At 34.1% G+C, this 72,089-nt stretch overlaps 1 protein-coding gene and 1 long non-coding RNA gene across 6 annotated transcripts; both read left to right on the top strand.

The window, feature by feature from the left end:
- Positions 1-38,281: 38,281 nt before the first annotated feature.
- LOC140007633 (uncharacterized) lies at positions 38,282-41,921 on the top strand. 3 transcript variants are annotated; one of them, XR_011814962.1, is made up of 3 exons: positions 38,284-39,446; positions 40,965-41,020; positions 41,416-41,921. It is a non-coding gene; the product is annotated as an uncharacterized lncRNA (long non-coding RNA). The 3 variants fall into 3 exon arrangements; XR_011814961.1 differs by having other exon boundaries at positions 38,289-38,676; positions 38,962-39,446; positions 40,965-41,921; XR_011814960.1 differs by having other exon boundaries at positions 38,282-39,446; positions 40,965-41,921.
- A 3,241-nt stretch (positions 41,922-45,162) lies between these two features.
- LOC113688830 (rRNA (cytosine-C(5))-methyltransferase NOP2C) lies at positions 45,163-64,027 on the top strand. Of its 3 annotated transcripts, XM_072050516.1 has the most exons (14): positions 45,163-45,342; positions 45,449-45,567; positions 46,630-46,648; positions 46,750-46,911; positions 47,438-47,585; positions 51,484-51,621; positions 51,760-51,822; positions 54,753-54,874; positions 55,809-56,022; positions 57,324-57,529; positions 59,131-59,231; positions 61,900-61,981; positions 62,556-62,617; positions 63,670-64,027. In XM_072050516.1, the coding sequence occupies exons 1-14, from the start codon at positions 45,262-45,264 to the stop codon at positions 63,782-63,784; spliced, it is 1,632 nt and encodes a 543-aa protein (XP_071906617.1). In that variant the 5' UTR covers positions 45,163-45,261; the 3' UTR covers positions 63,785-64,027. The 3 variants fall into 3 exon arrangements, with proteins under 3 accessions (XP_071906617.1, XP_027062431.1, XP_071906618.1); XM_027206630.2 differs by having other exon boundaries at positions 46,542-46,911; XM_072050517.1 differs by lacking the exon at positions 45,163-45,342 and having other exon boundaries at positions 46,542-46,648.
- Positions 64,028-72,089: the final 8,062 nt, after the last annotated feature.

Genomic DNA, 72,089 nt, shown 5'->3' with positions numbered 1-72,089 from the left:
CTTTCCTAGCACAAAATTTCCTCCATTTCTTCATCTTCTTGGCCGATAGTGAGGAGAGGAAAAGAGAGAAGAAAAAATCACCAACTTCATCTTGATTCTTACTTTGTTTGACTTAGAATCATATAACTAAACCGAACAAAGTTGCTCCAAGGAAGCAAGGAAGCGTGTAATTGAGAGTTTTTGGAGAGGAAAGCTTTGGTTCTTCACTTTCTCAAGGGGTTTTGAAGGTACTAAGTTGGACAACTTCCTTTCTCTTTTTTATTTTGCAATTTGTGGTGAAGATGGCTTAAAACTTAGAATTTTATGGATGATAACCTAGATTTGGTGAAGATTGGTGAAATTTCAACCTAGGGTTTATGATTTTCAACTTTGATTTATGATGTTCATCCATAATATGTTGGTATTGAGCTTGGTTATGGACTTGTGTGATGATTGGTAGTTTATTGTGACATTTTAGCTTCTAAATAGAAAATTTCAGTTTTAGTTCTATAATTTCAGTTTCAATGAGGAATTTTACAGCTTCGATATTGTGATGTATATAGGCTAGAAATGAACTTTAGTTGGATGGTTTTATGGCTAGTATTAGAACCAAATTCATTTTATTACTTGTGGTATTGATTTGGGCTGATTTGAGATGAAAATATAGTCTTGAAAATGGCTGAAAATTTGGGGAAAGACAAAGGAAACGTTGTCCGTTCTTTTTTCTTGAAGTCCAAGCAAACGGAAACAGAACTTGAGCGGTGATTCTTGGTTGATTTGAACTTAGATTGCTTAGGGTATTTGAGTTCCCCTTAATAAGGATATATAAGCTGAAATTTTGCCGAAACCTAAATATTTTATAAGGAGGAAGGAGCCACCACTTTAAACACAATTTCCTAGTTTCTTTCACCAAGTTATGAGCTTAAAATGTTTAAATCATTTCTTTATCAAAAACAAAAGAGCGAGCACGAATTTTCTAGGGTTTAATAAGTATTATGAGTTTTACTTAAATAAATTCTATTTATTTGATTTTCTTTAAGCGAAATTCCTATATTTTGAAACGGTAATTGATTGTAAGTTGTTATACGATATTTTATCACAGATTTTGACTCTAACCAGAGAGTTAAACCTGAGCTTGGTTTTGAAAAGCAGTAAATCACTAGTGAGTGTTTCCAAGTACATGTTTGAACTTATTACTTGAATGAATTGCTTTGTTAATGTGATTGGACAGTATTTGACTTGTTTGATAGAATAAGGGTGTACTTTATTGCACTTATCCTAATGTGACTTATTACTTTATCAAGCTGGTAAGGGCCTAGTCGATAAGATAACGAACCCTAGATCTACTGCTTTATCGAGTGGAGTGTTATTTTCTTGACTAATTGGTATACTCAAATATTACCACCACTGTTTATAGTGGAGTTCAGATCTTGTAGGGGGTTTAAATGGTTGACGGAGATTGGAGTTAAGTGGTGCGCTACTGGACTGGTTACACTACTTGAAAGTTGACGGAGTGTCAACTACTACTTGGTGAAGCTATGGCGGAGTTAGTTCGCAAGAGCTACTGTATCCTTTTACCTAGAAATGTTGGATATCTAATGATTTGCTATTTGAAGTGTTATTGTTCACTTTTATGAACTTTTGCTCGCTACTTTGATATTTCAAGGTTTATATTATGTTCAACACGCTACTTGGGTTCACATGAAGCTTTGGAACCTCACTGAGTTATAGCTCACCCTATTAGTCTTTGTTTTCCTTACAGGGGGTGCGAGCATAGGCGAGAGGCTGGTACAGACTGGTTTCATCTAGTTTTTTTTTTTACTTTTGTGATTGTACTCACACTAGTGCTCGATTAGGGTTGGAAGTTATTTAGAACTTGAATCTTTTGTTATATTTGGGAATGTATGAACGTTTGAGATACACATGAATATAAATGTGCATTCCAAGTTTGGAAACTATTGTTTCATTTTTTTTAAATCTATAATTTGTTTTCTTGAGAGAAGAGAGTGAGTGAGTTCTGCCAAGAGCTAAACAGGCGGTCCACTAAAACCCTGAGGTACGCCCTAAGGAGTAGTGAGGTCATCACTGGAAGAGTCTTAGAAAGTGTTTCTAAGTGATTCTTCATTCGAATTATATTTTATTGCAACAAATAAACATCAACCATATAAAATAATAGGTACAACTTATTCTAGAATTAATGTCAGATAAGTGTAGTAAAAGGTTAATAATTACATGGTGAACATCCATTGAAAGGTGGAGTCATCTACCCACTTGACTTTTCTTATTACTTGGGTGGTCATGATGCATTGTTAGATGCCAGTCCTGATCTATGAGTATGAGTTGATTGATTAGTTAAATCAACCATAAATTAAAAAGAGTTTTAATTTAGCTAATTCTTATTTATTAAGAATTATAACTCATTCTTATTGCCAACATATATAAGAACCTAATGAGTCACATACAGTAAGAACATCTTTAGTTAGATTAAACGAATTTCAACTAGAGATTTGAAAGATAAGTTTTCTAGCTTATAATTTAATTTGTGAGACAAATTAAACTTGAGGGACTGATAGTACAAATAAGTTTAAATCTTCTAAATACAAGTGTTTTATTAGAATAAGGTAGGTGAATCCTATTAAAAACCGGTTTCAGGTTTCCATAAGGATATGAAAAAACTTATTTGTCTATAAATACTCACTAAACTTTTGCTAGTAAGAGTAATCGATACACAAATTGCCTTGTAAAATTTTTGAGAAAATAGAGAGAAATACCTAAAATTCATCCAAGAAAATAAGAAAATATCACATCTCTTATTTTTTTTATTGGAGCATGTTTTTCATGGTAAAAAACTAGGTTTTTCTCAACCAATTTGTGGGAGGTGTCTTGGCAATAGTTAGTACTGATCTAGTTTAAACTAATTCAACCTAGGAGGTTCTAGTCAAGGAGATTCATGTGGATCACTGTTAAAGACTAGGCACTTGTACGATTACATGGATCACATTGCCCCTTTGTGTCAGATCTCCGCTAATTTAAGAAGAGATTCATGGATTGAGGTAATCTTCTTGAACAACTCTACGTCACATGGATTTAATCAAAGGTCGATCTACTAAAGAAATAAAAATTTTTAAAATTTTCACTCTGCATGTCCCTATGAATCCTTACAGTGGGATTAGAATCAACTTTGATTAACTCATCTGATAAATTTATTTAATTGTCATGGATGGTGATAGGATCACAATTATATACTGTTCTTGAAGTTGGTATAAATCTTTAATGAACAAAGTTGATTGAAAACTTTTCCTTGAATTGTTCTTGAAAGTTTTTCAATGTTTATAATCTGATATTTTCAATAAAAAACTGAAGTTTCGTGGCTAGTTTTGTGATGACATCACAAAAGGGAAAATGGAATGCGATGAAAACATGTTACCAAAAATGTTCTAGATAAATTTGGACTAATCATATTCTAGTCACCCGGTGCTGACTTGTATGTCACAATTTGCTTATTGTTTTCTTTGTAGTATTGATTTAGAATCAATTTAAGGATTCCAATTGCAATGTTGTGACTAGTTAGCACATGTATAGTGGCAAGGGTTGCATGCAAGTAGCGATAATAATAGTCACCATTGCTACATTTTTGTTTTGCTACTACCTGTGCATCGACTCTCACTGATATTTCTATATGTGGTGACTTTGGTGAAAGAACTTTGATGATTTTTTATTGTCGATGAACCAATTAAGAAATTCAGGGAAAAACAACAACAATTCGCTGTTGGAAATTGCATGAAAAATGCTGCTTGTAGTGGTTTGTTAATGTAATTTTGCAACAGATGATTTGCTCTAATTTTTGTTTTACTTCACTTCGATTGCCAGTTATGAGATGGCTGTGATAATGAAGTTTGATTGGTTGTTTCATGTTGAAAATTTCTAAAGAAAAGGAATTCAGAAACACGTTAGTTTCTAATGGTAAATAGGATTTGGTTATTGATTTCCTTTTTGTGTTTGGATTTCTAAACTAACATGAAGATTTCCTATAATTCTAATATGATTAGAATTAAGGTATTTGCAAGAATTTTCTAGAAAAAAGAAAGCTAGGCAACTAGTTAATTTCCTATGACAAAAATGTTTAGTCGTTGGTTACCTTTTTTGTGTTTAGTTTTCTAAACTAAAATGCAGAGTTCCTATATTTCTAATATGATTAGAATTAGGGAAAATCACGAAAACTCCCTATAAGGTTTATAGTGATTTTCACTTTACCTTCTAACATTAATTTTTTGGCACTTTATCTTGACAATCCAAATCATAAAAAGATTCGTTGAAATACTTTAGTTGACAAAAATGAGCCAAGATAAAACATTAAAATTTTGTGATGAAAATGCCCCCATCCATTGTATATAAAGAGAAGTCTCACTTCAAGACCAAAATTTGCATGAGTTTTCAAACTTTCCAATCCTATATTTGCAGCCCAAAAAAGAAGAAAAAATATTCCAAACTTCTTCAAATTCATTTCGTTGTTCTTCGTCTAGATGTTGTTCATCACAACATGTACAAGAACCAAGCCAAGAAACCTGTGGATGCGGTAAACTAGCACCATTAAGAAGGTCATAGACACTGAAAAATCTTGAAAGGAGATTTCTTGGATGCTCAAATTATAAAGCATGAATTGTACGATAAATAATATTTTTTGTTAACTTTTAGAGAAAATAATTCGAGAAAAAAAATTTTGTTTTGTTTTAGAGTGGGCAAGTATGTGATTATTTTAAATGGGTTGACCCCGAGTTTTGCGAGAATGGAAGAGAATTTTGTGCTATATTACAATCAAGAGTTGTGGAAAAAAACAAAGAAACTAAAGTATTTACAAAGAGAGCATGAAGAATTGGAAGTGAAACATACTAGATTGAAGCAAAAATATGGAGTTGTACAAATTGAAAATGCTATCTTGCAAGTTGAGAAATAAAATCTGTAACAAAGGTTAACCAATATGCAAGCTAGACACTCTTTTCGAAAATCAACATGGAGAAGTGTACTAATTCTTATGCTTTTGGTAGTTTTCACTAGCTACATTTGCTCTAGTTGGCTAGAAAAGATGAAGAAGAAGAATAAATGGTATTTGCCATAGCATATTGTAAGGAAATGAAAGCTAATATAATCCAAAATGTTCTTGACCATTCTTGCATTAATGAATTATAGAACAAAGTTAACATATCATTGTTATCATCCATACAAAAAGTTGGCAAAATCTCCAACAGCCAGTCCACAAAACAAAATGCTGGCAAAATCTGTCCAAGAAATTCTATTAAGAGAAAACCATTTACAATTCCCACAAAATGCTACTGGATAACACAATCTGGTGTATGCAAAACTTATGAGGGACCAGTCCTAGATCCTTGAGTAGAGAAAATAGCATCTCCAAATCTGTGCTTCATCACCTGAACTTATGTTGTGATTAAGTATCATTAGAAATAAATTGCATTCATTCACATAATGCCTATTAGGAAAATCTATTAGTTGATTAACCACTCCGATATTAGACGAGGTTGGATTGCTCTTCCCAGTTGTAGTAGTAGCAGCACTTGAGGTTGCAATGTGTCTTTTAGATTTAGGAGTAGGATTATTCCCAACAACTCTATCACCAACAATACTCTTCATATTTGTACATTATACATTATTGAAAACAATAGATTAGCAACTGATAATTAATATTAATGCTAAGAAAATATTTCTTACCACTATAGTTGCTGGTGGTGTATTGGTAGGTGCAGTACGTGTAACTTTATATGCTTTATTGGGAATGAATGTCTTTGCGTTTGAATATTCCAATCCATTTCAAAGACCTATCCCAGAAAGAGGGCCATTGTTAGCATCCCACTCCTTGCCTTGACCTCTTCCTCTACCCTTACAATTCATGTTGCTTCTTCTTCTGCCCCTACCATCCCTTCTCTCTGATGAGGACCAGCAGTCCCCTTGCAAAATGGAAAGAGCTATTGTTAGTTCAAAATTAAAGCCAAATAGTGGCCAAAAAAAAGTTGAAGTTAAAGTTCATACCTGTACAGTAGCTGATTTCCTCTACTTTATGAATACACAACCTCGATTTTGCATCTTCTTAAGTTGTGATTTGTATGACCACAATGACTATAATGAATTGGTATACCCCTTTTAGACAATTTTCCTGAAGTAAGTTTCTCATCTGGACCTCTCCTCTTAACTTAAAAGTTTACCAGGAGCAATTTTTATGCAAGGTAGTTTCATAAAGTTAGAATTGCTGCTAACCTAAACATTCTTATCTGGTATAGGCATAATAACTCCTTGATATGCCCTTTTGTAACTCTCCAATAAGTAATAGTCATCAACAAACTGGTATGAGTTCTTACGATTTTGAATGAGACTAGCACATGCATGAACACATAGTATTCTAGCCATTTCCCATTCATGGCAGGTGCATGTCCGTTCATTTGCATTAACAACAAATGTTCCACTGATATTGCTCACCTTATACACTAGCTTATTAGTAACTATTGTATCAAACTCAACCACTTTCTTTTTCCTCTCTTCAAGTTTCTGAGCAATCCTTGGACAAATATGAGATTTTATCTTAGATATCCACTCTCTCTTTTCTTGAAATATACACATTATTTGTCTCCTAATGGTTTCAAACATGGTTAGCACAGGTTCATGCCTAGCATCCTTAACGTACTGGTAAAACTCGCACATATATTGTTGCTCAAAAAATCACAATTAGACCTCTGATAAGTGTATATTTTGTGTGTTTTATTATTTAGTTTTGGTGTATTTTATTTAAATTTATAGCTAATTAACTAAGTTTCGAGTGAAGTTATGCATTTTGTGATTTAAGTGTCAAAAATTACATTTCTATGGATTTTAGTGGTGAAAACATCAAGTTTTTGTAGGTTTAATAATTCAATCATAAAATGAAGTGCATTGAGAAAATATTTGGATGATTGTTGATGATTTGAAGTGATTTAAAGAAAACATGAAATGCAAAATGTACAAAAGATGAAATGCAAGTTAAGACAGCTTGATACCTTTTGGTATTTTGGGTATATTTTAAGCTACATGCATTGGATTGAAGTGATTCTTAAACGATCTTAAAGTTATGAGATAGATCTACATTTCTTGTAAGACCTCAAAGTCCAGTTTAGTTGTTTTCATTTTCAAAATGTCGAAATACAAAAGTGTGATTTTGTTGTCAAAAGTTGAAATAGGGGATTGACCAGTCAAGGGTATTTTGGTTATTTCTCGATCTATGGATCTCCAAATTGGATGATTCTATAAGCATTGGAAATCTAACTCAAAGGACTACAACTTTCATGTTTTACAAAAGAGTGAGTTCAACCTCCATCATTGCGAAAAATCAGTGGAAGTTGGTACAAAAATAGAGCAAGGATGAAGATTGACCAGAAATGAGCAAACTTAGAAAAAAGGCAAAACGTGGGGTCAATACGCGATCTCAGGTCGTATTTTCGAGGTCATGTATTCTTCAATTGTGGCTGCAATTTGTTCTCTATTCACACAAGTTTTTTGATCAATTTTTCTACAAGATATCCGGTTGGATATAAGCAAGCAAGTATAGAATCTTGTAAAAACAACTTTTAGGAGTTTCAAGAGACAAAAATGCCGACTAGAAACAACTCATTTGGATCTTGAATTCTCTATAAATAGAGGCCTTTGGAGAGCATTTTTAATAACTTTGGAACGCTAGAGAAACTCCACAAAAACGTAATTTTCACTAGAATTTCCTTAGTTCATTAGTTTAGATAGATTAACATAGTATAGTTAGAGTAGTTTATTCTTTTTGTACTTGTAGCTAAACTTGGATGAAAATTAAGGAGCAAGATGTAGAATTTGATCTCATGTGACATGGGTGATATTTCTTCTACTACTTTCTCTCTTGTACTTAAATTCATGTTTAGTTATAATATAAGTTTGGATCTTGTTTTCATCTTTGTCATGTTTTGCTAAAATTTATGCCTAGAGTTATGGATGAACTTTCTATATATTGTTAGTGATATTTACTTGATTATTTAATGATGTTATTTTTAGCAAATTATTTATCACTTTTACTTTTCTAATCATGATTAACCGGCATTTAGTTGTGATAATCTTAAGGTGTTAATATTGCAATAAAAAGTTGAAATTTAACACCAGTTTAAGGAAGTGATATACCTAAGGAGTACACTCACGAGAGTAGAAGTGCACCTATGTGGCTTTAGTGATTTGATTCATGTAATTTCATAGAAAAAATGAATTTGTAGTTAATTTCATAACTATGAGAATAGGTATAGCTTAGTAACAAATATAGTTGATTTACTATAAGAGTAGGTTTCACATACATTAAAAAATTACACGTCATAATTAGCCAAGACAATAACATACAAGTAACCGGTAATTTCATTTGTAAGAATAGTAAGAAAAAAATTTCATATCTCTAGGAGATTTCTACTATTATTTGTATTAATTTTATCTCATGTTTATAGTATAAATTTAGTTTCTTGCACTTATAATAGTTCAAATAATAAAGAAATTTGAAAACCACCAGTAATTGACAATCTTCCTTGTGGTTCGATCTATAATACCCTATACTTACTCTTGACTCGTATACTTGTGAAAAATCGCATATGGGATATTTAAAAATTTATAAATATAAAACTTGACTGTGGATGAGTTAATTGTTATATGTATATCCCGTGTTCGTCAATCTCAATAAAAATTGTGCCTGGCCCACAGGTTTGCTAGAATGGCTGTCATCCATGCATGTGTCTTAGATGACACTACTTGCAAGTCTCTTATTTTTGTTTCAAATTGGTTGGCACATAAGCTCTTACAGCTACCCAAATGATGTCCCTCAACTACTTTACTTTGAATTTCAGTTGGAAATTGGCATATAAATGCCTAACACAAAACCTGTGTTCCACTTCAAGGTACTTATTCTCAATGCAATCAACTAGTCCTTGACAAAGTCCACGTAAACCAATGAATAAGTACATTACCGGTTAGTAAATAAATAGAAAATGCAAAAAATAAATTAAAGTAATATTGACATTTTGTCTGTCCGAGGGGATTATCCAACATTTTTCAAATGGAGTGCCAATAGCATTAGTTAAAATTATCCAAAAATCAACTGCAGCTGTCTTTGCATTCAGATTCTATAAGAGCCATTGCAATTGAAAACATTTGGTTGTTACTATCTCTACCAATAGCCGCCACTATATAATGTCCCATAGCTCCTTTCAAATAACAAACATCCAACCCAATTACAGGCCTACAACTGTTGATGAAGCCTTTTTTTGTGTAACAAGCATGATAAACATCCTCTTGAATATTGGGTTGGGGTACATAGCGGACCTCTTAGTCACCAAAAGAGCCACTAAACTTGGGTTTCTTTGCAAAAATGGTAGCACAATAATCTCTTAAATGAGCTTATTGGTTTGAGTGAGACCCTTTGACTGTCTCAATAGCCAAGTTCTTAGCTCTATACACTTGAGATGTTGAGCAGTTAACTTTAAATTTTTTCTTAATAAATTTCTTAAAACCTACCACATCAATTTTGGATGATTAGCTATGTCACCTAGTAAAGTCTTTGACAACCATCTTGAATTTGCACTTCTGTTTTGGTATGATCAAGAGCATTCATGTGGCTCACCTTTAATTGCTTAACCTGAAGTGTAGTAGTGCTGCCACTTAGAAGACTAGCATACACCCTCCATCCACACTTCTTATTATCACTACAACCTTATTTTTATCATTTTTTTAAAATTTAACCTCAAATCCATGTTTTATGGAGAGCATCATAACTGTAACTCTAAAGTCATATATGTTGGTGAACACCTGCCGAACCTCTAATTTAGGATTCTTCATATCTTTTTTCATATTAAATTCTAGAAACTCCTCTTTCATTTGCTCTTCCTAGGATGAGTCATAGGCAGCTTTCAACACATCATCATCATTGACATTATCAGCCTCAATCATTTTTCTTTTCCTTTTTGACTGAACATATTGATCATATTCTTCACCCGTCAACTATTCATACTTAACATAATCTAATTTTTGAAATTGACCAGCCCTTATATTTACTTCTTCTTCATCTATAAGGTCACATGCATCACTTAATCCATCTCCATCTAGAAATAGTTCAAAATCTGAATCTTATTCAGAATCACTAACCTCATTCTCATCATCTTCACCCCTATATGTAGTATCTGAACTATCACTATCATCCTCCTCATTAACTTGATTTTTCACAACAGGATTATCATTTGGTTACCCAAAATTATCACCAATAAGAATCTCATCAGCATTATTAACTATCGGAGGCAGTTTACCTACAAAAAACTCTATGGTACTATGATTTCTATTCACCTCAAACATTTGTAGTACAATCTGGTCACTCTTCACCAATATTAGACCAATCTCCAAATTAATACCACCTATCCTATAGTACACAGGGGCCTCTTTGACAATACCCAAATCTCTCAAATCATCCCTTAACTCAAATAGTGAACATAAATTAGGGTTAACATCCTCAAGCTTATCCATTTTTCCACCTATATACTCCAACACAAGTTCCCTAACAAAATGGCCTCCATGATACATATCTAATACATATGTTTGGAAAGCCATTATTCTATTAAAAAAATTCCAGAAAGATATGCAATTTCAGTCCTGAGATTAGTTATTGCAAGTCAAGAAAATTTTTACCAATCAGTTCACACTTTGGTACAAAAAAAAAACCTAAATAGTGACATAGAAAAAAATTTTAATTCAAATATTAAATAAAAGGACAATTTTTCAATTACCAACCCTCATTTTTGGTAAAAAAATTTTACAACTAGGTTGCCAACAAAAAGTTTGAGATCTATGGGTCATATCCTCAAACAACAAAACTTGTCAGCCAAATTCACTATGCCATAGTATAAAATCATATAAAAACAAAAAAAATACATTTTTCATCCAACCAAGGTCCCAATAATATGCGTACTAACCTCAAAATATCTGTCCTTTATTCCATCCAAAAGTTTCGAACTTTTAGCAGCAAAATCGATGCCACTTATAATATCGTTAGATGACCTCCAACCACTCAATTTTCGTTCCTTCTTTGCAAACTATACTAGTAATTGCGTGAGATCTCAACTAGGGTTTGACTATAGCAAATCGGGAAAGGAGAAGGAAAAGGTTGCTGGATTTTCTTTCTTTCCTTTGAAATTCTCCTGCTTTTTTCTTTCCAAAATAAACCAGTAACATCGGGCCTCCCAATTCCACCAAGGGTATTTTGGAAATTTTATTTTTACCCAACCCGAATTCATGGGCAATTTTGTCTATCTGACTTTTTTTAGGGACACCACTGTCATTTACCTTTCAGCCATCAACTCCGTCACCAGTTCATGTTTTGATTAGCAGTCAAAGTGATAAAGTGCCAAAAAGTTAACGTTAGGGGGTAAAATGAAAACCGCTATAAACCTTATGGGGAGCTTTCATGATTTTCCCTTAGAATTATGGTATTTTTTCTGAAAATTTGGAAAATCCAAACTGGACAAGAAGTTGTTGAATTATGTTTAGAAAACTTATTAAATTTTAGTGCGGCTAAAACTAAGAAAATGTAACCAACTTTAGAAACTTCCAAATTTGATAAGATTAAATTCGGTAAGTGTTCAAATACTTTTAGAAACTTTCTAATCTAAAGAGATGAAATTAGGAAAGAGCTCTACAGTTAATATTTGAAATTCAAAAATGGTTAAAAGGAAAATTTCCAAACCTAAGTGAATTAGGAAATTCTAGTTGGACTAGAAAATCTAATTTTGACTTCGGCTTGTAATCAAATTATGAAAAGCTTTTGTTCATGATTTTAAAATATTAGAAATTGTTCTAATGTTATTAGATAATTTTTCTATAATTAGAAAAAAAAGCTTCAAGAATTGAAACTTTAAATAGTTTAATATTTGAGCATATAATGATTCATGATTAGAATTAGTCAATACTTTATTATGTTTTCATTTAACATTGGTTATGGATTAAGAACAATGTAATTATGATTGGTTGAATGCATATGTGATTTGGTTTTGGTATTTTTTGAAATAGAACCAGTGTGCCTTGCCTTCTCTAAATACTCCTAATGTAAATGCTCTTCTCATCTTATTCTCCTTGAATGTAACTCAAAATTTCTCTCAATATCATGTAATGCACTATATTAGGGATAGGGAGGGGTAAGGATTTGAAATGTTTAGATTAGATTTATACTTGAAATGTACAAAGGAGTTGGAGATGACACCAATGCCACCATGGCGGATATACAAAAGACGTACAGGGCATGAAGATGTCATTTTTCCATTAGTTTGACCATCTAGTTTCCTTTTGGTTCAAGGAAACTAGTCTAGAAATAAAATTCATAATTATCCATGTATAATTGTAGTATGTTTATTTATTTATATTGATAAATAGATATGCTTGTTATATACTTGATGAGACCAATTTGGATACATTATGTCTAAAATTCATCTACTCAAATATTAAGTTTGGACACAAGTTGCCTTCCACTATTATAGTAAAACATGAGTTTTTGTTCAATGTTACCTTGTTTGCCTTAGTGAAAAGTACTCTATCAAGGATGTATTTTATTATGAGATGAGATCTCGAAACAATAGGTCAGACTTAACTACAACGTATAACTTGTTCGGCTGAGTGAAAATTGTATGTTGTAGAGGCATAGGTTGGAAAACCCGTAAGATGTCATCGTCAAGAGTTGACAATTCAACTATCTAGAAGTTACAATTATTGTAATTAGTAATAAGTACCTACTTCTTGTAGTTATTTTGGCATGTTCGTCTTAGTGAAACTTAAAATAACTAAAATGAGGTTCTAGCTCATTATAAATTTTTGAATTCTTAGTTCCATATTTGAAGGTTATAGAATTGTATTAAAATAGCGGGAACAAAATCAAACTTATTTTTATGTCATTTTTACTTGATTTTATTTTTACATAAATAGCAATTCTGTTTTATCTTTACTACATGTCATAGAAATTATGAGTAATTACATATTATTCTCGATATACTTAATATTTCCAATTTCTTGGATTGGCAATGCAACTGAGAAAAGTTCTCAAATAAATTTGGCTATATTTTTTAAAACCTGAATCATGTAAGATGGAATGCAATTAATAGTAAATGCTTATAGTAAGCATAAAGAGGATAATGATAGTGTATTATAGATGCTCCCTAAATCTTCGATGCTACAAAGAATTCATTTTCTTTCACCATGATTAGACATTTCAAGAGTTGAATGATGGATAATCAAGATTCAAAATATATAAAATCTTTTAACAATAATTCCATCACTAGATGACAAATTCTCTCTAAATAAATATTGATTTATTAGAGACTAATTGGCTACATTGAAAAAGCAAATTAATTAAATTTTGTCATGAACTATAAGTGTTGGCTAAAAGGATATTACTTATCAAAAATTGACAAAGTGAATCAATTATCAAGAGTTAATAAGTTAAAAGATTTTAAAGAATAAGCCTTATAGTGCAAACTTTCATTGCATGGTCTTAACTTGAATAAAATGTAACTTTTTGAAAGTTTCATTTTAAGTTAAGTTTATAACTGAGATTAACTAGTATATTTACTTCCAAATTAAGATCCTTGGTACGAAATACCGCATATTCAATATATTAGGATTTAAAAGAAGGATAATAAGTATCTACTTTTATGAAGTAAAAGTTACTCCATTTAATTGTAATGATAAATTATCTTTCTTAATTTAGTAGACTTATTTTAGAACTTAATAAGTGCTATTAATTTATAAAATAAAAGAAAGGTCCATTTCTCAATATAATGTTAGATGACTTGGAATCATCTTATCTTTGACATTTATGAATTTAGTCTTATGAATAAGAAACACATTTTCAAATTACATGATGATTTAAGTCAATTGATTATGAATCATTTGAGAAATGTGAATCTTATTCACTGATAAAAGACTAAGTTGGTCTTTTATATCCAAAGGTTTAAAAAATTGTTAAAATTCATACATTATGATGTATATGGTAGATTAACAATTCATGCTAGCGGTAATTTTTCTTATACTTTACTACTTTTACTAATAACTACTCAAAATGGATATATGTATCTTTTGAAGTACAAATCCAAAACTTTGAGAAGTTAGAAAGTTTAAATATAAAGTAGAGAAATAAATTAGTGAAAGCATTGGAACACTTGATTTGATCCAGGTAAAGTATACTTAGTCCAAAGGTTTCAAAATTGTCTAAAAAAGAATGAGATTCTTAAGTAAACTAATTCTTCATAGATATCTCGATCATTATTGAGTAATCTAGATAAAGAATTATATCTTATGAGATAAGATGCACCATGCAAGTTTACCAAAATAGTTTTGAGATTTGTCCTAGAGAAAATTACCTCCTATATGCTAAATCTTGTTCCATGTTCAAAGTATACCATATGAGATATGGAGTGTTAAAAATTCAAAATTTTATGAAAGATTGGGTTACCCTACTTACGAAGTAGGTATGATCGGACAAGTTGGAATTAAGATCTGATCAAAACCTTTTTGTAAAGTGTTCTTAAGAAATAAAGAAAAAGGAAAATCGGCCAAAAAGAAGAAGAGCAAATCAGCTCTCTCTACTTCATTGGTTTGATTTCTTCCAAACTATAAGTTAGAGTTTCCTCATTTTCTCAAAAAATGCTACTTCTATTATTTTCAAGAGTAAAAGTGTTTTATTTCTAAAACCACAATTTTCTAGATAAATGGTTTATTCTAGATAAAGTAGTAGGAGTGAGATAGAATTTAAAACTTGAAAAAGTTTCAAGTGTCACAAAAGGAAGTTGAACAAAAACATGGAATTGGAACTTGCATTTTATGTTAATGAGGTGTAGCAGAAACTCCTAGAACAAGGGTTTTTCATAAGTTTTAAAAATGGGCAAAGAGTCCCAATGTCCCTCAAACTATTGGCCGGATGAACTTTTGGTCCCCAAACAATTAAAAATAAATTTTTGGCCCCCAATCTATCCAAAGTACAAAATGTTAGACCTTCTGTCAAAATCAGCAGTTAATACTGACGGAATCTATGACCACGTGAAATGCATGCCAAAATACGAAGGGCATTTTTGTCCACAATGAGCTGTGTTCCACTTGGTAAAATTGCAATCATGCCTGGAAAAATAAAAACCTGAAGGCTAAGTGGTTGTCTGACAGGTGCATGGAGAGGATTAGGTCGAACTCTCGAATCCTAGTTAGGGAGATCCAGCAAACTGTGAATGAGGAGTACCAAGCTCAAATTTTCAGATGGATAACAGCCAAAACAAGATAATGCCATCTTGTGAAAATAGAATATCATAGTAAATGCAGAAAGATGATTACTAACAAATGCCTTTATACTTGATTAGAGAAGAATATCCTCTTTCCACGATGATGTTTATTGGATTGCACCCAAGAGTTGCAAGAGAAATGTACTGGACCACCTGCAAAGTCTTCAATAGTCATGCTCTCCAAGAAGAACTCTTGTTGGTGCTTGTTAGCCACTGTGATCGCCCCTGGCACCCCAAATTGGAGTCTACAACAAATTCAGCTGTGTAATTTACTCTCTCTGCCTTAAGATTTGATTTCTTAGACCAGTCCTTTAACATCGCTTGCTTGCTTTTCTTTGGAGCTTTTGTATCTTCATCAATGCCAGACCCACAAAAAGAAAGAGAGAGAGAGAGAGAGAGAGAGAGATTAGAAGGCCAAATCAAAACATATTTTCTAGATCAATGTTGACTCTTAAGTAGTAAACTTTGGAGCAAAACGTTTTATTTGGGTTCAAGAAAAGAAGGAAATAATGGCTTTCTAGGATCAATTTCTGTACTAACAAGCTCTAGCACAACATTTCTTCCAAGTTTGTCGGTTAGAGCATCCAATTGCCTCACAATTGACTCCTTCAAGTCTTCTTTGTGCTTGTTTCTAACAATAACAACAGCTCTCACCTTGAATTGTACTGCCTTTTCTGGTACAACTTTCACCAAATTCTTCTCACTTATAGCCGCTACCAGACTACTACCAGTATTGGTCCTTCTTGCTTTCCTTACTTGCAGGCTTCTTCTTTCAACAGGTTTAACCTGAGTTGGATGCGAAGAAGAAAATTGGTCGGATTTCTGATCAACCAAGACCACCTTAAATGAATTGATAAATTGAGATTTCTCCGATAGAGATGTACCCAAAAATTATTTAGCCAGTGCCATCTTAGTTCCTTTTTTTCAATATCTCTGTTCAAATTGCAGCTTTTTAGGTCAAAATGATTTTCGCTCCATTTTACCGTGTGGAACACAGCTCATTGTTGATAAAAATGCCCTTCGTATTTCAGCGTACATCTCACGTGGTCATAGATTCCATCGGTATTAACTGTTGAATTTGACAGGAGGTCTAACATTTTGTACTTTGGATAGATCGGGGCCAAAAGTTTACTTTTAATTGTTTGGGGGTCAAAAGTTCAGCCGGCTAATAGTTTGAGGGCCACTGAGACTTTTTGTCCTTTAAAAATATAGATTTCTTATGGAGAATCATGATGTTTGGTCATGAAGTTCTAAATGACTTATGAATAGTTTTATAACTTATAGAGATGGATAAAAAAATCATAAATCTAAAATAGATTACATATTTGACAAAAGATATTAACCTTAGTCAATCCACCTAAAGGTATAAAAAGTCTATTAGGTGCAAGGGAGTCTTTGCTATAAAGATGAATATGGAATGTAAAGGGTTGCCTATAAAGTTTGGTTAATAGAAAGGTTACCATTAAAGATAAATAATTATTTTTGAAAAATCTTCTCTCTAGTTAATAAGTTTAAATTCATTTAGATTTACTTGCTTTAGTTATGAGTTATGGCATGCCAAACTAATGTTAAAACCACTTTCCTTAAATGGAAACGGTAAATGGTTGTGTATGTGACATAATTCAAAGGTTTCTCCATTTATATACCAATAAAACAAGTCTCTAAGAGTTATATCATCCGTTTTGATGAGATAATCAAAGAGTTTGGTTTTATCAAAAGTGGGGATGAGCCTTGTGTTAATATGTGAGTTAATGGGAGCTATTATAGTTTCCCTGTTATATATGTGATTGATATATTATACTTGAAAAAGGTATACTTGTGCTCCAAAATTATAGGTATAACTATTCAAGATTTTCTCCATAGTGTTAAGGAGAAGTAATCTTCTTTTTAGAAGTAAAGATTTATAGGGATAGATCATGATTGCTTGGCCTTTCATAATACATAGATGAGATGTTAGAGTCGTTTAGCATGAAGTGATCTAAAAAGGGATTTTATCTATATTACATAGAATAATCCTTTCAATGTACTAGACTTATTGTCTCCTTCTATCCATGAAGGACTAAAATGGGAAGTATGAAAATATTCTTGTAAATAATCTTACAAAAATGATTTGCAAGTAATTATTCATTTACTTATAATATTAATGTTATGTGTTGAAAGGGTTTCAAGCAAAAAAACAACTAAAATTTCTATAATTAAATCATAACCAATTGCTACTTGAGAAGTGGCAAAAGGAAGCATTTGGATCTGTAAATTCAAATGGGAATTTGGATTGGTTCTCTCCATTTTAACTCCTTTATCCTATATTGTGACCATAATGAAAATTTGCCTTAATAAATGAACTAAGGTCTCATCACAAATCTATAACTTGTTAAGGTGCTGCCATATGATTTGGTAAAATCATTAATAGGAATAAAAGTGAAGATAGAAAGAGTACCCGCGGATGATGCATGGTTGATCCCTTTACTAAAACTTATCTTAAAGGAAATATAATGGTCATGTAGGCTCATTTGGTCCTTGACTTATGAGTGATTGGCTTTAGTATAAGTGGGAAATTGAAAGTGTGTGTGCCCTAAAGTCAATCAACTTCTATTGTATAATATGCACTTGAACTATTTATGTTATAATAAATTATATCTTTATCATAATGATAGTTTATATTTATATAAGTATGATAAAACTCTTAGAGTAAATTTAATCGATGAAATCGTGAGTTATAATAGTGAGGTTCATTCGATCATAAACAAGATTTATTCTTAAATATTTCTAGTCAAAGTATTAATAAGACAGGGCATTGTTAATATGATTAGACTAAGATATACTATACCGCTTTTATTTAAGAAGTAGTAGAATTCATCTATTATGGTGTGTGAGACACCTATGTTAATGCATGGATGCTTGATAGAATGATGAAGTTCACTAGATTGATGGACATAGAAATATCCTTTAAGTGTCAAAAGATTAATCTCTAAGTGACGTGTCTGTAAGTGATCCTTAAATTTAAGTTATCATAATATCTTGAGTACGGACGGTTATACTTTATTTACTATATGATTGCTCTCGTATTAGGGAATCCTCACATCATTAGCTTATGGGTATATACCTGAAGTATAGAAAGATAGTGAATAATCTATAAGGATTTACCACCTCTTATTGAAAGAGTAATATAATTCGGAATTCTTAGTACTAAATGAAAGAGTCTTAGAAAGTGTTTTTAAATACTTCTTCATTCGAGTTATATTTTGGTACAAGAAATGAACATTAATCAGATAATGGAATAGGCATAACTTATTCCAAAATTAATGTAACATAAGGGTGGTAAAAGGTTATTAATTACACGGTAAAGGTTTATTGAAAGGTAAAGTCATTCGCTTGACTTTTCTCATTACTTGGGTGGTCATAATGTATTGTTAGATGCCAATCTTGATCTATAAGTATGAGTTTATTTATTAGTTGAATAAATGATAAATTGAAAAGAGTTTTAATTTACTTAATTCTTCTTTATCAAGAATTGTAACTCATACTTATTGCCAACATATATGAGAATCTAATGGGTCACACACATTAAGAACTTCTTTAGTTGGATTAAATGAATTTCAAATGGAGACTTGAAAGATAAGTTTTATAACTCATAGTTTAATTTGTGAGACAAATTAAACTTAAAGAACTTATAATGCAAATAAGTTTAAATCTTCCAAATACAAGGTTTGTATTAGAATAAGGAAGGTGAATCCTATTGAAAAATGGTTTTAGGTTTCCATAATGATAGGGAAATACTTATTTGTCTATAAATACTCACTAAGCTTTTTGCTAGCAAGACTAATTGATACACAAATTCTTGTGAGATTTTTGAGAAAAATCTTGAGAGAAAAATATCCAAAATTCATCTAAGAAAATAAGGGAAAAGTCATATTTCTTATTTCTCTCATTGGAACATGTTTTTATGATGAAAAATTAGGATTTTTCTCAACCAATTTGTAGGAGGTATCTTAGTAATAGTTAGCACTAATCTAACTTAAGTTAATTTAACCTATGAGGTTCTAGTCAAGAAGGTTCGTGTGGATTACGTTAGAGACCAGATATTTGTGCGGCTACATGGATCACTTTGCTTCTTTACATCAGATCTCTACCAGTTTAAGAACAGTTTTATGGATTGAGGTAATCTTCTTGAACAACTTTATATCATATGAATTTAATTAAAAATTGATCTAGTAAAAGAATCAAAATTTTAACATTTTCCGCTATACATATCTCTATGATTCATTATAGTTAATAAGCGAGTAGTGAGTGAAGTATGTATATTTTTCTACTTTAAGGAAATGACCAATAGTAGGATTGTTTCAATTGATAATATGAATTCATTTTTTTAATTCAATTGTCAATTCTTCATATTCGTTGAATATCATGTCTATTGAACTACCCCATCTTGAAGAAATTTTTATATTTATGTTCATTTTCTAGTTTGTTTGAAAAACTAAGCTATAGTTTAAAGGAGAATCAGTGGGAACTATATTGCATTACATAGGTAGCTGCATGTTTTTAACTAGTCAACATTGTTCATACACAGTTTGGCTTTAGTTGAGTTTAGTCACAATTATAACAGAATGGAAATGGGAAAAAAATGCTTCAGGACATTGAGAATATAAAGTTTTGCCCATTTCTGATTAAACTTAGATGTATTGGGGGGAAAAAGGAAAGAAAACCCACATCTAGACCAATCATTGTGAGAACTCAAAAATTTTATATATCTATAAATATATATATATATATGTTTATTTATTCAAGTGCTTCAATCATTTAATTATTTCTTTAACTATTTATTCACATTTTAGTTTCCTATCTTTTCTTAACCTATTCGTTTTAAATCATTTTTTTCTGTTAGTAATTGCTTAATAATTTAATCACTAGTTGGAATAATAAAAAAAAACTTTTACCCGCACGTTTTAGCGTAACTACGTTAAATTTTATTGAGATGTACTAGTACAACCAACTAGCAAAACATGATCATAACCATGAAAGTGTAGTAGGATTTGAATCTTGAAGGAGATTGACAAGATTTGAGAGCTAAACCCTATTCTCTCACTATTCCTAGTTGACTTTGGTTGCTTGTACAACCCAACAAACTCTCAATTTTCCCATTACGTATTCTCTTCCTTTTCCACTCCTCTTGGCCGAGCTTCTCCTTCCAAAAACAAGAAGAAAAGTTCAACTTTCTTCGTCCATTTCTTGCTTCAATCTTCCCTAACTTTGGTTGATTCTTGGAACTTTGCTTGAACTTGGAAGGAAGTCTTGCTTGGAGGCAACTCTTGGAGGAAACTTGGACTTGTTGCTTGGTTGAAATTATTAGGAGAGGTATTGGTTTGAAACTCTCTTTTTCCTTCAAGTTTCTAGTAGATTTGTAGCTAGAGAGATTGAATCTTTGATGGGTTGTTGATGGGTTTTTTTAAAACCTTGATTTAGGTAGATGACTTGAAGAAAATTCCTTGTGTTTTAATGGCAAGCTAGGTAGATGACTTGAGATTCATTCTTGTGCTTTTATGATGAATGTTTATGGTAGATTTTGGTGCTTTAAATCTTGATGTTATGGCTTGTGTGTATATTTCTTGGAAAGCTTGAATCTTACTTGGATTTTGTTGCAAGTTTTGGTGGAAAAATTCTGTTTTCAAAGTTTCTTGCTGGCTGAAACTTTTGAGTGCTGTTAGCCCTTATTTTTCAAGAAATTTTGGAAGAATCTTGCTCTACGAACCTTGTTAGACATTAAACTTTGATTGTGAGTTGAGTTTGAACCAAAAATCATGAGTTTAAGTGAGAAGACTGAGTCAAGTATTGCTGAAAATTTTTCTCACAGGAGACTCTGAGTAATCTTGAGAAATCTATCGTATCTTGGTATAAAAAAAATTCAAATTGAGTTTTGCTTATTGCATTTGAAACTAGGGGTCTGTTTGGAACCTGAGTTTTTTGTGAGTTTGTCTAAAACTTTACTGTAGTGCACTGTAGAAGTTTTGAAAAAATTTTGTAGAAATTTTTGTAAGGTGAAAAACTTTTTTGTAGAAGTTTTTGTAAGGTGGAAATTTTTTTTTCCTTTCTTTTTCTTTTTCTTTCTTTCCTTTTTCTTTTCTTTCCTATCTTCTTCTTCTTCATCCCAACAGCAACGCAGACGTAGCAACAATGTAGCAACGCAGCCTCCCATCAGCCCAGCAGCCTGCTCCACCCCCTACTCCGCCACCGGCCCCACCTCCAGCCCCTCCTCCCACGCCTCCACCTGCTCCACCTCCGGCAGCACCACCAATGTCTCCACCAGCCCCTCCTCCTACTCTCCCGCCTGCTCCACCTCCAACTCCACCACCAGCCCCACCTCCTGCACCACCACCTACTCCTCCACCAGCACCTCCTCCAACGCCACCACCAGCACCACCTCTACTACCTGCACCTCCTCCAACTCCAACACCACCATCGGCTCCTTCACCAGCATCTCCTCCAATGCCACCTCCCGCCACCCCTCTCCTTCCTTTCCCCTTCTCCTCCCCCTTGCCCTTCCCCCTCCTTCTTCCCTCGCCCGGTAGTCAAGGCGCACCTCCTCCACAAGCCAGTCAAATTTTTTTTTTTTTTTTTGCAATTTTCAGCCTTCCCCTCGCCTCCCCCTTCCTGCAATCTGGTGCGTGGAAAAATCCCCCTTCCCGGCGCTGTCTGGGGCACCGCTTCTGTGAGCTCAAAAATGACGAACAGGGCACCGCTTCTGTCTGGCAAAGTGTTTTGGAGTTTCAAAACAAGATACGGCAAAACGACGTCGTTTTGCTAAAAGTTTAACAAGGTGATCGTGAGTTTTTTGGAAGTTTTTTGGGTTCCTGTAGCAAAAGTTGTATAAAAACTAGTAGCAAACAAACTTGCTCAAAAAACTTGGGTTCCAAACACCCCCTAGGTTCAAAATACTCTACCGTGAAAATTTCAGAGTTTTTATCAATTCCTATGAATGCCTATAATTTTTCAAAATTGACTGAATTTTCACACTTGTTCAGTTTTTTTACCTGATGAAGCAGCAACTTGAGACTGAACTTAGCCTGAATTGTGGACAGAATCTCACAAATATGTCTTTTGGAAAATTGTAGTTTTTTTAGTCTATTTTTCGATGGTATAAAATTTATAAATTTTGAACTTACAAAACTTGAGATATGTTAGAAACTGAATTTTCCTACTAGCCCTTAGTCATTATTCGAATAGCGCATGCCATGAAATCCTTATTCGATGGTGCTAAAGGTTTAGTATAGGATGGTAGGACTTGTGAAGAAAAATTCTAACTAAAACTTGGTACTTGAATGGTGAATTTATAGCTTTTAGATTACTATACCTTGTTAACCCCTAGATCACTACTTATACGTGGATTTTTACTTAAAATTAGGGTGTTTTAAAGAACGAGTGGCTTTTCTTCTCGAGTCGCTTGTTGAACGTTATTATATCATCTTACTATATCCTTGCCTCATTTGAAATCTTATTTTTTCCCATTTAAATTTTTATTTTGACTTCAATATCAAAAGTTCTCCCTTATGATTGGAGCAAGAATAAGTGATATTTTTGTCTAAAAGCTAGCACTTTGGGGTTCGACTACTTTATTCAAATGTTTTAAATGGTGAACTTTTTATTTCACTTACCCTATGTATTTGATCACAGGTTTTGAAAGTGAACCCGCGGACTCTTTCACTGAGGAAAGTTAACTTTTCTCAACGCGGTGAGCATTCTAAATGCATGTTGCACTTCATACTTGCTTGACACATGTGTGCCCTGTGAAATTTTCTGTTATCGAACTGTTTGATATTTAACTTGGGTGAGCATGTACTTTATCATGCTCAAACCCTTTCTTACTTGTACTTGTCCTGTTAGTTGTTTGAGCCATTGTCCCTCCAATTCTTTATTGTTAACTGTTATTGTATGATTATTTTGATTGGTTGGTTGGGCCGTTATCCCACCAACACAACTGTATGTTTGGAATTCCAAAACCCTGTTGGCTAGTTATTCGAGTTGAACTAGCGATAGTCTGGTCGATTAGATAACGAATCCTGAGTCTACTGTTTTGTTGAGTGGAGTGTTATCTACTCGACTATTTGGTATGCTTGAGTATTACTACCATTGTTTATTGCGGTGTGCAGGTCTGATATAGGGGCTGAAACGGTGAACGGGAATTGGAGTAAAGTGGTGTTCTACGGTTATTGGTTTGACTTACGAGATGTTCGAGCTACGTGGATCTGGTTTTTAAAGCCTTTATATCATTGAATTGGATTGTTACTTCTTAACTTACGCTTTAAGTATTTGTCTTATTCTGTCTTGAATTAGTATTGAATTAAAAGTTCTTGTTGATTGTACTGTATGATTTTCTTAAAACCTCATTGGGCGAAAGCTCATTGTATGCTTGTTTTCTTGAACAGGGAAAAAAGTGTTAGCACCCTGAGAGTCATGAGTATGCCAGCACTTGGTATATTTTGTATTTAGTACTTTTGGGCTGTAAGCTGAACCTTGAATTATGTATTAAAATATTTTGGAGATGCGTGATTCAACTAGTAATAGTTAGTATTTATTGGTGTTATTGAATGATTTACTCGTACTTCTTGTCTTGAGATATTAGTGAGTTCTGACGAGAGTTGAGCAGGAGACTCGCCAACCCCTCTGATTCTCCTTAGGAAAAAGTGTAATCATCACAGTTGGTATCAAGTCAGGTTCGAAATATTCTAGGATTATATATGGGTTAATAGATATGAAAGATTAAGAGTGACAGAATAGTATATTAAGTGAATGAATTCTATAAGTGTTGATTTTCTAAGTATTATAGTTTAAAAATTGATAAGTAAGTCTAATTCCCTTCCCTTGGATATCATGTAGGTCATGGACGGCGAGAGCAATAGAAATGGAGTTCCTGCTAGACGTCTGCGTGTCCTTAGGTACCAAGAGAGACCGGAAGGCCCTGTTCGTCGATGGGCGCCTGAGCAAAGCATTAGGACCTGTGATTGTTGGAGGTCTTACTCCTACCCAGACCGAGTGATCTTAACGGTTGCAAACGAGAGGGAAAAGTTGGCTAGTGCCAACCGTAGGGCTCAAATTGACCACCAGAGGTTGACGGCCATCAAGAATGGGCAAACTGTTAGAATCCGAGAGTTAGAGGAAAATATTTTAATGGAGCAAGAGAGGACCAATGCCTTTCATGAGCAGTTACAGGAAGTGAACGCTCGACTACTCAGGTTGTAGCAGAGGTTCGAGATCGTACCGAGGGTATTCTCGCAGAGTGTGTGGCCTTGGTCGAGAGAGTGATTAATGCTAATGGCCCCGAGAGGGATCCAAGCAGTGGGGGCTCTAGGAGTGGTGATAGATCCGGCTCCATTCGGGAGATAGGGGTTGTGGTTATACCCTAGTTTAGACTTGCACTTTAGAGGTTGTAACCTTTTGTATAAGGGATGACGTTCTTTTGTTGTTTTATACACCTACGATTTGGCACATTTTGCTATGATCTTATTTGTTTCCCTTTTTTTGAAATAATTTGATGAATTTATCCTAATCGGTAGTAATTATTATGATCATTTATGATATATGAACGTTTACTTTGCTTTTAATTGATTTTATGACTTATATGTATATTTAATTTATGTCCCACACCTTTAGATCTGTGATAAGACATGGACGGTAGAGGGTGTGGTCGAGATCGTGGTTGAGGACATAGACAACCCCAAGATCTTGGGAATGACCAAGGATCTGCGGTGAACCAAAATTGGGAACCTAGGTTGAAGCTTGGGATCAGGTGGCTACGGCCTTCAATCATATGATAGACATCTTGGAACATTTGGCAAATATACAGGGTCCTGAGCTAGTAAACCAACCTGGAGGACTAGAAGGAGGGCGGATAGAGCCCTAGAAAGGTTTTAAAAGTTTTTCCAACCCAAATTTGTAGGAGAACCTAACCCTGAAACAACTGAAAGTTGGTTGGAAAGCATGGTGGATATATTTGCCGTTTTAAACTACACGGAGAACAGGCAAGTCACTTTTGCCGTTTTTCAACTCAAGGGAGCGATTCGAGCATGGTGGAAAGTAGTGAGAGCTAAGTGGAAAAGAGACCAAACCTAGTGGATTTAGGCAAATTTTGTGAGGAAATTCAATGACAAATTCCTTCTCTTTTTGATTTAAGAGAAACAAAAGGATGATTTTATTAAGTTACGACAAGGCACCATGAGCATAGCCGAATATGAGACCCAATTTACTAAACTATCTAAATTTGGCACTGAGTTGGTGATGACTGAGAAAAAGAAGGTAAGGTGATTTGTTCAGAGATTGAAAGTGAAGATCCAAGAGACATTAGCAGCAGCTCAAATTGACACCTTTACTGATGGTTTAGAGAAAACTTTGAGGGTTGAAAGTGTTAGACTTCAAATGAAAGACTTCCAGGCAAAAAAAAGAGGTGCCCTGAGTGGCACCTCCAGACAGGTAAATAAAGTTATACTGTCGCCAAAGATATGAAGAGAAGTTAGCGAAATTAAGATACCGGGGCCGCAAAAAGGAGCCCCATCAAAGGGAGTACACAGTGGACAAGGGAACCCAGGGGCTGCCTCACAAGGAGATCAAGTGCAAATTTCTCGTGAACTTGTGGATATTGCGGGAAATCAGGGCATGAGATAGATAACTGTTGAAAAAATACGGGGAAGTGTTTACGCTGCAGAAGTGTTGAACATCAGGTGGCCAGTTGCCCCGAAAGGACTCGTCCAGAAAGTGGGATTCAAAGGTCGAATAAACCAGTTTCTAGGCAGACAAATGCAGGAGAAAGTCAACCTAAAGTACCAGCTTGCTCTAAATTAGCAACAAGACCCTAATCCTTCTGAAGTGATAAAATGTACGATCCCTATTTACCATCGCCCAGTTAAGGTTGTAATCGATCCGAGGGCAACTCATTCTTTTGTAAACCCTGATTTTATGTGTGGTTTGGATGTGAAACCTGTTAAGTTGCCATATGATCCAAAGGTCGGGACACCTATTGGGGACCAATGTTTGATTGCGAACTTGATATATAAAAATTGTGAGATGGGTTGGAGAGCGAAAACTATTGGCAGATTTGATGAATTTAACCATTAAGTAGTATGACGTTATCTTGGGAATAGATTGATTTGCTCGATACCATACTCAATTAGATTGTAAGATGAAAGTAGTGGAGATTCGTATCCCTTGAGAAGCAACCCTAAAATTTAATCTGAGGGGTAGGCTAGTTTCGTCTGCTCTTATTTCGAAAATTCGGATTAGAAAGTTATTAAGTATAGGAGCACGAGGGTACCTAACATTTTTAATCAATACTCCAAAAGATCAATTGAAATTGGAGGATGTACTAGTAGTGAAGGAATTTCTTGACATCTTTCCTAATAAGCTTGCATCCTTGCATCCTCGCCACAAGAAAGAGAAGTAGAGTTTAACATTGATCTAGTTCTTGGGACAGAACCTATATCTAAAACTCCATATCGGATGGCTCCTATTGAATTGAAAAATTGAAGTTGCAACTACAGGATCTGTTAGAGCGAGGATTTATAAGAAAAAGTGATTCTCCATGGGAAGCACCGGTATTATTTGTTAAAAAGAAAGATAAAAGTTTAAAATTGTGCATTGACTACTGACATTTGAACAATATCACCATTGAGAATAAATACCATTTACCTCACATTGATGAATTATTTGATCAGCTAGAAGGAGTTGTGGTGCTTTCTAAACTGGATCTTAGATAAAGGTATTACCAGTTGAGAATTAAGAAAGAAAACATACCAACAAAAACTACTTTTAATTCTAAGTATGGACATTTTGAATTTGTGGTAATGTCTTTTGGATTAACTAATGCCCCTGCAACTTTTATGGACTTAATGCATTCTGTTTTTAAACCCTACGTGGATTAGTTTGCGGTGATTTTTATCCATGATATTTAGTCTATTCAAAAATTCAAGAAGATCATGAGCACCATTTAAGGGTAGGGCTACAAACCCTGAAGGAGCACCAATTGTACGCTAAGTTCAGCAAATATGACATTTGATTGGAGGAAATATCTTTTCTAGGTCATATAATCTTTAAGGACGGAATCACGGTGAATCCAGCTAAGGTAGAAGCTATTATCAAGTCGAAACAACTGAAAAATCCTACTAACATTCGTAGGTTCTTGGGTTTAACAGAGTATTATTGTCGGTTCATCAAAAATTTCTCCAAAATTGCTGGGCCGATGACTGAGTTGATTAAGAAATATAATAAGTTCATTTGGAATGCTAAGTCTGAAAATAGCTTCCAAGAGTTAAAAAGGCAATTGACTAGAGCATCTGTATTAACCTTACCTAATGGGAAGGACGGATTCACAGTTTATATAGATGCATCAAAAGAAGGTTTGGAATGTGTGTTGATGCAAAATGAAAATGTAATTGTTTATGTTTCTAGAAAGTTGAAATCTCATGAGCAAAATTATTTGACCCATGACTTAGAACTAGCGGCAGTGATTTTTGCTTTGAAAAAGTAGAATACTACTTGTATGGAGTAACATTTGATGTGTATACGGACTACAAGAGTTTTAAGTACTTGTTTTTCCAAAAGAAGTTGAATCTAAGGCAGCGCCGGTGGATGGAGTTCTTAGAAGACTATGATTGTACAATCAACTATCATCCAAGAAAGGCTAATGTAGAAGTTGCTACCTTAAATCGTAAAGTTCAAATATTGGAGTTGATGATTAAGGAATGGCACATGATAGAAGAAGTAAACAAATGGAATCCACGTATAGAATGACAAAAGGTGATTTGTGAAAATATCCAAGTGAAATCTACTTTGTTAGACCGTCTCAAATAGGTACAAAAGAATGACCCTATGGTACAGAATTGGGTAAAAAATGTACAAAAGGATGGAATATTGGACTTTAATTTAGGACTTGAAGGGATCTTGAAGTTTCGAAACCAAATAGTTATGCCAAAAGACGAAGGTTTGAAAAAGGAGATTTGGAAGAAACCCACTGTTCCAGATACACGGTGATCCGAAAAATAATAAAATGTACTAAGATTTGAAATTACTTTATTGATGGAATAATATGAAAAGGAAGATTGCCCAATTTATACAGACATGTCTGATTTGTCAGCAAGTTAAAGCTAAACACTAAAAATCATCAGGATTATTACAACCCTTAGAGGTACCCGAATGGAAATGGGAATACATTACAATGAATTTTGTGTCGGGGTTACCAAGAACTCAAAAGGGACATAATGCTATTTGGGTTATAGTTAACTGATTAACTAAGTCAGTTCACTTCTTGCCTATTAACATGAAGTATTTTTTGGAGAAACTAGTTAAGCTACACATGGATGAAATTATAAGATTACATGGAGTGCTAGTGAGTATAGTGTCTGATAGAGATCCTCGATTTGTATCGCAACTTTAGAAAAAAGTGCAAGAAAGCTTGGGAACTAAGTTGAATCATAGCACTACGTATCATCCTCAGATCGATGGATAGTCAGAGAGAACAATCCAAACTCTTGAAGACATGTTGAGAACGTGTGTTTTGAATTTCCGAGAAAGTTGGGAACAATACTTGATTTTAGTGAGGTTTGCTTATCATAATAGTTACCACTCATCCATTCAAATGGCACCATATGAGGCACTATATGAAAGGAAATGTAGGTCCCCGATTCATTGGGATGAACTAAGAGAACGAAGAGTTTTGGACCCTATAACGGTACTTTGGATTGAAGAAACGTATGAGAATGTGAAATTAATACGCCAAAGAATTTAAGTAACTCAAAATCGGCAAAAGAGTTACGCAGATAATAATAAAAAAACTTGAAATTCGAGATTGGAGATAAGGTGTTTCTTAGAGTCACGTCACTTAAGACAAGTATCATGTCAAGGAAAGGAAAAAAACTTAACCCAAGATACGTAGAACCTTTTGAGATTCTCCAACGCGTGGGAAGTGTAGCGTATCGTCTGGAGTTACCAGTGAGTTTGTCTATGATACATAATGTATTCCATATTTTTATGCTCAAAAAGTATCATCCCAACCCTACTCACGTGTTTCGGTTAGGGGACATCAAGATAGATGAATCACTGACTTATGAGGAGTAACTTATACAACTTTTGGGTAGAAAAGTAAAAGAGTCGATGCATAAGCAAATTCCCTTAGTAAAAGTGTTTTGGAGAAACTATGAAATTGAAGAAATTACATGGGAATTAGAAGAGAAAATGCGAAAGAAATACCCCAAGTGGTTTACTAATCCAAGTGAGAATTTCGAGGGCGAAATTCTTTTAAGGGAGAGAGGATGTGAGAACTCAAAAATTTTGTTTATATATATATATATATATTTATTCAAGTGTTTCAATCATTTAATTATTTCTTTAACTATTTATTCACATGTTTAGTTTCCTATTTTTTCTCAACTTATTCGTTTTAAATCATTTTTTTCTATTAGTAATTGCTTAGTAATTTAGTCACTAATTGGAATAGTAAAAAAAAAAATCTTTTACGCGCATATTTTACCGTAACTACGTTAAATTTTTTTGAGACGTATTAGTACAACCAACTAGCAAAACATGATCATAACCATGAAAGTGTAGTAGGATTTGAATCTCGTAGGAGATTGACAAAACTTGAGAGTTGAACCCTATTCTCTCACTATTCCTAGTTGACTTTGGTTGCTTGTAAAACCCAACAAACTCACTTTTTCCCAGCACTTTTTCTCTTCCTTTTCCACTCCTCTTGGCCGAGCTTCTCCTCCCATAAACAAGAAGAAAAGTTCAACTTTCTTCGTCCATTTTTTGCTTCAATCTTCCCCGACTTTGGTTGATTCTTGGAACCTTACTTGAACTTGGAAGGAAGTCTTGTTTGGAGGCAACTTTTGGAGCAAACTTTGACTTGTTGTTTGGTTCAAATTGCTAGGAGAGGTATTGGTTTGAAACCCTCTTTTTCCTTCAAGTTTCTAGTAAATTTGTAGGTAGAGAGATTGAATCTTGGATAGGTTGTTGATGGGTTTCTTTAAAACCTTGATTTAGATAGATGATTTGAGGAAAATTTCTTGTATTTTCATGGTAAGTTAGGTAAATGACTTGAGATTCATTCTTGTGTTTTTATGATGAATGTTTGCGGTAGATTTTGGTGCTTTAAAGTTTGATATTGTGGCTTGTGTGTATATTTCTTGGAAGCTTGAATCTTAGTTGGATTTTGTTGCAAATTTTGGTGAAAAAATTCGGTTTTCAAAGCTTCTTGCTAGTTGAAACTTTTGAGTACTATTAGCCCTTATTTTCAAGAAATTTTGGGGGAATCTTACTCCACAAATCTTGTTAGACATTAAACTTTGATTGTGAATTGGATTTGAACAAAAAATCATGAACTTAAGTGAGAAGATTGAATCAAGTGTTGCTAAAAAAATTTTCCACAGGAGACTCTAAACAGTCTTGGAAAATCTGTCGTATCATAGTGTAAAAAAATTCAAATTGAGTTTTGCTTGCTGCATTTGAAACTAGATTCAGCATACTGTCTACCGTGAAAATTTCAGAAATTTTCTGAATTCCTATGAATATCTGTGATTTTTCAAATTTGATTGAATTTTCACACCTGTTTAGTTTTTCTACCTAATGAAGTAGCAACTTGAGACTGAACTTTGCCTGAGTTGTGAACAGAATCTCATAAATGTGTCTTCTAGAAAATTGTAATTCTTTGAATCTACTTTTCAATGGTATAAAATTTATAAATTTTGGACTTACAAATCTTGAGATATGATTTTTCAAATAGCATCGTGCAAAGCTAGAGAAAATTCTGTTTTTCTAAAGTTGTACTTGCTTTCCTTTCCAACTTCAAGTTGGAGTTGTTGAATCATTTTGAGTTTGGTTTTATGATTGGAATTGAGATTTTCTCGCAATTTTATGCCTTTGAATTGAATAGTGAGTGTTGATTGTTCGAGACCGAGTTTCCCTACTAGCTCTTAGTCATTATTCGAATAGCGCGCGGCATGAAATTCTTATTCGATGGCACTAAAGGTTTAATATAGGATGGTAGGACTTATGATGAAGAATTCTAGCTGTAATTTGGTGCTTGGATGGTGAATTTGTGCCTTTTAGATTACTATGCCTTGTTAACCCCTAGATCACTACGTGAATTTTCACTTAAAACTAGGGTATTTTAAAAAACGAGTGGCTTTTCTTCGCGATTCGCTTGTTGAACGTTATTATATCACCTACTATATCCTTGCCTCATTTGAAACTTTACTTTTTTCCATTTAAATTTGTATTTTAACTTTAGCATCAAAAGTTCTCCCTTATGATTGGAACAAGAATAAATGATACTTTTTGTCTAAAAGCTAGCACTTTGAGGTTTGATTACTTTATTCAAATGCTTTAAACGTGAACTTTTTAGTTCACTTACCCTTTGTATTTGATCACAGGTTTTGAAAGTGAACCCGCGGACCCTTTTACTGAGAAAAGTTAATTTTTTTTAACACGGTGAGTGTTCTAAGTGCATATTGCACTTCATACTTGCTTGACACATATGTGCCCTATGAAATTTCCTATTATCGAACTGTTTCATATTTAACTTGGGTGAACATGTACTTTATCTTGCTCAAACCCTTTCTTGTTTGTACTTGTCCTCTTAATTGTTTGGACTATTGTTCCACCAACTCTTTATTATTAACTGTTATTGTATGATTATTTTGATTGGTTGGTTGGGCCGTTATCCCACCAACGCAACTGCATGTTGGTTAGTTATTTGAGTCGAGTCGGTAAGGGTCTGGTCAATTAGATAACGAATCCTGGGTCTACTGTTGTGTTGAGTGGAGTGTTATCTCGTCGACTACTTGATATGTTAGAATATTACCATCATGGTTTATTGCGGTGTGCAGACCCGGTATAGAGGATGAAACGGTGAACGAAAATTGAAATAAAGTGATGTTCTACGGTTGTTGGTTTGATAAATATTGACGGAGCGTCAACCACGTGCGAGATGTCTGAACTATGTGGATATGGCTTTTGGAAGTCCTTGTATCCTTGAATTGGATTGTTACTTCTTAACTTGCGTTTTAAGTATTTGTCTTATTCTTTCTTGAATTAGTCTTAAATTAAATGTTCTTGTTGGTTTGACTGCATAATTTTCTTAGAACCTCATTCACTGTATACTCGTTTTCCTTAACAGGGGAAAAAGTGTTAGCACCGTGAAAGTCGTAAGCATGCCAGCACTTGGTATATTTTATATTTCGTACTTTTGGGATGTAAGCTAAATTTTGAATTATGTATTAAGATATTTTGAAGATGAATGATTCGGCTTGTAATAGTTAGTATTTATTGATGTTATTGAATGATTTACTCGTACTTCTTGTTTTGATGTATTAGTGAATCCTGACGAGAGTTGGGCAGGCGGCCCGCTGATCCCTCTGATTCGCCTTAGAGGAAAGTGGGGTCGTCACAATCATAAGCAGCATTATTGACTTGAATGACAGCAATTCCTCTCTATAGTATGAAGACGAGGCCTCATAATCCCTTTGACAATGACTAATAATGTCATTTCTTAGAAAACAACAAAATTTGATTACTAACGTGTTTGGATTATATTACTAGACTAGTAGATAAAATAAGAAAATTATGTTATGTATCTATTGGAAAAATAAGGTGTGCAGCATGACAAGTATACATAACATCTTGAAAAACTATGTGTAGAGGATAAAATTTTTATAAAAGTAGATGTATAACTATAAGACTAGGTAAAGAAGTTTTCATACCCTTCCATTTTTTCTAAACCACAATCTTCGAGATTATATGGCCTATTATATCTACACAAATAATTAAAAAAAGTAAAGGGATAATGGATCCCCTTGTAGGAGCCTTTAGCAGAAGTAGAGAATTTTAGTGTTTTGTACCTCTACACAGTTTATAATCACTAAAATCAAGTCCTCAGAAATCCTAAGTAATGACAAAGTTTTCTCCAAAAATTTCTTTTATTGTCATAGGCCTTCTTAGTATTCATTTTCAATGCTAACTTTTTTTTTAACCCCTCTCCTTCGTCACTAAAATGAATATAGAGTTTCTTGGACAAATTCAAATGGTTCAATTTTGAAAATCCTTATGCTTTGGTTTGGAAGACTTCCTAGATATATTTGACAATAGAGGCTCTGACCACATTCTAACACTGTTAAAAAAAATAACTAGGATGCCATCTAAACTTATTGTCTTCTTTAATGTGAAATAATGCTTTTCTAAGCCTCTCTTTGCTAGCCAAGTGAGCTAATCTTCTGACTTTTCTATTATTTTAAAACTCTTAGATTTTAGTCTATTATAGTTGTGGAGTTTTTCAAAATAGAGTTCTTTAAAAAAAAACTATGCTATTAAGAAACTATGGCCTCTGGCAATGTTAACACCTCACAACCTGTATCTGCATCAGTTGTAATCACACTACCTTTGGTTAAGTCTTTTCCGAATGTCTCCAAAATTGAAATTTTTGCCAATAAAAACTTCAAAAGGTGATAAGAACATGTGCACTCTCCATTCGACATTCATGGAGTGATCTATGTATTGATAGAAGCACAACCAACTGCAACTATGAATGTTAAAACATAAGAATCCTGATAATATGCCAATAAGGTATGTCGGTATACTATTTTACAAACACTTTCAAATGAACTGTTTGTAAAGAAAGCTAAGACAATTTGAAAAACTTTGATCACAAAATTTATCGTCGAAAACGTTATCAAACAAAAATTCGTTGTGGAAAAGTACAACTAATGATAGATGACAGAAGACAAATAAATGAAAGTACAAATCATGGAGTATCAAATGCTACTTGATGATCTAAAAAATGAAGGCATAAATTTGCCCGAAAAATTTGCTATTGGCATGCTAATTGAAAAGTTACCCAAATCGTGCACTGACTATAAAAATAACCTAAAGTACAAGCAGAAAAATTATACCATTGATGAGCTTGTGAAACATATTCTGATTGAAAATTCCAACAGGAAGGAGTTAAGAACTGCCAAAGTTAAGGAGATGGCTCTCAAAGCTAACCTGGTACAAAACAACAATAAAAGGTACGCCAATAAATTCCATAATTACAAGTCCAATAATTCCAACTTTAAGAAGAAGAAAGACAATTGCTATGTTCGTGAAAAATTAGAATACCATGTTGCTCAATGTAGTCACAAAAAGAAAGGTAACAATGCAAATGTCAATCCTCCTAAGGTTAATTTAGCCGAAAGGGGATAATATAATTGTTGCAGTCATTTTTTAAGTCAATATTGTAATCAATATAAAAGAGTGGGTTGTAAACTCTAGGGCTACTCGACACACATGTACAAATCAAGAAGCATTTTTCACGTATACCCCAATAGGAGATGATAAAAAAGTGATCTATCTTGGAAACTCACGAACTTCTAAAGTTCTAGGTAAAGGCAAATTCTCTTGAAACTCATATCAAGAAAAACTTTAACTCTCAATGATGTGTTGCATGTATTAAATATTCGGGCAAATCTGGATTCTATAGCATTGGTAGAAAAAATTGGAGTGAAAATGTCATTTGAATCTAACAAGATTGTAATGACAAAAAATAATGTATTTGTGGGCAATGCCTACTGTAATTAGAGATTTTTTGTATTTAACATTTTAAATGTGATCAATGAAAATGCATCTTCTTCTATTTATATTGTTGATTCAATTTCTTTATGGCATGCTAGATTAAAACATGTTAATATTAGCAACATAAAGAAAATGCAATCACTTGGGTTACTTCCTAGTATTAATAATAATGATGTGAAAAAATATGAAATATGTGCAGAAACTAAAATAACAAAGAAAAGTTATATAACTGTCCAAAGAGAAACTGAATTATTAAATCTAATTCACACATATTTAGGTGACTTAAAACAAACTATGACTAAAAGAGAAAAAATATATTATGTTACTTTTATAAATGATTATTCTAGATATACTAAACTTTATTTATTTAGAAATAAAGATGATACTCATAATACCTTTTTATCTTATATGTCTGAGATAGAAAATCAACTTAATAAGAAGATAAAAAGAATTAGGTCAGATAAAGGAAGTGAGTATTTAACTTTAGATAAGTTTTGCGAATATGAAGGCATAACAAATGAAATAACATTTCCTTACTCACCAAAATCTAATGGAGTAGCTGAAAGAAAAAATAGAACACTAAAGAAAATGATGAATTATATGTTAATTAGTTTTCCTACTCCTGATAATTTATGGGGAGAAATTATATTATCTACATGTCACCTACAAAATAGGATTCCACATAAAAAGGCTGATAAAACAACTTATGAGTTACGAAAAAATTATAAATCAAATTAAAAATATTTAAAAGTATAGGGGTGTCTTGCTAAAGTGTTATTACCTGAATCTAAAAAACAAAAATTAGGTTCTAAAACTTCTAATTGTATGTTTATTGGATATGTTGAACATAGTGCTGCATATAGTTTTTTTGTTTTAAGAAGTGATATATTTGATTGTAATACAATTATTGAGACAAAGAATGCAGAGTTCTTTGAACATATTTTTCCACTGTTCAATAAAATTTCTCAAGCATCTTCTTCTGACCCTCAAACAGCCGCCCTAAATCGCACCTTTTGACACCTTTTCTTTCTCCTTATCTCTCTCTTCTTCTTTCGAAAATGGCCAGAAAGAAATTTAAAAAAAAAAAAGAAAAGAAATCAATAAAAGAAGAGAAGATATATGGAATCTGCCGGCTGTCAATAGAAATTTTGTGGTATCTGCAAGATCTAAAGTGAACCAACCGCCTAACTATTTTAGATTCTCTGATAATTGACCAACGAGAAGAAGCAGAACAAAAATAAAGATGGAAAATGCTGGATTTCTGCAGGTTGTGGAAAAAAGATTCTGTCTACCATGTATACTAAATAAAGTTATTAGACTCTTATCTCCTAAAGGAATAAATGATGATGTGGCATGGCATAATCATTTAGTTTCTTTAGCTTGATGATAGTGAGAAGCAAATACTTGCAGAAATAACAATCATTGTGGCCTCGAAGTTCCCCAGTTTCTGGATCGACATATATCCAGGCCACATCTAGTACACTGCAAATAAGTGGACAATCTCAGAAATTAGGCACATAAAAATAGCGATTTTTGGAATTGACGAATCAACTGTCAACTTTAACAGGTGGACTTTACTCCTCAATGTTTGTGAAGGCATTCCTTGGGACTTTATCCTGTAATTAGAACAATAACAATTGATTATTTGAAAAATAGTCCCAAAATAAAAAATGAATCTAGGGTTTCAATTAACCACCTTTTTGGCAGGGTAGTTGTTAATGTGATTCATTATCGTAGTGAGCGTGTCAACATAAATCTTGCGGCAATCCTCGCATGCATAAGAGGCGATGATCTCTTTGGCCTTGTGATTCTGATTGAGCAAATACGAAAATCCATGCAAAATCAAGGGTGCAAGGATGACTAATTGATTTTTTAAGCAAAAAAAAAAGAAATAAATAGAAAAATAACCTCTAATGAGGAATTGGGAAGAAGTAAAAGGTCGAGAAAATAATTTTCCTATGGAAATGATTTTCAAATCTTTCTTGTTGACGATGATCCTTTAACTTATTTTGATGCTATTTTTTCTCTTGATTGCAAGTTTTGGAAAGAAATAATTAAATCTGAAATCAATTCTATTTGGAAAAATAAAACATGAATTTTGTTAGATTTACCCCTGGTGCAAAATCTATTGGTTGCAAATGAAATTTTAAAAGGAAATATAATTTTGATGGTTCTATAGAAAAATATAAAGCTCGTTTAGTAGCAAAATGATTTTCTCAAAAATAAAATATTGACTATTTTGACACATTTACACCAGTAACAAAAATTTCTTCTATTCGTATTTTATTTGCTTAAGATTATATCCATAAACTTGTTGTTCATCAAATGGATGTCAAAACAACTTTTTTAAATGATGATTTTGAAGAAGAAATTTATATGTTTCAACCTGAAAGATATGTTGTATCTGGCCAAGAAAATAAGATGTGTAAATTAATTAAATTTCTTTATGGTATAAAACAATCTCCTAAACAGTGGCATGAGAAATTTGATCAAATATTGATAAAAGACGAATTCTCATCTGTAGAAATGGATAAATGTGTATATATTAAAATTGTGCGTAATCAATATGTGATAATTAATCTATATATGGATGACATGCTTATATTTGGTACAAGTATAGATATTGTTAATAGTACTAAATATTTCTTATCTTCTAATTTTGATTTTGATATGAAAGATTTGGGTGAAACTAAAATGATATAGATGTTAAAATCGTAAGGAGAACTGATGGTATAATTGTGAGAACCCGAGAAAATTATGTGTATGCCCTGAATTTATTTCATTTTAATTATTTTGATATTAGAAATATTATATATAACGAATAAGTGGTTAAATTAAATGCCTAATTGAATTTTTTATGCCTAATTGAATTTTTTATAAAAATTGAGAATTTAGAAATATCCTAAAATGGTATAAAAAAATTTATATGAATCAAATAAACATATGATATGCATATTGTAATTTGAGCCATTTGAATACATTATATAGTTGAATAAGTTACATGACTAATTAATTTTCCTTAAAGCCAAATGCGTGGAAATCTACTAGATTGATATAAGCAAAATTTTTCAAGGTACATATAATTAGAACAAATGAAATTTTGAGTCAATGTGTGAGACAATAAAATTATGGACTCGTAGCAAACAAATGAACTAAAACTAAAGGACCGAACCAATCTTGGAGATTCGGTTAAACTACCATGCAACTAAGGAACAAACTACTAGAATTTTGACAAAATAGGAACCGAATGGAAGCAAGATAACCATTTGCTAAGTTTGAACGGTGAAAGGAAAAATAAACAGAAATTGGCTGTCAGTTGGGCGGTAAACAACTCCTACAAAGACAGCTGCCAATTACTTGCTAAGTTAGGTGATGACCAAAGAGAGAGAGAAAACAACAGCGGCCAACAAGCTAATAGCAAAACCAAGCGGTGACAGGGTAGAGGAAAAATGAGAGATTTTGCCAATACATTTTGGGTGGTGACCGAGATAAGAAACAAGGCATTTCTTTTGATAGCCAATACCGAGAGCAAACAAAAATAGACAAAATAGAGTAATAAGCTTTCTTCCTTTTCCATACCCAAAACCGAGAGAAAGAGTGAGAGTGAGAGAGCTCTCTGATTCTATTCTTTCCTTCCAGTCAACTGAGTGAGTAAGAGAGTGAGGTAGAGAAAAGAGGAAGCTTGGAGCATTTTACCATAAGGAATTGAAGGAGAAGGAGGAAGGGGACTGCTTGCATTTTTCTTCTTTTCCAGCTTTGATTGTACAGAGAAAGGGAGGTAAAAATCATTATAAACATCTTATTCTTCTAATATCTTTGATGATTCAAGTTGCATGTTAGACTTTAGCTTAGAAAAGTGAGTTTTGGCCGTAGAAATCTTGAATAATGATTGACTATTTGCTGGAAAGAAAATTTTGCTATGGCCGAGGAAATGAAGCAAGTTGTAGCTTATTATTCGAAATTGCGGAGGAAATTTTCTTCTAGGAGTTGAGTTATATGTTTACTCTCTTGTTTTATCTAAGAATCTAGAGCAAATATGATATTTAAGTGAAAAATTTTGCAGGAGTTAGCAAGGAAGATTGGTTAAGCTGGCCAAGAGAGTTATTCTAGTTCCCTCTAAGAATTTTGGTTGTGAAATCTTATTTTGTGGTTCAATTCACCTCATAACACATTAACTCTAACCTACATGTTGGGTTCAGGAGTAAAATAAAGGGATTTGGCTGAAGAAAATCTAGATTAATGACTGACTAAGTGTAGAAAATTCTGTTTAGTGACTGATTAAGTGTTGGAAAAGAAAACTGTAACAATCGAGGGGATGAAGCTGGAATTGTAGCTTGTTACCAGAGTTTTCTTTGGAAGAATGATTTTAGGATGCATGCAATATGTTTAACTTAAGTTTTATAAGATGCTCAGCTGAAAAGCTCATGAAAAGTTGGAGGTTTGGGCTGGAAATGTTGAAGGAAAGCCGCTGGAATTTCCCAGCTTCAGCCAAGAGAGGAACAAGTGCAGCAATTCTTCATTTTCCAGCTTTCTCTAGTCAAAGCAGGGGTAAAACTTCCTTAAATCTTCATTTCCTTTACATGTAAAGAAGATTACTGGTTGCGTTTAGTTTTAATAAAGAAACTTGTGGTTCTTTTGAAGATTAAAATCAAACTTTCCCTTGATTTGAGTTAATCTGTCCGGATTGAGTTTATATTGCATTTGCCGTCCCTTGCTTCAAATTTTGACTGGACTTGCTGGAAATACATGCTATATACAGTAGAATATATGGTGGAATGAATGTATGTCGAAATATCTAGAGAAATATTTCATTTTTTGGCTCATGAAACGTGAATCTTCAAAGCTAGAAATCCATTAGCCTGGTAACTAGTTGATGTCAGGTTTTCTCTCCAATTTAAATGGATTTTATGTTGAATTATGGCTGGAATTCGTGCTCTATGTCTTGTATAAAGTTATAGGGTGATGCATGTGAGTTTCTATGGTGAAAAGCTTGACTTTAGTGGCTGGAATCCTTGTTTAGAGGACTGCATGGCCGATAGTGAGTTTTTTATTTTAAGTGGGTAATTTGGTGAAATGTAACTAGAAAATCATATTATATACTTAATATAATCCTTACTTAGTGTTTCATGCTAGTTTTTCTTGGAGAAAACTCGATTAATGGGGCTGAAAAGGCTGTAAAAAGGCTGCAAAACTGTGAGACAGTTGTTAGCTTGTTCAATGGATGTCTAGTTGAAATTCTTGTTTTAAAATTGAAATTTCTTCGGAAGTTTTGTTGGATTTCGGAACTGCATGTCCTCATTTTAGTTTATGAGATTACATGTTGATTTGGGATGGATTCAATAAAATTATTGGAAAACCCCTCACTTGGACTGAATGTTTGTTAGATTTCTTTTCAACTTTGCTTATGTTGAAACGTGGATGGAAGATAGCTTTTAAATGTTGATTTTAGTGAATTTCTTAATGAAAATCCTACTAACGATCTTATATCATGCTCACTGATGAATGCATGTCAAATTTGGTTATTGTTTGATGCATTAAATGAAATTTCAACTTTGAATCTGAGTGCTGCTATGTTTTTCCAACCTTAGATTTCATCTTGTAACCTGAAATTTATGCATGTACTCATCAAAACCAACACTAATCCTCTGTTTTACTCCGTATATTTGTGGTTGTCCTAATTTGGAAGGATATAACTGAATCTTAGAGAAAGAAATGGGAGCTGGTGTAGTGTAACCAAATCTAAACTATAAACTTAGATTCTTGTTTAGTTTAAAAGGAACGAATGAAGTGTTCATAGGCTATAATCATTAAATATTGAATTGAGAAAGATATAATCTTGGTTTAAACATACAAGACTTTAAACTTGGAATACATGTATATTTCCCTAATTTGAATTGATAAAAATAGACAAGTTTTGAAGTAAAATATAGAGAGCTTGTTGAAATTGTTATATCTTGTTCTTTTAAAGCCAAAACTTGACTTTAATCATTTAACTCATAAGGTAATAAATGATAAGTGATCATATACGAATTGTATATTCACCTTAAGATCCTAAACTTGTCTCAGGAGACAACAGTGTGCAAGAAAGCAATTCCGAGATCGAAGTGTAACTTTTGATTAGGGTGAGTGTTTTCGAATTTACGTGTTTAACTGTTTATGTGTACTTGAGTGAAATTATGGGACAAATGTACTTATTATGAAATATTGCTAAGTGATTCATTGCAAAGTGTATCTCAATTGTTCCTCGCCTTCTAAGTCGAGGATACTTTATCGCACTCGGCTTAGTTGAGTTTGAAGGTTGATAATTGATCAAGTGATATTGTAAATGTGCATGACTGTAAGCCGTGTGTGTATTTTATCACATTGGCTGAATTGGGCCCCAAAACTCTCTGTTCAACGGACTATTCGAGCCAGCAAAGGGCTTGGTCGGGTAGGACGGTAGTTTTGGGTAAATGTTTCATTATACTCAAGTATTATCATGAGGTTGGGAAATTATTGAACTGATTATTAAATGTAGGGGATTGTTTATTGTTTTGGAGGACATAAGGAGGTGAATTGGCGGAATGTGCAATGATATTGAAATGAATGTCCAATGACAGTGAAATGAGTGTCTCTTGACACTGAAATAAATGCTCAATGACATTGAAGTGGCTCTAATGCGAGCACCGTATCCTTTTAAAAGTGATTGTTTAGTGAAGTGTTTCCTCAATTGCTTAATGAAAGTGATTGTACAATGAAATATGCATTACTTGTTTAATGGTACTAATTTAAGTGTTTATTAAATGTTACTTACTCGGCAAACCTTACTGAACTTTAGGTCAGCCCTTTAGTTTTGTTTTCCTTCTAGGAGTTGATGGTCGAGGAACGAACGTGGGATCTTAGGGAGTTAACGTGAAGACATTTGTGATTGTAAATCCTTTAGTTTCATATTATGGTTGAAGCTTTTGTATTGAACTTGGTATTGTAAAAGATTTGAGCGTTTGGTTTGGTTTATCAAAATGTTATTTCTGAATTTAATGTAAATGAGTGAGCCCTGGCGAGAGTCAGGCAAGTGATCCGTTAACTTTTAGGGTATGCTATAGGAGAAGGTGGGGTCGTCACAATAATGTTATTATAAGAACATTATATAGAAAGACTTCTTAGAAAATTTGAAAATTATAATGTGACATTTGTAAGTACTTCTTATGATGCTAACCAGTGTTTTCAGACTCAGATCGGACCAGCCGGTCCAACCCCGTTGAACCGAGAACCGGCTAAGCATCCGGTCCGAGTCTCTTTAAAAAACCGTCAATCAAAGAATCGGTCAAATCCGGTCAAAACTCGAGTTTGACCGGAAACCGCTAGAACCGGAAAGAACCTGGTTTTCTTCATTTCTCTATTCCGATTGTACTCCTTCCTTGCAAGCATCTGGAGTGTGCATAAAAAAATTCCAACCAAATCTCTCCTCACTTACCTTTGCTATTAGGCTTGTCTTTTTTCAAGGTTTAGAGAATAGATGCCTTCTTATTCACCTCTAAATCTGTAAATGAGGGCCATCTAGACAAGATTTGTGATCAAATATCTGATTCAATGCTTGATGCCTGCCTTGAACTCTTGAGTTAATATTGGCTTGTTCTTTCCTTTTTTTCTATCCTTTGATCTTTGACCAACTCTATAAGAAACGAAGTAACTAGCCATATGAAGAGAAAAAAATTCATTCCCTAAATTTTCTAAGCCCGATTTCTTGTGAATTAGTTCTTGAAATATTTGAAATCAAATGGGAGGAAAAATAAAGAATAGAGTAAATAAGGAAATAGAATAAAGAGGAGGGAAAAAGAAAAATAACAAAAAATAATAGAGTTTTCATGTGTGTTTGATTTGTGAGGGATAACAGTGAGGTGAATGGGAGGAGAAATGAAGAGCATAAAGGATAAGAGAAGCTGCGTGAATGGGAGGAAGAAGAAGAAACTAAGAAAAGTTAAAAGCAAAGGAACAAGGGGCGGTGGCTTACATAGTTATATTCCATTAGGTTTGGTAGTTTCAAAATTTTTTTAATAATATCAATTTGACCCCATATTATTTTAATAAGTATAAAATCAATCCATTATATTTTTTTAAACTACAATTTTACCTAAAACTTTTAAATTTTTTAAGTGCAGTCCTTTTGGACTAAATCAAAACTTATTAGATATGTATATAAAGTTGTAAACCACCAATTTAAAGAGAATTTTTATATATTATTTTAATTATTTATTATTAATATATATTTATGACGTCATCCGATTCGACCCCTGTTGAACCCGATCGAACCCATTGACCCCTGACCCCTGAATTCAGCTGAGTCGAAACCCGGTCCGAGTCTGAAAACATAGATGCTGACACTTAATTAAAGAAAAATAATTGTGATCCAATTGCTCAGTCTAAATATGCTCAGATTATTGGGAGTCTGATGCATTTGATGAATTTCAAAAGACCTAATATAGTTTATATTGTGTGTAGATTGAGTAGATATACTCACAATCCTAATACTAAGCATTGGTTTGTATTAGTCAGACTAATGAAATATCTGAAAGGTTCTATGAATTATGGTATCTTATATTGTGGATTTTCTACTGTATTAAAATGGTACAGTGATGCTAATTGGATCTCGCATTCAAATGAGACAAAATCAACTAGTGGTTATGTATTCACCCTTGGTGGTGGTGCAGTAGCATGAGTCGTTTCAGTACAAACTGATGGATTTGCACAAACTAATGGATTTGCAGCCCCCATGCGCGTGGGTTAAACACGACCCAAGATAGTTTTACAACAAGCAAGAAGTAAAATTTATTTTTCTTTTACATTTTGCAAATTTGTCTTTTACGTTTTACAAATTAGGATAAAAGTTTGACTCTTTTCATCGAGAAGATTAAGTTCTTATTTCATTGGTTACAAAAGTTAGGCATCGTTCACAATGTTATTTTATTAACGTTATTTTATGTTACTCCTCTTGTTTATAACAAGAAGAATGTTTGTTTAATCCCAAGGAAACATTTCAATCATCTGAAATAGTTTTTTAGGATAGTGCTTTTAAGCACGACTCAAGCTTCATTTTAGTAGCTTTAGTTAGCATTGTTTTTGCCTATAAGCAAGCCCACAATGGCTTTTTTCACCTTCTCTATCTCTAGTTGCCAATTTTCATATTTGCCTTTCAAACTCTATATGCAATTCTTCCATTTGTAGATAATTGTGGATAGATAAAAAAAAAATGGTATTCTTGTCCCCATTTTAGGGACAGGATCTTTGATTTTTGATGCTATAGGATCTCTTCTTGATCCAAGCATCGAGAGAAATTTTGACACAAGTTATTTTAGACTCCTTTAAGCCATGCTTGACATTTTCTTTTTTTCTTTGGAAAATGTTGTCAAAAACCCCTATCTTTCAACTTGGATATGAATTGAGAAGTTTTGAATATCACCGTAACAATACTTTATCAGGACTCTAGTTTTGTTCCGTTTCTTTAAAGAAGTTTGGACACGTAATTTGAAAATTTATTGATTATAACAACTCATTGCCTAATTGATCATCTAGGCACTTGAATTTACAAATGTAGATCTCAGATTTATGAATAGGGATATCCCTGAAACTCACATACCAGGCGGCTTCCATCCTGAAAAAATCTTGTGTCTAGTAAGAGTAATGTTTTTAGAACACTCCAAGAGGAAGGAGTGATGATATGAGTGGGAGCTAAATAGGTGTGTGATCTTGGCATTTGGAAAACTCCAATTTCCAAGAATCATTCACAAATAGTGCGATTTAGTTTCTTAATTTTTAACATTGCTCCCTTTCTCCCCGGCCACCCACTTCTCTATAATTACTCCAAGTCAAAAAGGGTCATGAAATTCCAAATTAATTAAATTGTAATACCTAATGCATTCAATCGGGTTTTGGAATATTAGCCGACAAATTGGCTTCTTTTTTTTTCTTTGCCATCTATAACTTCATCGTAATCATCTATCCACAATTATGGAAAATTAATTTGAGTCCCAATTTCTATAAGATAGTCCAATAGTAGCTTCCTAAAGTGATAAATTCTTCTCTAATCCTAAAATCTGCTTTTTGTTTGGGCTTTATGATGAATAACTCACATTTAGTTAACAAATGATAGTGAATTTGGGGATTGAATTGGAACACATCCTCTTTTTAGGATGACGAAGTGATACTTTTAGCCATTTTTGGAGGACTGACTGTAAATTAATCAATACTTCCCCCCGCTAAAACGCGCCAACCCAAAAAGAAAACCCAGGCCACACGTCCCAGTAAAATACCCGACGGCACAAAGGCCCGTTATCCTCGATACGCTGGGCTTTCCGTTCCCGTCTTCCTTCAACATTTTCGTAATTCAATGATCAAGAAAGCCGGGCACGTGCTCAAAACCCTTTGCAAAACCTCCTCACTCCCCCTCCACCGCCAAAGCCAAGGCCAAGTGAGTACTACACGACTACCCTTTCCTCTTTCTCTCTCGCACACTCACGCACTAATTACAGACGTTGTACCAAAACAGTAACGCCTGTGACTCTGTTCTTCTGCAGATGGATTTGTCAGAGCGTTATTGCTACGAGCCGAGCTTGAAATGGAACCCTAAGGTGGAAGAATACTTCATCAAGGCTTACGGGCCGGAGCATTTCTCCCGAATTTCCGAAGCCCTGACGTAATTGTTTTTTCCTTTTTTTTTTTTGAATTTTTGTGATCAAGTTTTGTTCACCGTTCTAATTTGCAGTTTCCTGTGCTTCCTTATCGGAAATTTTTTATTGTGCATAATACTTTCACGCAATTTTTTGTTTGTATGTTTTGTGGCTTTAATATATTTGATAATAGCGGGTTTTCAAAAGTGTTAGATAGAAGAATGTAGTTTTTTTCTAAGCTAGAAGAATGTAGTTATTGCGGTGAAGAATTTTAGTGTAGCTTAATTTGGAGTAGGTATTGTTTGTCCATAGCTCAATACTTAAACTTGATTGAGAAAATAATGAATTATTGAATTTTGGACTGCAAGACGGTTCAATAATTCCATGCACACATCTGTTTGAACTCAATAATTAATGGGAACATTTAAAGTACAATGGATTGTGATAGATGTCTAAATGCTAATATCAGGCTTTTAGATGTTCTCACAATGTGGCTTATTATTGCAATCCAATTGGGTGGGATTTTGGCAAATTTTGGTTTCCCTATATGTAGATGACTTTGAAATTCCCTTAAGGCTAAGTATGCCGGAGAAATTAGTGCTTGGTTTTTCTTTTTTGGCCTTAGAAATTGGACACTTGTGAGGCGAGGAAATCACCATCCTTTTCCCATTTTTCTTCAGCGATTGTGTAGATTGATAAAGGTGGCCTTTCATGGACAATATTACTTGAATAAATGTTTCTTTTTCTCCTATTATATTTTTCAGCAGTATGTTGGAAGTACACTAGCTGCACATTTATGCTTATTGTGCTACACCTGGCCTTTTTTTCTTCTTTATGTGTGTACTTTTGTTCTTGTTTTTTATGGGTATTGACATGTTGCGACTATTAATCTGATTAACTTCCAGAACTTGTGATTATTGACCTCTATGAAATGTGAAAGAGTGTAATTTTGCTTGCATTTTGGCCTCATCTGAAAATTTATACTTTAACATTCTGTTAGGCGTCCATCATGTTACTCTTGTATTCGTGTAAACACACTCAAGTCAACAAGTGATGCTGTCATCAAGAAACTTTCTGCCATTCTACAGGAAAGAGGGTTGCATAATGGTATGATTAGAATATCAAATGATCGTAAACATATGGAGGATTTCTGTTCAAAACCCATAGAGATTGGTGAAAGTGCTGACACACGACAAATATATGCTCAGAACAATCTTGTTTCAAAGTGTATGATACCTGGGCTAGACCACGTAATTTTTGTCAGAGGGTCAGGACCGCACGCTATTGACTATGGATTAAGTGGAGGGAAATCTCCGAAGGAGGTTATAGTTAGTAGGAAATGTGCAGAGGCTGTTCTTCGTGGGGCTCAGGTAATCATGTTACTCTAGCTTCTGCAAGATGACTTCTGCCATATGGTTACAACTTTTATTAAGTACTAAAGTCTTTCCTGTGATATGACTGCCTGAGCTATTTGACCCATGCATGAAATTATGTGGATTAATTTTTCTTATGAGGCTGTCTGCTTAATGCCACTGTTTAGCATCAATTCTTGCTTCTTTGTCGCTTTTTCTACTTTCTGGTGGAGTCAGTTGTTATTATTGACGAGAACGTTGAAAAAAGGGGAAAAAAACAAAGAAGCAAAAAACTGGTGTTATTAATATAAATTTGCAGTCTTTTAGAAACTAGCATAGTCTGGTGCATGTTGCATGTACTTAGTTTCTCATCTGATGAGAAGAAACTGTGTCTGTGAATCAAAATTGTTTCTGGACGGCTATTGACACTGTTCTTTTGTTAAATATATAGCTGTATTAAGGCAAATTCTGTCTGCAAACATGATAAAGTTTACCTGATACCTCTTCCTTTTTTCTCTCCCCTCGTACCGTTTTCTCATTCTAGGTGTATGTGCCTGGTGTTCTAGCCTGCAGCGCCCATGTTGAGAAAGGCGATGTAGTTGCAGTTTCTGTTGCTGTGGAGCAGCCTGGTGCTGATGGTGGATGGGGTGCTAATATTACACGCGGGACCATTTTGCAGGGATCACCAGCAGGCAAGAACTTTATGGTCTTGAGCACCTTTTACCATGTGATTTAAGTATTCTTTTACATGAAGAATTCAACTATTATTATTGTTTTGCTCCAAGTATTTGGAAGCCAAAGAATCTGTACTAGAATACTCTACTAATACAGAAAAATCAACTTCTATCCTTCTATTTGCATGCCTTCACAAATGATGTCTTCTTGAACATCTGAGGAGCCCTCTGAGCATCGACTTCATTATTGCCTTTAAATTTCAATGTTTGTCCGTAAATATTTGCCAGCCATTTGGTTGGGGAGGGGGGATAGGGGGTCCTTAATGGGAATGCTCATTAATGATAGTCATTGTCAGTGTTTGGTACACTACTTTGACAATCAATCTATGATAATGGAAGTCCTAAAAGTGTGTATTCCCCATTCCTGACCAAATTGGACACTTCTGCTCCACTATCACCAAAAAAATACTCCAAAGTATTATCTCTTCTTTTTATTCTCTCTTGTCTCCCCATTCTTCCATCTCTCTTCTCTCTTACCTCTCATCAGTTGTCTCTCTTATTCCTCCATCTTTCTTGCAAAAGCTTCAAACCCAGTCTCATAGGCCAAAGCTCCTCCTGTCAAATTCTCCAAGAGACTAGTTTACTCCTTATATTCAAAATTCAATAGCCAGGAACATGTTGAGCAAATTTAATCAAAGAAGAGTAGGACCCCTTTTCAAAATCAGCTTCAGAAGCCTCAAACCTCAACGGGATATGTTCTGGAAGAACAATCAGGTCAAGTTTACTCTACCAGCCCTTTGTTTAAGATGTAACAATCATGAAAAGAAGAATAGATGAGTTGATTGTGAATGTTTGTTTGATCATCAGTGGTTCAATTGCATTCAAGATTTGAAAAACTTTCAAGGCTAATGATTAGACATTTTTTATTGGAGGATGGGTTTTCTAATATGTGTTGAATTTTAAATTGGGATTGTTGGATGTGTTGGGTTCTTCATAGATTATTTGCAGATGGGATGCTGAGAAATTGAGGAAGTAGGAAATGTTGTGAAAGAAAAAAGAAAAAGAAATATTTAGAGATTAAAAAAAGTGGAAAAAAGAAGAAAAACCAAAATAGATTCTCATTGACGAGGCAAACCTAACAAGTGAAAAGGAATACCAAAAACCCATTGTCATTGAGGGGGCTTTTGATAGTGATTATCATTATCATTCCCAAGGAACAACCAAACAGGTGGTTGATTTGTATGCATGTATGCTTAGAAGTTGTGAGAGTCCAAAGTCTAACAGCTGACCTCAACTCCAACTGTCACTCAATGTATTTCCTATCCTATATTTTCTGATTCTTTAAGGGTTGACAACCTGAGCATGATTCAGCAAGGATAATTTTTTTTTGGTTGCTAAAACAAAATAAGCACGATAAAATGGTTAACATCTTTGTTTTCATACCTTTTGCTCTTCCTATTTCCCCAACTTTTATAACAAGTTATCGATAGGGTGCTATGGATATGGCTTTGGATACTTTTTAGTCGGAATAGATCTAAAACTATGTGCATAAGAGACTAGAGAAGTGGAGGTGTATGTAACAAAAGGTTTGGTACCATATTATGCATCAAATTTTTACGAGAACTAAGAAAGATTCAATGTCGATACTTTGGTAGTGGGTTGTGCAAATTCAGTTCTCCTTTAACAGGTATACTCAATTGCTTGTGGGTAGTATTTCCTGAACCGTGGTTCATTATGTGCTATTACATGTAACATTAGCTTGAACTGTTGAATTGATAATTGGGGCCTAAGATCCTTGGGCAAGAGTTGTTAGGTAGACCAATTATTCATAGCATCTGAAGATTTATTGGGTGGAAAAGAAAAAGAATCAACAAGGTGAAGGAGAAACATAGTCTACTGGATACTGTTCATCTTGTCACATGAAATGATTAATTTCGTTTCAATTTTGTGGCTGAAGATTGAGGTTGATGAAGCTGCATATTTTATGAATGAAGCTAGAAAAAGGACACAAATGTTTGGAATTTGAAACTTATGCTGTACTATGAATGATCATCTTTTTGAGCATCACCATACCGCATCACCTGAAACCTAAGAATTTACCATGATGTTAACATCTCAACTTAATTTTTGGTGTCATTTCATTAATGAAGTAGAAATCACATGACGAAGAAATGGAAATGAACATATTTAAATTTTCAGTTACCATAGGACTGTTTAAATAACCCATCATTTGGTGAAAGATTATGATGTTGTACATTAGTTGTGGAGACCCACTGTGCCTGTTGAATATCGTGGTTTGATTGGATAATGTACTAAGAAAGAGTTTGATAAATATAGTGTGAAGGGTCACCATAATAGATAATCAAAGCCTAACAGTTTCTGAGCCATTATTTTTTAAGGTTTTACATTATGCTGCAGGAAGTAAAGAATTATATACTTCATGGAGTTTTTTTTTTTTTTGGGCATATTGAAGAGGGAAATAAGATATTCAGTTTGGGATGGAGACTATAAGATTACAACTCTTTTATGTGTCACTTGTGTGTTCAAGATTCCATAGGACATTAACATCATTTATGTGTCCGTGTTGCTTTCGGATGCAGCCGTGTTGGTTTCTGTTCATGCAAAAAAGTGAGGGCTAAGCTACTAGCACAAGAACGGGATATCTCATTGGTAACACTAGTAGCGATTTACCAAGTTCTTATGATACGTAGTGAGACGTCTGACCTGACTCATACTTATTCATGTTTGGCCATGGTGGTTGGGCTGTTGAGGGATGTGTATAAGTCAGAATTTTAGATCTTGTTTGTTTGACCAAGTTATCAAGCATTGGCTTTAAAAAAAAAATGTATGCCATGTCTAGTTTATGGAAGATTTTAAGGTGTTAATGTTTTTTGTTGCTGCCTTATCAAAGCCTTATCTGTCTGCATTTTGAGAACATGCACTGGCTTGTGAGGATGCAATTTGCGAGGCACTATAATATTAAAAAAATTCTTCATTTATTTTAGTCTTACATGGGTTACCTTTACCTTGGCTCTTTGTGATAAAGTTTGAGTTTACTTATGTCACTAAGGAGTATCATGTATACTTTGTGAAGCTTTACTTTATCAAGTAGTTTTAAGATCTCCAAAGAATGTGGTACACAAGTTTATAGTGATTGATTATTTTATATACAGTGAGATGAATAGATATATTTGTTGGTTCCTGAATAACTTTTATGTTCTGAAAGCTGGTTAGGTTTAGCCCTATTCTCTCTTTCACCTTTGTAGCATTTAACTACACACATGTTTCGCCACTTCTTACTTTAATTTTTTATCATTCTTTAGTGACTTGATACTTTCTTTTCAAATAAATGGTAGGATTCATTCCCTTTCAGGTGATTTATTAAGTATCAGGTGTCAGATTGCAAGTGTATATAACTGATAGAGGATATACTTGTACAAAAGAAAGAAGAAACATCTTTGGGTTGTTTGGTACTCTGATCTCCTGTATGCATTTGACTAGCAGTAACTGAAAACTTATCCAATGAGATAACAGTTAAAGATTATACCTCTGCAATATATATTTCATGAACTAATTGGTACTACTTTTGTCAAACTATAATGCTTGCACAGCGAGAAAGTGCTTTAGCTCTATTTAATAGGGTCAGTTTATGTTTGGTATATAATTTTAACTGCTCTTAGGTGAGAAACTTCAGATAACTTCTTCCTTTTTCAGATCATTTTAGATCTTTATGATTGAAGTCAAAGATTGATGAATCTATTTTTTGTGAAAATCCATTCTTTTAGCAGATTGGCTTCTTATAAATTAATTGAAGTTTTGTATTCCTTGTTTAACATTCTACTTTATTTTGGTCTTAGAAAAATATATTGAAGATACCATCGAGTCCTGTGGAGAGCTAATATTAACTCTTTTACAGATCCTTATTACTTTGAAAGAAATGGTCTCTATATCGGCCAAGGAATTACTATGTTGTCAAGAGCTGGTATGTTTCGTGTACCAGTAGGAGTTGCAGTCGATATGAATTGTAGAGTATTTGATCTCCCATCTTTTCATGGTATGAACATACATTTTTGGTTAAAGCGTAACTGTGGCATTAAGAGTACACTTTCTTTACAACCTTGATTCCCTGTAATTGTGGTTTTGATAAAGTGGTTCTTGTCTTTTAGCTAATAAGGTAATTTTTCATTGGAAGATTTGCTTGAGGGAGAGATTTTTCTTCAGAACCTGCCAAGCATCATTGCAGCACGTGCCTTAGGTAAATCTTAACGAATTTATTTAGTTGCAATTGATTAGTTATTTAGACTAATTTATGTGATGCATTTATCTCGCTGTTTTCCTCTTTTCTCTCTTTTGACATATGTTCATACAATTGATTTAGTTGATCTTTTAGTTGCAGTAGCTCTCTGAGCAACGTCTGAGTAGTGATATCTACATTCTGGTCATGTTGTTTGTAAGGAATTGTACTTGGGGATGAACAGGGATGGTCTTTTATGGTTTGTCATGTGGATTAAGGAGGGATAGAGTTTTTTTGCTTCTTGCTGCATACCATCTTGAGAGCTTTGGGATATGAGAAATCAGGTTTTTTGGTCCTTGAAGCATAACCAATGCCCATCTCTTTTTGAATCATGGTCCTGTCACGCCTTCAATGTTCATTTGGTAATGTTAAGGCTCAATTGGTTGCACTTCATTAGATTGTATTGAAGTCTGTCCTTTTAGTGGTTCTGTTTCCTGTGTGTTCGCATTCATGAACTTGGATTTTTGTAAATTTAACTGGCTAAGATCTGTTATTTCAGTACTGAATGTTTGGATCAAGAAAATTTCTAGCACACAGATGACAATGAGCCTGGCTTAGATCCATCGTTTATAAAGCTATGATATTAAAAGATTGGGGGATGAACTTGATAAATGGTCTTATTTGGAGATTGGCAGTGCATTTAAATTATGTTAGTGTAGCTGAATATTGAAAAACAAGAAGTCGTCTTGAAACAAGATTGTTTGAAATGACGTACTTGAGTTTTGAAGATTTTTTTTTGGGCATTTTAAGGCTCATCTGAACAAATGCATATGCAACATCTTATGTTTTCTCATAGTTACTGTTCAGAAAGGTCCACCCCCCTCCAAAACCCAAAAAAAAAAAATCAAGAAGCTAATATGACCCTTTGTTTTTGTAATTCTTCAGAAATCAGGTTTATGCTACACCTTATTGAGATATAATATTCACTCCTTGCTTAATAGCTAATGTATACTTGGTGTCTTTTTGGCATGTCCATATTTGTGTTTTGTTGATTTTCTTTTGCAAGTGACATGAAATTTGTTTGGTATTTTACCTGAGGCAACTTTGAAATATCGAGAATGGACTGCTTTTGAATCCTTGGCATTCTTTTTGACATGTAGGCAAAACACCATAGGCTAGCATCCCAGTTAGGCATGCGAAATGACTCTCCCGAACCAGAGGCATAATGTAAGCCTTTCCAGTTCTTTGAAATTGAATGCATTTTTCAAATTTTTGGCCATTACTGTTGCCAAAACCATAAATTTTAGTCTCTGATATCTGTTACAATAGTTGGCTAAACCCACATCTCATCTGCATTTTTATTGTTTTAGGGGCATGTAGCTCTTTGTATTATTTTATTCAAAAGAAATAGGGGACAGTTCTGGGTAGGAAAGGAGATACAAGGGTTCTGAAGTGAGAACGGTTAACATGCAGATCCATTGCCTTAAAAAAAGAAAGCAGATCCATTCCATGTCAAATCTTTGATTTGGATCACTGGCCCTTTTTTTTTTGGGATGATTAGTTAGTGCAATTGAGTTCTAATTACATTTTAGTTAAAATTATATTAATAATCTTATCGACTTTACAGTATTTTGGTTAAGGGAGACTCCAAACCTTAAAGGGAGAGGGGAAAAAGAAGGTTTGAGAGTGGAACCCAGGACCTCATCTTCTTCTGGCAAATGGACCTATTGGTGAGCTGGAGGTTGGGACATACTATGGTTCGACTTGGCTTTTTTATATCTCGGAAATGTTTCTCATGTTTTCTGTTAGGATAAGTCTGACCTTATTTTTATGACATCAAAGACAACATTCCCACCTATTTATCCATGGTTTAACTCAAGGTTATTGCATATTTTAGTTTGGGAAAAAAGATGTTATACATGCAAATTTATTTGGGAAAAAAGATGGTTTGAATCACTCATACTGGGCTAGTTAATTGTTTACATATGAGCGATTTCTGGAAAAGATGTTAAAAAAACAATTTACTTGAGAGATTGTCAGTATAAAATTGTTGATCAATGAAAATTTACTCTTTTTTTTTACAACTTTTGTTTATTTTTATAAACAAGGTCATCAGTTGAGCAACTTCAATATTATTAGTAAATGAATCTTTCTCTTTATTTACTTTTTCCATTTCCATTTCTTTTACAATCTGTAATTCAAACAAAAATATTATTTTCGTAGGAATTTTGCCCATCTTTCTTCCTACTTTTCTTGGTTTACCAAACAAGAGAAAGAATTAAAATTTTGAATGAAGTCATTTTCCATTTCCCATCTTTCTTACTACTTTCCTTGGCTAGTTTTTGGTGCTTGTAGGTAGGTATTAATCCAAGGAAATTGAATCTCAGTCAAGGATCAGAATGAAGTTATTGGGACGTTTTGTGAATGTAGTGAAAAACATTACAAACGAAGCAGAAAAAAGTTATGGATTGCAATCTTCCTAAAAATTCAAGGCCATTTTTGCCTCTGAAGGAAAAGTTGAAGTAGATGAGAGACTTTACAAAACAACTTCCGAGGGCTCACGCCTGATATGGGCACAGCCTCTGACGTGGTACTAACAAAACACATTGAGAGTCATGCTCAATAGGAAATTGTTTAGAATTAAGTTGCAATACACAAGATGCAAGGGGCTTAAGGCCTTATCAGAATCACATCTAGGTCTACGCACCATCTCCTTAACTAAGCACTTTCTAGAGTAGGCAGTCTTTACATACCATTAGTACTGACCCTTTTACGAACAACTGTATTTCCATTCATGTCCTGTTACTGAGGAGATCTTCATGTTCAACCTCAAAAGTAATAAAGATTATGGCAACTTGTCACTCTAAAATATATTTGTTCAGCATTTTCTTTCTCACCCCCTCCCTCCCTCTCTGTGTGAGTGCGTGACATATTCCCATTTTGCACTGTAGATCCACAACGGGGTGAAAGAATATTAGACATGTGTGCAGCTCCTGGAGGAAAAACCACTGCAATAGCGATCCTAATGCAGGATGAAGGAGAGGTCATTGCAGTTGACAGATCTCACAATAAGGTGCATCATCTGTACCTACCAGGTGATTTTAGCATAAAAAGAGTTATGTAATGTGGCTTCCTTACAGAATCTTGTAAATTTAATGGGTATTTTTTTTTTAACTTGAGATTACTCAACACTGTAAAAGGACACCTATTTATTCTGTTTCAAAATTTTTTAGATGCTGACCATGTGATTATTAAGATTCATTTTTTATAATTATTAAAATTGAGTATTTCCATGTGTTGCAAAACCGGTACATATTATTGATCAATTGCATAATTCATATGAACCAGATAGGCACTGATGCTGCCATACGAATTCGCAACTTAATCTTCAAGCAGAACATATGGATAGTGTTAGATCTTAAAATGATATCTGATTGTTTTAAAATAAGCATTGGCTTCTATCCTTATATGCTTCTTAACGCAATGCTTAGTAATACTTAATTCGAGCAGTGGACATCATGATGAACATATGAGGTAGATTGCAGCTTAAAGTTTGAGAATGTATGCCTTATCTTTTATTTCTTTAAATGTACTGAAAATTTGCTCAATTTTCCTGGATTGCATTCTGTATTGTCCTTAAACACTAAGAATCTCCCATCATCTCAATGATCCTTTTCTTCCATCATTTGGAGCCAATAAGATTGTTTTGTATAATTTTTTGCAAGTCATTTGATGCTCTTAGGTGAGATTTGCTTTTTCCAGTTGAACTTGAAGATTTGATCTCCAATGATGCCGACACATTTCTCTGAATCCCTGTCTTGCATCAGTTGGCTTCATATAAGAAGTTTATATACATTTAGCAAGTTATCTGATGCTCTTGGCAGAATTTTTATTTCTTCATTGACCTTAAGCTTTTTTCGCAATAGATTACATTGCTTCCTATGGGATTTCATTGTTTCTGGTTAACATTTATTCCTTACCTAGCTTTGACCTTGAAAAAACCCTAGGTACTTGATATTAAAAAGTTGGCAGCTGAGATGGACCTGACTTGCATCACCCCATACAAGCTTGATGCGCTCAAAGCTGTCCGCAGAAGTGAATCTGATGATTTTGCTGCATCACACTTTCCTCAAGATGTTGTTGGCATCGAGGAAAGGATAGAGAAAACATCAATGGCTGCTTCTGATGATTTGGATGCTGAGTTGGTTCCCCAAAGTTGCGGTTAGTTTTTTATTCCACAGTCTTCTTGGATTTGAAGAGCGCTACATGGTATATGAGGATAACTCTGTATGGTTTAAACTTCCCCAAGTAAAAATTCTGAGACCTAGTAGGATCTAGCTTCAAGTTCCGGCTATGACAACCTCAATGCTTCATTCAGAAGACAGCTTACGCTTGCTGATTATTTTGGGGGTTTAATTCAAAGATTGATTAACAACAGTTAATTTCTTTCTTCGTTTATCACCTTCTCCCAATTATGCCAGCATATTCATCTTGCTGGTTATATTTATGCTCCCTTAGTCCCTCTCTGCTTTTAGTTCTCTCTGCCTGGTAAAAAAATGAAGGTTTATTGTCAGAATAACGGTTCTTGGTTCCTTAAAAACTTGTCATGTATGTAGTAGCTAAATCTGACCTGATTCATTGACCACGTTTATAGAACCCAGTGATAAAATGAACTCAAAATGATGCCAATAGATTTCTAGTTCATTTCTGTGTCCATTCTATCAAATTTCTTCTTCTCAAGAACCAATTTGTATTTAAGTGCCTTGTACGGTTTGAAGATATAATTTTAGCACAAATTAATCTTACACGGGGATAATGCTAACGATTGAGTTATGAATCAAGCAAAGGAATAAGAAAAGCTGATTACTCTCACTGAGGAAACAGAAAAGGGCAAGTTAATAACGGTTTAAAGAAGAAAGGCAGAAATATGAAATTATAACTCAACGAGCAGAATTAACTTTTATGGCTTCGTATAAATAGGAAAAAGGTTGGAACTCTGATGGTAGTCTTGATTTCTTTTGGATGTCTCCAAAATATGAATGGATAAGGTTGGATTTTACCTGCTTAAATTAAAATCAGCTAATTTCTTACACATGTTCATATCCTCCAATCAACTATCCTATTTTTCATCAACCAAATACCCAAAAGGTGTTTTTGTAGCCATTGCATATTCTTTTACCATGCTACTTAGTTTAATTTTGCATATAATACACCATCTCTTTATTTTTTAATCTCCAGATTAACTGTTTATTTATTTTGAGTTGCCTGTGACTCTGCAATTCTTTCCCCCTGGCCCCGCCCCGCCTTAAAAGAAGGAAACTATGGGCTTTTGAATTTAGTTTTCTCAACTTTACCATGCAGTACTTACTCTTTTTTTCCCCCTTTACTTGTATTCCTTTAGATACCACCCATTAGTTTCCCTTTCGTGTTTTGTCTAGGATTGTTGCTTGCTCTCTATGGTTACCTAAAATTATTTCACTTTACAGTCTTCAGTCAGTTGGTCTTATTCAACCTTTTTTCAGATGTAAATTCCAAAAATGGAACTTATTCTAGCAAAGCTGTGGAGAGAAAGATTATGCGGAAAATGAGAAATGGGCCTGGAAGAAATCACTGTTCGGGTGGTAGAGTTGAAAAGTCCAAAGGTTTTCTTCCAAATTCTTTTGACCGGGTTCTTTTAGATGCTCCTTGTTCTGCTCTTGGTCTTCGACCTCGACTGTTTGCTGGAGAGGTAAGGCATTTATGAAAGGCGTTACATATTATGCTTATCCATCATTCTGCCCCTCCCCTTTCATGTATTGCCATCATAGTGACAACTTGATTGCAAGGCATTGTACTTTTACAACTTTTTTGTAAGAGATTTGAAATTGCTGAACTTTGGTAAATGTAGTACATCTAAAATTTAGATTGCTGGTTTTCGATGACAGTATCATCCTCTTGTTTCTTTGTCTTTTCACAATTTGAATTGGTATACTAAAGTATTGCAATTAGGTGGAGATATTCTCAAACTTAGTATGTGACTTGTATTCCTTAATTTGTTTGTCAAGCTATCTTCATTTGTTTCACTAACTTCTTCTTTGTCCTAACATTGTCATTTTTTTTTTTTAATTTTTTGTTTGCACCTTGCACATCCAGCTCATCTGAAGCATTTTGTTAATGCCTGGACAATATTGTTTAGGGATAATTTCGGAAACCTTGAGGAACCTCCCTCGAGGTTTCTAACAATTTTACCTAGTAGCCTTGAGGTTTTCAGTATTATACTTCCTTCCTTGGCCCTATAAAATGACCATAGTAACCTTAATATTTAATATTTTTCATGCAATTAAACAATCCGCTCCTGATCTTGTGCACATGAATGCATCACACAATAAGACATTTAATGGAAACAAAAACCAGATTCACTCGTGGGATAACTAGTTATGTCCTAAACACAATTTTAACATATTAAAAATTAGTTTTAGCTTTGCTCAGAGGATCTGGAGATGAATAGAAGATGTAAGCTAAATGTTGAAAAAGGATGGGGCTGGTGTTGGTACTCCAACATTTGAGGGATAGGATGTTATATTAATGTAGTTAGTGAAATTTTTTGAGTTTAATAGTGCTATTTTTTTTTGAAACTTAGATTGCGGTTTTAGAATTTAGGACTGATGGTGGTGGTGGTCATGGTGATAATGGTACTAATATGATATGTGGGAATATGAAAGGTTTAAAATAGTACAGATGAGGGTTGAAAATAGGTTTGAGATTTTGTGCATGTTCCATATTCTTTTAAAGAATTTTATAAGAGGGTAAAATGAACTTCACAATTTCATGAGGGCATTTTGGGTTATTCATTCAAAATTTGAGCCATTGAATAATTTTTGTTGCCAAAACGGTAAACTCAAGGGCTGTATATGTAATTTTTGAAGCCTCAAGGGAACTAGGTGAAATTGTCAAAAACCTCAAGGGAGGTTTCTGAAATTATCCCTATTGTTTACACCATTCTCCTCTTGTGGAAAAGGTTCCATGAAGATTAAAATTTGTTTGTTGATATTATTTTTTCTTTCCTTCATCCTTTTCTGTTTTCTTAACCTTGTCCTTATCTTGTCTCGGGGGGCTTGTGGCCATGGATAAGTTTCATTCCATTTTCTGTGCATTGGAAAATTTTCCGACAAATGTTTGGATGGAATACGTTGAATGTGTCTGATGCTTGAGGTCGAGGCTCCAAGACTTACAGATCTTGGGTTTGAATCCCCCTTCCCCCACCCTCTTCTTAAATCCCACCCATCCCCTACTAAAAATAAAATTAAAAAAAGATGGAAGAACATTGAATGTGTCTGATATCTTATGTAGGAAACTGTAGAATCATTGAGGAATCATGCCAAATACCAGAAAAGAATGTTTGATCAAGCTGTTCAACTAGTTCGTCCGGGTGGGGTTATTGTGTATTCCACGTAAGTATGGATATTTGTAAATTTTACCAACTTATTGTTGCTCTACATTTTTTTATGGTGTACATGTGGATATTCCTCATTAAGTTTTAATTGTATCATTCTATGATCTCAAGAGATGTATTTATCTGATTCTCTTTGCTTGTTTACTGATTTTACTCGTATCGTCTTTCTTAAACATTTATCTATACTGTTCTCTATGTTTGCTTACCTCAGGGCCTGTAAGATGACATTTATCTGTCTAGTTTCTTTTTCTTGTTATAATTTTTATAGTCCGTGTTTATGTGGTAACAAGAAATGGTTTTCAGTAAAACAGCTTTTTTCCCCCTGATAAAAATGCTTATAAATGCATTGGCTTTCTGAAAATTGAACATTTGCCTCTTCAAGTTGTTTGCTCTGACGAACATTAGGATTTGTGAGTAGTACCATTTGTGAGTGGTACCAGCAATGAAATGGTGACTTCTTTCCCATGCAAAGTTTTTTCCTTGTTTCTTCTCATTATCTGTCTCTCCCCTTCTTCACTATCTTCTCTTTCTGCTACCTTTAACTCATTCCATTTCTTTCCCCTTTCTCCTCCCTCTCTAATCCCATCCCCTGGCCAACCTACTTTCTCAAACTCTCCCTGCCCTCCCACCCTTTCTGTCCTCCACTTCCATTCCCCTTAATCTTTTACCCCACTTCTTTTACTCTCCACCAGTTTCCTTCTATATCCCGCTTACAATCTGTTACTTTCATCAGCATGTTGCCTGGGACTGAGAAGACTGCTCTTTCTAACCTATGAGAAGTTTAGATCGAATTTGGCAAGAGGGTTGTGCATGTCACAGGCTTTTGGTGGAATATTTTTGGTCCTTTGACCAATTTTCATGGAAATATAATCTCCCTTTGGTGGGTTTAATTTGTCTTCTGGTTTTGTATTTACCGAGAATGAGATTCCTTACTTTGGGTCGTTAAGAGGATCAACTGAGGATGGGTATTGGTTTATAGAGGCTGTGCTTGGGGGTAGTGATGCAGCCTAAAGTTGTTGGTAGGCCCCAATTGTCTATAGCACAGTTTACAGGGCTTAGAATTGGTAGGAACTAAAAAATGCAGGCATGAAGATCAGAAAAGAAACAGGACAGAAAAGTATAGAGAACTGCAGTTGAAGAAGGCATAAGAAGAAGAAGGGAATTATGAAACTCTAGCAATCACTCCGAAGAACCGCAACCACCCTCCCTGCCCCTGCCCCTGCCACCCCCTCCCCCGTCCTTCCTACCCACCTCTTACCTGGTATCTCGCCTTTGACCCCTGATACTGTTAGAGTTGGTGAAGGAGGAGAAATGGGGAGGGTGGCAGGGGGGAGGGGAGGGGAAGGTGCAAGGGGGTTTACCACCATCTCTAAAAACGTTTAAGAAAAACTCCTAAAAAACATCAAATGTTTTCGTAAAACACATCTATAGTTGAATTCTTATGAAAACCCCCAAAAAACAACCTGACAAACAGACCACTAGTATTATCAAAGCAGAGACATTTCTTATTCACTCTAAGATTGTAAAAACTGAAATGCTAATTGCCAAAACAGTAAAATTACCAAAACAGAGAGTTACTGCAACTCCTATATTAGTAGAATATGCCTCTTAAGTGTTATACCAAAAAAATTTAGAAATAAACAGAAAGACTTGTTGAGACTCAAACCCATCTACTACCAAATAGGCTCTGTCTTTGAAGTTGTGCCTAATCCTTAATCTTGGAATTCCTTGGGCCACTTATCGTCTGGACAACATAGTTTTGTTGGAGGATGGTCGGTCAACAGGTTATTTGGAACTTCACTGGCAGTGTTTTTGGTGAACTTAGTATGGGAAAGGAACCTACACAATCAAAGGAGTTGGGGAAACTTTCTTTTGACCTGGAGGGCTCAGAAGACACAGAATGCCTGGCAGATAGCTATTTTTGGTTGTTGGAAGGTCTTGTTGGGCAATACACCATGAAAGCTTGGTTTTGGGAGGGTAAGAAGCTGAGAAGAGTGTTCTTTTCTGGATCTGGACAATGGATGGCCATATTGTTCTCCTTTATACTGATTTAGATTTAACTTCTGTTGCTACAAACTGAATCTTTCAAGCCTATCTTAGCTATATCTTGAGTGCAAGGTGGAACCCATGCCTGTATAATGCAAGAGGCAGTTATCCAATTTGATTGTTAATATTTGCAATAGTGGAAGGCTTAACCGGTTACTTTCTTGATTTAGTTATTGCTGCCATCATGTAGTACACTAGTATATGCTGTCAATATTCCATTTTTTGCTTCCGCTCCATCCTCTACCTTGTGTTACACCCCTATGAAGTATGCACTGTTTATTTCATGAATCCTGTGAATCATGTACTATTGTTGCAAGGTAAAGGTGACAGAATGCAAATGTTAGGGCACCTTGAAGAATAATAAAATCAAAAGAAAGTGAAAAAATTTGTGGTGCCGATGTCAGTTAATTTTAGTTTAGGGAAAATGTGGAAGCATGAGGAGCTAATGTAAAAGATTACTACTATATGATTCCAAGTCTTCATTAAAGGAAAATGAACATAATTTTGCTACACCAAAATATGGAAAAGCGGACGTCAATTTGAAGTGGGAGAGAGTAACATTCGTTTTAAAGTTATTGCTAACTTAGGAAGAGGATTGACCTCAATTTCAATGCTGGCAGATGTACTATAAATCCTGGAGAGAATGAAGGATTGGTTCGATATGCATTGGATACATACAAGTTTCTCTCACTGGCTTCACAGGTCTGCACTTCTTTTGATGCTCGGACTGTTAGATAAATGAAGCAGTTCTTTACTTATGTGGAAGGACTTTCTATTGAGTTATGCTAGAGGTTCTAAAAATCACCCAAGTAACAATTAAAACCTTATATTTTTCCTTTCCTGCTCTTTCAAATAATTAGCATGTGTTCCAGAAATTACCTAGAGATTGATCGCTTTTCAGCATGGCAGTCGATATCTATCTATTGTCAGGGGGCATTCCTTATGCCATATTGTGGTCAAAATTGCGATGAAATTGAGCTGAACAGTATGTTGAAGAGCAAGATATTTTGATTATCTTGTGCAATCTCATAAAGCATCCATAAGTTCTGCTCCAAGAGAGGGGCTTAGGTAACAAAACTTGGAATACCAACAAATTCACATATCTACACTGCAAACATGTGCAATAAATCTGCACAACTTGTATGGTTGTACTCTAGATTGACCATTTGGAAGTGTCAAGTGGTCCTAATTTTTGCTGTTCTTGTAAGATGACTAATAATGATTTTGAGTCGGTCATGTTTTGATGAGCTTCCATTGACTACATAATGCACTTCAGCATCCAAGAGTTGGGGGACCTGGCCTTCTTGGTGGCTGTCAGTTATCTGATGGATATACTGAGTAAGTATTTTTCTCCTGTATCATCATATCGAGTTTTTCTGTGTAATTATTATGAGTCTGAAATGCTTCAGCCGTTGGAGCTGTTTAGTCTAAATTTTAGAATTTTGCAGTTCATCTGAAGGTCCAGGGATGCAATGTCCACCATTTGGTGTTTGGAATTACAGTTAAACTAAGCAGCTTCAAGTTAATTCTTTAGTGCTTCTTTTGGTTCTGCTTACAAATGAAAACATTATTAATATTTTGTTCACCTCGGCTGAAGTTTCCCAAGCGTTCACTTAAGGAAGCTTTATTGTTTACTTGGGAGATTATGATTTTGGTATCATAGACATAAGCAGAATCATGATGAGCATTGGCAGATATTTCATGTGCTATTTTTGGTTGTATAGGCAAAAGGGACTCTAAAATCTAACTTGAAGCTAAGACGACCAATTTTGCATACTAATGCTTCTTTTATGATGGCTTTGCTTGTTATTTGGTGCTAAGTCTAAACCTGATTCTTAATCACAGGCCTGATAATAAAAGGTTTAACGGTTTCAATGTGCCATTGTTGATTAAAGTTAGATGCTGCATGAGAGAACTAACTTATGTAGGACATTTAGCATTTTTGTTCTGAAAATAATAGGAGAAAAAAAAAAGTCTCAAAAGAATATAGGCCATCTAGTATTGTTTGGTTGAAGACTTTTATTTAAATTTATTAATTGCATAGGAAATTTGATAGAGATGTATAATATCACAGTTATGTTCAGATCACATGGTTTATTCAAATTAGTTAGCCTTGTGATTTTCCTAGATCACACTTATATTTAGAATCAGCTTTTACATTCTAAAGAATTAATTGCAATTTAGAAATCACATTTTAGTGTATACTTTCTGCTGGCAACATGGGTTCATGTTAGGTATGAAATGCCAACATTAACAAATATCTGCCCTTGGCTGTACTATTGAGTGTTCAGCTGTTTTGGCAAATAGTTTAAAAATAATCAATACATTTTGATAGTTGTAAGTTGTTCCATGAGTTGTCTTTAACTTTTTTAATTGGCGTAATTGTTCAGGGAATGGTTGAGACCTGGAGAGGAAGATCTTGTTCAGAGGTTCGATCCATCTTCTCCACTGGATACAATAGGCTTTTTCATAGCAAAGTTTAATGTTAGTTCCAAAGCTGCTTAAACTGGAATGCTTTGGATTAGTCCCTAGCTGCAGAGTTTCACCATTTATTGGCGTTGCTCATGGAGCACATCTATTTACGCAAGTTACCTCACAAAATTACAAGAACTCAGATTTTACCGGCCAAAGGTCATGTAAAGGAAGGTTAAGAAACAAATCTCCTTTTGCCAGTACCCTAGCCCTCTTGAAAACCATGTTACATTATTCATGTCATATTTTTTGCAATGAATATTATTTTCCTCGACAGTTATTTACTTGTACTACTGAGCCAACAAGACGTTCTTGAATTACATCACAAGCAGTTGAAGTTGTATGTCTGTTTCCAGTCCTCTATGCTCTGACCTTTCTATTTCCCCTTTCCTTCTTGGGGGTCAAGTTGGGCCTTTACACTTGGAGCTGCATGTGTTTGTTATCATTATTCCGTACTCTTAGCTTTTATTTCCTTTTTTTCTTGAATTCTTGGGGAAGAATGTAGGTGCGTACAGACTCACAAGTAAGGCTGCACACTGAACAATGGCAAAATTAAGTAATCTAATCTCTGCATCAAACAAATTGATACCCTTTCCTTCACCAAGTTAAAAGTTTAAAAGTAAAAGGAGGAAAAAAGGGCCAGGAGGTTAACTGAGTTAGTTAAATAATAGTATCAATAAATAAACAACGAGTTTTTTTTTTTTTTTACACGGAAATTTCTATTTGGCAGACAATTGTTGTGGTCTATTCTTTGTTAAATTGAACCTTCGCTCAACAGTAATATTTTTTTCCATCTCTCTGCATATCGTAAAATTCTATTAGCTTAAGGCGGTTGTACAACAAATGCAAGATTCTGTAATTTAAAAAAAAAATAAAATTTAAACATGAACACTTCTCCTGAGGCCATATCAAGAGATGGAGGAAATTTGAATTCATTCCTGCGAACAAAATTTTTACACCACGAAAGCATGGACGATACATTTTCATCGACATTTTGACAACCGAGAAAAGTTGTCTCTAGTAGGTTTTACAGTGTTTCAAGCATTCATAAGGGCAAACAAACTTCAAGGAGTTAAAAGATAACAGAACCTTTTGTGGTTTATTGTTTCATCATCAACGATTGATGATGATAAAAAGTCACAGCCATTCTTCTAATGGGCCAAGCATTTCTATCATCAATTATCATGCCACAACTCAAAGTATGATGATTCATCTATTTGAACTGTGCTATTAGAGTTATCTATAACTTCTTTCACCTGAGCAATTCCACTAATTATCTCTTCAGTGTGTGCATTATCTACGTACCATAAGTCCATATCAATACTGGGCAAGGCAGAGCCAATTTCCATGGTGTCAATCCAGGCAAAGTTGTCGTAGTGAAACTGAATCTTATCTGAGTATTCCATGGCCATACTGTCCAAATCTCCATTAACTGTCTCCATGGATTGACTAATGCCAGAACTACTATTATCTTGCACATTATCTTCTGGTTCTTCGTCTTGAAGCAGCTCCTGGAGCGTAATTGAATCAAATTCTGTTAATTCTAATCCATCAAACTCATAAAGAAAAGGTGAAGGTTCGGAACTATTTGGCAATTCTGAAGCCATTTGAATCCAAGTAAATAAACAGTGCGGTTTTAAGAAACTAAAACATGTTCACGTTTAAAAAATAAATCTAGGAGGAAAGTTAAAGAGAGGAAACCAAAAAAAAAAAAGAAAAAAAAAGGGGAATAAGGACTGGCAACTTGAAGAAAGCTAAGAGAGCATAAGCGAATGATATCAAAGAGATCTTGTATCCTGAACCTTAAATAAGCATCTCACGCACATAAAATCAGAAATTACACTCAACGCCCTTGGAGTTGTATAATATTCCTTCATATTTGTTATAAATATTAGAAAAGCATTATTATATGCATGCTTTTGGGCAAGATATAGCAATTATGTCCCTGGGGCCTTCGCTAATTAAGAGTGCAAAACTTTTTGACTATTAGTAATAAATGAAATTAGTACTTATTTTTGTGCGAAATATATCGTCAAACATATAATGACAAGTGTACTTCTTTTTTTTTTTCACACCAACCATTGCAGTACTCTTATTAGTAAATAGTTAAAATCTGTACCATCTTTATAATATAAATGTCCTTTCTACAAATTTATTGTATTTTAACTCTAATAACATATGGTTCACCACAAAATTATACCGGTAATACTGGAAGTAATTCATGTGGGATTATATTTGTGTTAATATTATCAAAGGGCTGATTCTTTCTTTCTATTTTCCTCTCTTTGCCATCAGATCAAAGGGCTGATTCTGTCATGTCATGAAACTTTCAAGGAGGTAAGTTCAATTTCAAGAAAAACAGAGATTCTTGTGCATATTACAAATCCTAAGGGATCTTCATTGTAATTTTTATATACGTGCATGTGTTAGTTTAAGTTTGCATATGGATATCACAAGGATAGACACTTTCCCAAGATTTAGGTTGGCGCTGGCATGAACTAAACAAGTTGGTGGAGCTGAAAAGAGAAATACAACACTAGCAAATGCCTAGAAAGTGTGATGAAATTTCTTTTCTTATCAAAAGAACCATTTGCTGCATAGACAAGTCAGCAAAAGTGATAAACCTTCTAGTTCAAGTGGGGTATGGTTACCTCTTTTTCTAAGATAATGTGCGATGGGAAAATGTTTGGTGTACCTCAATTTCTTTGCGTCTGAAATACTTTGGTACTCGGGGAACTAATTGGATTGTTGCGAGCAGTGCGAATGGGGTGCGGTCTAGAAGGAGCGGTTCATTCGCAATCCTCATCACTTCATTGAGTGCGTAGGTTTGTGAGAAACGCAAAGTGGTAGGCGGATACAGATTATTCAAGAATCCAACACATTAGTAGTGACAGTTGTTTGGTTTGGTTCGTTACAAGTTGGAAATGCATTATGATATGATCCAAATATCCACAGCCTTAGCAAACTGGATTAGTATAGTATTCAAGGCAAAGACCCTTAAAGAAAAAAGGGGGTATATAAAGGCAAAGAGTTTTACACAATTATATTTTCCAGTTATTAATGTGTGAAAAATTTTAATAAGCTTACATGGTTTTAAAAATTTTTGTATTTTGTATAATTAGACCTCTCGATGGAATTGTTTGTATTGAGTATGAGAAAAAAAAAATTTCCATTCTAAACTTAAAGAATTAAGTTTTACGAAAAAAGGGATAAAGAATCAAGTATATTACCATTACCTGTTTGAATATGGAGATAGCTTAAGATTGGGAGAAACACAGTGACTAGCTAGCACTTTTACTGTTTGGTTCTTGGACGTTTTATTCTTGTAAGTGGCGTTATGATTAGCCTGAGGGGAATATAAATTTTTTGCCTAATTAAATCACTCCTTTTCAGATCTTCTTAAGCCACGTTTACTGTGACCACTAGCTGAAACCCTGCCTACCCTAGTGAATGATGCTTAGTTGAATATCATTTCTGATATGAGACACATAAGACCATGAGTTAGGATAAGAATTGGCACCAAAAGTGCACAAACTAGGGGGATTTTACCATTTGAAAATATCCTAATCTTATAATTTCAATTAGAAAGCAATTATGATTACAAATGAAACTAAATTAGGATGATGGTTAGTTTAAGATATTCCTGTATTGACATTCTACTGCACTTTTACAACTTTGAGATAAGACTCCCCACCCCACCATTTTCTTTTCTTTTCTTTTCTTTTTTTAAGGTCATTGCCATTTATTGGCCTCCAAAGCAAAAGTGGGATGATAGTGGTGGAAAATAGATCCACCAAACTACAACATCACTTAATTAGAGTGATTTTTACTGTTCAATAGTCACTATGGGTTTTTTTGACTAAAGATGATGGATATAACCGTCAGCACATAAATGCATCAAGTAGAGTTTGGTTGGCTAAAAAGGAATAATGAAAACTTCATCAACCAAGTTTGGCTAGAGTTTGGTTGGCATAAAGAATGCATAAATGCATCAACCAGATTCTGGTTGGCAAAAAGAATGGACCACGGGATATTTGTTGAAAAGTTACTTTGAGTTTATATTTCTCTTTTTCTATCGATTTCTTTTTATCTGAATTTACGTCCTGTCAAATTAGGGGTTAATTTGAGCATTTAACTCCTTTGAGGGATGACAGCATATTTTTTAGATAAAAGGTTGAGGTTGTGCCAGAACATTTGTTGAGAAGTTTATTGAGTTTTTGTTTGTCTTTATTGATTTAATGGATTTACATCCTGTAGACTTAGGACTAATTGAGCCATTCAACTTCTCTGAAGAATGATACTTTACCCCCTTTTTTTTACGGTGTCCTACAAGCATAAAGGAAAGAAAGGAAAGGGCATGAGCGTTGAACTAGCGACCGAGAAAGATATTTACCTTGTGAAATGAACTTTTGAATTTGTGCTGATACATCATTGAATTTAACATTAATGTCAAAATTGCATGATTTCAATTCTTATAACATAAACTTGAAAGGAAATCTAGAATGAAGTATGAAAAGTTGAATAACAAAACTCAAAGTATGTGTTTATCTATGAGTACCTAAGAACTTTAATTATTTTTAACTGGGATAGGCCATTTAAAAATTGAATGGCTGTTAATTAGAGTCAATAAAAGCCCGAGCTGGCATTGACACGGTCAAGCCAGTCTAAGAAAAACCGGAAAAGAAATTTGAGTTTGCAACGATATCATTGCTTCAATCTGAGTTTGAAAACTACAACGGATCTCCTGTTTTACTCCCGTGCCATTTTCTGCCCCATTTTTATTATATTATTATTTTTTCTTTGTAAACATCATATTTTATTTCTTTTTGTTTCCTTAAAACCCAAACACTACTAACTGAGTAAAAAATAAATACAACAATCTCGAAAAAGTAATATATAATAGAAAATTAAAAAATACAGCAGAAAATTCATAAAAAATCTCATTTTTATGCATATTTTGATTTTTTGAGTTTGTCAAATTTGTGTATTACTTAGTTAATAGTTATTGGATCTTAAGGAAATAAAAAAAATTAAAATATGATATTTATGAAGGAAAAATAGTAATATAATGAAAAGTAAACAGACACTGGCATAGTGAGTGGGATAGAAGATCCATTACGAAAAAAAAAAAGCTTCAAAAGATTTGATAAAAAACTTCCATAGTGAGGAATGAGAAAACGTATGTTTTTAAAGGCAAAGGAAGTTTTTAATTACAAAAGGGGAAATGAGAATACGTATGTCACAGGGGTGAGGAATGAGTTGGATAGTTTGGGGAAGAGATATAAGTCAGAGATCTCAAATTTGAACCCTTCCGCCTACAGTAAGGGTGTGTTTGATAAAACTGAATTGTGAAAACTGAAAACTGAAATCTGAATCCATTAAATTAGTGAATTGATAAATATTAAATCAAATACATTAGAGTGTATGTCACATTTAGTGATAAGTTATTCACTTATTTTTGGGAGCAAGTTTTGTTTAGAAAATTCAGTGCCACTTAATTAATTCAGATGTTAATTTTTGGTTATCAAACGTATCTAATTATATTAAGATATGAATTCATTAAATTTAAATGTTGAATTGGGTTAACAAATAGAGTCTAAAATAATATTAAAAAATAGAGAGAATACGTATGTCACCGCCGTGGAGGTGTGCGTTAGTCTAGTAGTTAAGGTTGAGAATTTATAATTTAGAGGCTTTGGGTTCTAATTTTCATTCTTCCTTCCTGCATATTAAATCCCATCCAGCTAAAAAATTTTTTTAAAAATACATATGTCACCATCCACTTCCACTTCGTATAATCTGCCCTTCTTTTTCGTAGCTGTTTAGTCCCTATGAGTCATCATGCACCTGTAATCTACTTTATTTAGCATGCTTGATGAAGATAATGTAGAATAAGAAAACATTGAAGGCCGTACAATTGGCAAGGTGGAGTCATTGATGGGATATGCTAACTAAATGCACGCGAAAAATTAGAAACTATCTCACCCTTGAGTGGTTCGTGGTCCGACTAGCTACCGTCTCTGTCTTGCTTCCATAAGAGATATCAACATGAACATATTTCAAACCTTAGTGATTGTCTTCATTTCCTGGAAATTTAGACTATTATAGGATGGCTGCGCATTCAAATATATCCTCAATATGCTAGGTTTTGATCTCCTCTGCTAAGATAATTTGCCTAAAGACATGGAACATACTAGCTTAATGCAAATGGAAGATGGCCTTCCTTGAGTAGCTTGGAATAGCCTCAATGGATTATTTTGGTTAGTTGGCCACTCCTCCACAACTGCTATTGATTCTTCATTTATATAGCACTATCGTTTGCAGAAAATGGAACCGAAAGAACAATTTGCCATGCCAATGGCAAACTTACCAGCAAGTTTGACACATGCCAAATGACCAATGTTTTAAAAACCGGACCGTTAATTGAACCGGTGAAGTGAAAGGGTTGAGGTTCAACCGGTCGGACCGGTTCAATCTCGGTTCAATGAATTTTTTAAAAAATTATTTATATAAATATATATATGTATAAAATAAGACATGTAATGGATTAATTTAATACTTTATATGATGAAAGGTTTACTATTTTTTAATAACTTGGATTTTTTAAAAATAAATTTTTTAAATTATAAGTTAAAATAAATAAATTTCATCTCAATTTCAATTATATCTAAATCCAACCCAAAAATATCACAATATTTTGAAATTATACAAAATTCACGTCTATGAGAATTTAGATATTGTGAACTTAAATTTTAATTTACGTTTTAGAGATTGCAATTTAAAAAAGAAAGTTTGGAGTTCGAAGGAAGTCAAGAAAATCGAAAATAGAAATGTAAACTTGATAAGAAACAAAAAATGAGATAAAAGTGAGTGGTTGTAGCATTAAATAATTTGGGTTAAAAAATAATTCTTTTTTAACTTTTTTCAATTTAATGGACAAAAACAAAATTAAAATATGGAAGAAAACATCAATAAATTAAAAATAAAGAGGTTTGATTAAAAAGAGAGTGACAAAAAAAAAAGATGATAGAGAGAGAGATTGTTGAAAATTAAAAAGAAAGAGCCATGAGAGGATGAGATTTTATAAGAAAAATAAAAAAAAGAAATATGAGTGTTTGATTTATATAAATAAGTTATAAAAAAAAACTAATAAGATGTGATGGTACAATGGTTAATACATTGGTCTTCTATTACAAAGGTCTTGAATTCGAATTTTGATAGCAAAAAAAAGAGGAAGGTTGAAAACCGGTTCAATAACGGTTCAACCGCGATTTTTATGGTTCGACCGGTTCTTGACCGGTTTTCTGGCAAAGTCAACTATGGTATCGAACCGGACCGGTGCCATGGCCGGTTCGCGGTTCAACCGGTCGAACCGGCCGATCCGGTCCGGTTTTCAAAACATTGCAAATGACCTCCAGCTATACGTTAGACGATGAAATGGATGTAGAAAAATTAAAGAACTTTAATTCATATTAATTTGTTATCAGTACCTATTAGTTGTCAGATAATATTCGGGCTACGCCTTTATAAATCATTTGTAGTATTGAAATACATAATATGTATAGCTATATACCATTAAGAAAAAGGTAAAATATAGAAAAGCTCCCTATGGTTAAACTAACTTATAGAAAAGCCCCTTACAATTTCAATCATACATTCTGACTCCTCATGATTTGAATTAATTTGAAACAATGGAAATCGTAAAAACTAAAGGAGGTTAATGAAATGACATAATTACCCTAATGTATAAGAAAAAAAAACACCTTATAACAACCATTCTAGTTAAGCAAACCTACAAAAGAAACCCCCTATGGTTAAACCAACTTACGGAAAAGTTTCTTATGATTATCTATTGCTGCCACCATTCTCCACCTTCTGCTGCTATCCTCGCCTCCATCACAAACCCCATCGCTCTTGTTTTTCCTCCTCTCTCTTCCTCTTCCTCTTTCTTTCCCTCCCCTGCACCTCCTTCCTTTCCGTTGCGGTCTTCTTTTCACTCCTCCTCATCTGCTTCCTGTGACCAAATCTGGCATAGGAGAGAGGGGAGGGGTGTAGGGAAAGGGTAATTTGTTCACGACTCCTTCCTCGTACCCCCTCCCTTCTCTCCTGTGACTAGTTATGGTCGTTGGAAGGAAGGAGGATGTAGGGAAGTGGCCGTGAGAGAAGGAGAGAGAGTGGGGATGCAAAGGAGAGGAGGGAAGGGGGGAGGAGGAGAGGGAGGGGGAAGGGACAAAAGGAAGAAAGAGAGGTAAGGGGTAGTGATGGAAGAGAGGATGGCAGTGGAAGGTGGAGAGTGATGGTGGCAAGAGGTGGGGATGGTAGTGGAGAAAGAGATTAC

Source organism: Coffea arabica, chromosome 5c (assembly GCF_036785885.1).
Source record: "Coffea arabica cultivar ET-39 chromosome 5c, Coffea Arabica ET-39 HiFi, whole genome shotgun sequence".
Classification (NCBI taxonomy): Eukaryota; Viridiplantae; Streptophyta; class Magnoliopsida; order Gentianales; family Rubiaceae; genus Coffea; species Coffea arabica.
The sequence above is the reverse complement of the archived record's forward strand: the minus strand, read 5'-3'. Positions and strand labels throughout refer to the sequence as shown.

Bases quoted from the DNA above. Each gene is read 5' to 3' on its own strand.
- LOC113688830 (XM_027206630.2), top strand. From the start codon at position 45,262: ATGATCAAGAAAGCCGGGCACGTGCTCAAAACCCTTTGCAAAACCTCC. The intron at 46,912-47,437 runs GTAATCATGTTA...TTCTCATTCTAG, and splicing joins CTGTTCTTCGTGGGGCTCAG to GTGTATGTGCCTGGTGTTCT. The intron at 51,823-54,752 runs GTAAATCTTAAC...TTTGCACTGTAG, and splicing joins CATTGCAGCACGTGCCTTAG to ATCCACAACGGGGTGAAAGA.